At 42.7% G+C, this 72,089-nt stretch overlaps 3 protein-coding genes across 3 annotated transcripts; 1 reads left to right on the plus strand and 2 right to left on the minus strand.

Annotated features, from left to right (window-relative positions):
• Window positions 1–1,516: 1,516 nt before the first annotated feature.
• Window positions 1,517–27,631, plus strand: si:ch211-180a12.2 (cell adhesion molecule 4). Its single transcript, XM_039764948.1, has 7 exons — window positions 1,517–1,682; window positions 5,494–5,832; window positions 12,002–12,301; window positions 12,429–12,719; window positions 25,101–25,196; window positions 25,422–25,805; window positions 27,087–27,631. Exons 1-7 carry the CDS (start codon window positions 1,631–1,633, stop codon window positions 27,101–27,103), a joined length of 1,479 nt encoding a protein of 492 aa, XP_039620882.1. The 5' UTR covers window positions 1,517–1,630; the 3' UTR covers window positions 27,104–27,631.
• Window positions 27,632–31,250: 3,619 nt separating this feature from the next.
• On the minus strand, window positions 31,251–43,042 carry LOC120536350 (natural cytotoxicity triggering receptor 3-like). Its single transcript, XM_039764676.1, has 3 exons — window positions 42,910–43,042; window positions 32,426–32,494; window positions 31,251–31,591 (listed from the first exon to the last, which is right to left on the minus strand). Exons 1-3 carry the CDS (start codon window positions 42,944–42,946, stop codon window positions 31,251–31,253), a joined length of 447 nt encoding a protein of 148 aa, XP_039620610.1. The 5' UTR covers window positions 42,947–43,042.
• A 4,599-nt stretch (window positions 43,043–47,641) lies between these two features.
• Window positions 47,642–58,280, minus strand: LOC120536566 (kinesin-like protein KIF22). The gene is made up of 5 exons (XM_039764949.1): window positions 57,853–58,280; window positions 57,561–57,664; window positions 53,379–53,579; window positions 52,606–52,665; window positions 47,642–48,620 (listed from the first exon to the last, which is right to left on the minus strand). The coding sequence occupies exons 1-5, from the start codon at window positions 58,169–58,171 to the stop codon at window positions 48,549–48,551; spliced, it is 756 nt and encodes a 251-aa protein (XP_039620883.1). The 5' UTR covers window positions 58,172–58,280; the 3' UTR covers window positions 47,642–48,548.
• Between the last annotated feature and the right edge of the window lie 13,809 nt (window positions 58,281–72,089).

A 72,089-nucleotide genomic window follows, 5' to 3' on the forward strand; every position in this document is an offset into this window, starting at 1 on the left:
CCGCACTTAGACGAGTCAGAGTTGTGAGGAAGTGTACTAAGCTCTCATGGAGGTGGAAGGAAAATTGTTATTGTATGTAGTTCATCAGAGTGATGCCATAAGCAAATCATTTTTGGTTACCCAAAGAACCAGCCACATCAAGGTTCCAGAAATAATGTTTTAAGTTCTGACATTCATAATGGGTTCTATACATAGCCGTGAACAGGTAATAATAGATTTATGAAAATCCCAATGGATTCCTGATTTTAAAATGGCTACAATCACACAGACTAAGTTCAGGATTTCTTGATCTATTGCATTCTGTGTGATTGACAGCATGCATGGGCAGGCATCTCTGTCAGTATGGGTTGCAGTCCCTTACCTGGCTAGGAGGCTATGATAGTGAGTGGACAGAAGGGCAGGATGTTCTCTGCTCTTGCCAGAAAAAAGATTCTAATATGCAAGTGGATACATTGGCATCGTGGCAGTGTTGGACTGAAGACCCTTACCCAGGGTAACTGAAGGTAACCTGTTTGGGTTGTTTACTTCCCCAACACGATAGATGGCAGCATCACTGGGTTGGAATATCTACATAGATACCCATAGGGCATGCTAGGAGCTGTTGTCCCATGGGGCTCCCATGTAAGTTCCATGGATGCCACCAGGAGGGGTTCCTCAGAGATTAGCAGTCCCTAATTTGTCAGATTTCAGCAACAACCCAGAAGTCTTCCAACAGACCATATCCTAGCACTCCTGGGTCTTAAATAAAAAGAGCTGCTCTGCCTCACCTGGGAAGTTGGAGTCAGCTGGAAGGGAATGAAGCTTGCCTGAGAAGAGTGGAGGGAAAGAGAAGGTGTGGTGTGTCTGTGCTTGTGGTTATTACAGAGTGGCCTTTGCCAAGGTAATTAATTATAATAAACCTTACATTTGAAACCTGTGCTGTTGTGTCTGGAATCTGAGTGTGCTGCAACACCCCCTACAGGTCACACCTGCTACAGGTAGCTAACCGGACATTAAGGATTTCTGTTTTGTCCACATATTTGGAACTTTTTCAAAAGCCAAAGAATCAACTTCACGTGGAAGGAACCCTTTGCAGAATGAAATGGATCTTTGCCAGGCGATGGGAACCATACAACCCAGTAAAGCACCATTAAAGAACCGTTTTTTTTTTTTTTTTAATCGTGTAAAGCAGAGAGATCCTGATCTTACCGAATTCTTATCTCAAAAAGAAAGTTTCAAATGAACTTTACGCTCAGCTCGACAGGGGTCTTCAGAGCGCAAAGCTTCAATAAGACCGACTGGGCTGTTTCCTGGAGGATGACACGTGCGTATCGGAATGTTTGTGGGCGTGTCGAGCGTGTTAGCAGAAACTAATGCCACAGCAGTTCTGGCGTGTAAAGTAATAATACTAGACCGAATATATATATATTATTATATATATAATTCTGGAGGAATGAAACACACGTGGAAGCGTTCAGTCTCAGGCATACAAAAAACTCTGAAAAACTTTATTAACAAACTTAGCTCACTACTGCCACCCTTTGGTCACCACCAAAACGTCATTTACATATATTTATACAAAGTCTACAAATGAGAGCATATTTACATTCATGTCAACAGAGTGAAACAGAAAGTACGATCATTGGCATGAATGGCGACTTGGCGAGCGGATTCCGTGCGATTGTTTATCGTTCTCATCGAGGGTAAGTTTGCCAAAACGCCAATGAGTGGCAAATCTAAACTTAGGGACTCGAGTGAACTTTGAAACTTAATGACGGCTTGTTTGTTTCGGTTGTAGAGTGAAATTGGGATGTTAGCTGGGAAAATGGGAGGAGACTCGCTGGTTTTCTATGAAAACATTCATTTTGGGTCCTGTGATGTTCCGCTCACAGTCTGAAAAACGCCAAAGTGCGATTCTGCGCTGGCCCGTGAAAATCACAGTGAGCCAGTGACTGAGGGGTCCTGCTTTGGCTGCTTCCTTGCTCTCGTGGGAATTTTTTTTCATCTTTATCTGTCCACAAAATGTATGAATATATATCATTTTTGTGTGCTTGCGTTAATAACGGCAATAATTATTGTAGTCCATGCTTGTTTCTTTATGGCATAGTAAACAGGAGCTTACCTGCACTGTAAAAAATGTCAGTAAATTTAACGGTACAAATACTGTAAATGATGAAAGTAAAAGACCTTTTCTGAAAAAAAGGAACGTTACCTTATGTTCTGAAAATTACCTGTATATCTTAAACAATAAATTTCATTATTTTTTACAGCCAAGTTCTGTAAAATCTATATTTTTCTACCTTCAAAATATGCTAAATACCATTTATTGATGTATTACAGTTATACTGAAAAAAATCTGTTAATTTTACAGTGTAAAACTTTTAAATAACGAAGGTTAACAACAGTAAAATGTAAAACGGGAAATCACTGTTTCAGTAAAAACGATTACGATATTTGCATAAGGACACGCCCCTTTTTACAATATTGTTCCTGGTGAACCGCATACCTTTGAATAGTAGGGGAAAAAAACTTAACTTAAGCTAGCAGACTTATTATTCCCCACGTGCTGAAGGTTTTGTAAGGTTATGGAAGCTGATTTAGACCTTTGAGTCTCGTTCAGCAAAATGAACGAATCTTTTTTCGAGTCATTTCGTTCAATTCTCTTTCCGGCTCAGACTGCATAGGTTAAACTTATGGGGCTGTCACGTGATGAACGAACGACTCAAACCCGAAGACTCGAGAGATGAACTAATCCAGAGGTTCTCAATGTCAGTCCTGGGACCCCCTGTCGCTGCAGGTTTTTGTTCCAACCAGCTTCTGTTTTTAATAGAACTCCTGGGCTAATTAAGTGAACTGATATTTCCCAAGTTCTGTGTTTAAGGAACAATATATTAATTAGAAAACTAAGTATATATATTAAAATGTACCAAGCAGTTATATATGAATAATGTATTTTTTTTCTTTTTAACAGTATTTTCATCTTGATTTTCATTCTACTTTTCTAGGTGTTCTAATTGTTTAATTAATCCATTATTTACTAATTAGTGGGTCTGACTCTAAAGTAGCTGCAGCCTTTGATTATTCACTGTTGTTTGCCAGGGTGTCTGCTCTGCTCGTTTTAAGTTGTCATTATTAACATACAACGAAGAGGAAAAAACTGCACAGAGAAAGGGCAAAATATAATGAAATCAACAAAAGAGAGTTAAGCATTTAAATCTAGATCAAAAGCAGAAATATTTCTAAATGTCTTATAAATGTAAAAATCACGATTCTGTGCTTTTCTGAATGTCGAATAAAAGAAAAAAAAATAATTAAATGAGATCAGTGCTATAAGGTGTTGTCACTGATTAGGAATCTGGTTGGAACAAAAACCTGCAGCCACAGGGTGTCCCGAGGACCGAGTTTGAGAAACACTGAACTAATCAATTCTGTTTCCGGCTCAGACTGAGTTGTTTAAGTTGTCACGTGATGAACGAACGACCCGACAAACCCGAAGACTCGAAACAGGTGAATCAATAAGTCCAATACAGAAACTATAGGAAGTTGCGCAAATGCGCATGCGCGAATGAACGACTCACTCCCACGAGATGACTCGTTCTTCCCGAGTCACATTAAAGATTCGTTCAAAATGATCACTAGTGTACTGGGATTTTATCGTGCCAATACGTATTGTTTATTGATTGTCATATTTATTACACAACACGAATTTCTAGTTATGGTTAAACATTCCCTTCTGTTGGAATATACTGCAAAGACCAAATAGTTTTTACTACAAAATTATACTATAGACCTAAAAATATTGTCACCTTATTTATTACAGTAAAATTTTGGCAACCCAGCTGCCAGTATTTTACCATAAATGTAACATTAATTTTTTTACAGTGTGCAGCTTTAATAAGGAATGTTGCTTGGCGCTGCTTTCCCTTGCATTTGTTTTAGTAAAAGAGGCTCGTGCACATGTGCGCTCGGTAGCGATCGGTAACACGGGGTAGTTTTATGTGCCATGATGTTTTATGGCATCGTATCTGTGTGTGTGACAAGTATTTCAAATGGCTGCTTTCCATAGTTTCTGTCTGTGTATTCATTTAAATGCCGTGTCTGCAGGCTTTTATGTGGAGTGTGTTGTTCTGCAGCAGTCGTGGGTACAATAATAGGCACGATTGTCACCTTCTTTTACTTGCATGGGTATTTTTAAGTTGTCTGTGTGTTTAGTACGGCTGTATGAATAATTTCTGTTGTTTTATCTGGTTTGTTTCCCAGTGCTTTGTCTGTCATTATACAGTCTTGTTTATGGGTTCCATTTTCTAGTCCTTCTAGTCTGGTTTCTGTTGTAGTGCCAGTTTGAAATGTTTGCCAACAGATTGTGTCTGTGCATGTCATCTGTCTATGTCAGTTGTTTACGGCCTGATGTGATGTGTTGGGTTGTTTCTAGTTCTTTGTTGCAGTTTATTTATACTGTAATTATACTGCTCAAAAAAATTAAAGGCGCCCTTTTGAATCCGAGTATAGCATCAAGTCAGTGACACTTGTGGGCCATTCAACTGGTCAGTGAAGAAGCAGAGGGGCTCGTTCATCAATTTCAACTGCTTTGGTGCACTAGAGGGGCAACAATGAGAAGACCCCTAAAACAGGACTGAATGGGTTAACAGGTGGAGGGAGGCCACTGACATTTTGCCCTGATCTGTTTTGCCACTCATTTTGCATTTGGCTACAGTCAGTGTCACTACTGGTAGCATGAGGCCATACTTGGACCACACAGAGCTGGTGCAGGTAGTCCAACCTCTCCAAGATGGCACATCAATACCACGTGCCATTGCCAGAAGGTCTGCTGTGTCTCCCAGCACAGTCTCAAGGGCATGGAGGACATTCCAGGAGACAGACAGACAGGCAGTTCCTCTAGGAGAGCTGGACAGGGCGCCTCGTAGAAGGTCTTTAACTTATCAGCAGGACCCACTAGAGGAACGGGTTGAGCACTGGCAGGGCCTACAAAATGACCTCCAGCAGGCAGGCAGGCAGGCCACTGGTGTGAATGTCTCTGACCAAACAATCAGAAACAGACTTCATGAGGGTGGCCCGAGGGCACAACGTCCTCTAGTGGGCACCGTGGAGCTCGGTTGGCATTTGCCATAGAATACCAGAATTGGCATGTCCACCTCAGGGGCCCTGTGCTATTCACAGATGACAGCAGGATCACCCTGAGCAGTTGATAACTATTCCATACATCCCCTGATAGTTATTAAAGATATAGACAACTCAATCGATGTGGGTTTCTATCTGCCATTTGCTCTGCCTGTTTGTTTTTTTCTTCTTTGCTTTTTGAGAGTTTCTGAACTGTAACAATGCACATGGCGTCATCTGATGTTCAGTATGCCGAGAAGATCAGATAACAGCTGCCATTTCTCACTTTACTATATATGGTGCCTTACAAGGTAGTCTTTATTCTTTATTTCCAGTGTGCATTCAGAATGTTGCGCCAGCCCTGGCTAATTGTTGGCTTCTTGTCCTCTGTTTCAGTTATAAGATGTATAGAGCTGCAAGTGTCCACCACGTCTCCGGTGGAGGCCCTTCTTCATTCGGATGTCGTGCTGCCCTGCACCTTCTCACACGGCAGCAGCCCGCTAAGGCTGGACCTGCTGGCGGTCATCTGGAAATGGGGTGACACCGTGGTGGCCAGCTATGGACTGAAAGACGATCTGTCTACGCCCCGGGCACGCCTGTCTGACGCTGAGCTGCGCCATGGGAATGCGTCCCTTCTTCTCAGCAACGTCACCATCGCTGACCAGGGCCTGTACGAGTGCAGCATCATCTACCCGCCCGATCAATCGAATGGCATCGTGGAGCTCAAGGCTATGAGTAAGTAGAGTCCTTCGTGCCAACCTGTCAACGACAACCCAACTTCTGTGAACAAGTCCATGTGCAAGTGTGCAGGAGTCTCCAGGCTGATTTTCAAAAGGCCTTTGATAAGGTGACACATGTGTGGCTTGTGATGAAGCTTTTTGGTGTTTGGATATTATTTTATTCATTATTGAATGTCGTTTCATTGTTATGTATTGCCCTTTTGATTTAGTTAATTGTAATTGTTATCACAATGATGTCATCTGGCACCTAATCTCCAGATATTCTCAGGATGAGCCTCAACCTCAAATTCAATTTGACCTACACAGGCTCTCTAATGGGACAAAGTCCATCATCCAACCCGCTATATCCTAACTACAGGGTCACGGGAGCCAATCCCAGCCAACACGGGGCGCAAGGCAGGAAACAAACCCGGGGCAGGGTGCCAGCCTACCTCAGGACACACACACACGCCAAGGACAATTTAGAATTGCCAATGCACCTAACCTGCATGTCTTTGGACTGTAGACATGAAGAGAACATGCAAACTGGGAAGTGAACCCGGGTCTCCTAACTGCGAGGCAGCAGCACTACCCACTGCGCCACCGTGCCACCGTCTTTAAAGTCTCAAAATATAATATTTCCTTTCACTTTTATGCAGTCAACCAACAGCTAGCGAGTCTTTACAGCTTTGTTTTACAGGATATCAAAGGCTGTTATTAAATGGACGGTACGTTTCCCCAGCTCAATTATAATAAAACGCAGGTTATCTCTTTTAGCCACTCCAAGTCCCGTAAACAGGCTTTTAGAAATTGAGGTAATTTTGCCTCTTGTGTGTCATCTCATGCCGTGATTTTTGACGTTATTTCTAGAATTAAATCAATTTGGTCTTTCATGCATTCATAGTGATTTGGCTAGTCTAGTTCTTAATATCTTGGTCCCCCATGATGTCTGCTCGGTCATTTACAAACTGTCCAGAATGCTGCTGGCATTAAACACCGTGAGCACATTACTCCAGTCCTGGCTTCTATTCGTTGGCTGCCAGTTCAGTATTAAATGCAATTTAAAATATTATTGATTGCTTTTTAAACTTTAAATTGGATGGCCCCGTCTTATATTTCAGATATTCACTGCCCTTATTTAGATCCCAAGTCTCGTAGATTTCAACCAAACACATGTGTTGAGAAAATCTTAAAGTAAAAGAGGTAACTGAGCATATTCTACAAAATGTCAATAGAAATGATGGTCCACTGGGGAACAAGTAAGTCCACACTTGGCCTCAGGAGCCTTTTAGCAGAAATGACTTCTTGTAAGCATCTTGCATGACTGCCCACCGGTCTCTGACGTTGACTCCACTCCTCCATTCAAATTTCCTTCATGTTTGTGGGGTTCCTTACATGTTCTGCCTAATTCATGTCCCCCCAGATTATGTCAAAGGGGTTTAAGTCAGAGCTATGAATTGGCCAGCCCATAACCCTCTTTGTTGTGTTGTGTTTGCTGGTGTGCTTTGGATCATTATCATGTTGAAAGGTCTGTTTCCAGTTCAACTTCAGCTTCCAGACAGGTGGCCTCACATTCTCCTCAGGCACACTGTTACGTTGTCAGAGGATAAAATGAAGAGACTCAGTGCCCAAAAGTTAAAGTTTTAATCCAACAACTGGAGCAACAACAGGAAAACAATTAGTCCTCCGAAGTCTCTCGATTCCTGGAACACTCTTCACTATCGCCACCTTGTGGCCACAGTCAGAACATAACACACACTTTGGTAAGATGCAGAGTTCACAGTTGACTCGCTGACAGCAAGCTGCCCAGGAGCCTAAGGCAGTAAAACTGTAAACCAGATCATGAGCACCACCATACTTCACAGTTGGTTTGAGGTTCTTCTCCTGAAATGCTGCTGTCTTTGTGTTGTGCCACCTGTCATTGATTCATCTGTGCGGAACACATTGTTCCAAAAAAACCTGGTCTTTGCCTAGATGTTCAACTGTTGTCTTCTTCTGATGCTCTATTTGATGTGCCATGTGTTGAAGTACTGTAGATCACTTGTATCTGTAGGCAATGTTTGCTTGTTCAGATCCATCCATCCATCCATTATCCAACTCTAACTACAGGGTCACGGGGGGTCTGCTGGAGCCAGTCCCAGCCAACAAAGGGTGCAAGGCAGGAAACAAACCCCGGGCAGGGTGCCAGCCCACCGCAGGGCACACATACCCACCCACCCACACACCCAGCACACACTACGGACAATTTAGAATTGCCAGTCCACCTAACCTGAAGGTCTTTGGACTGTGGAACGAAACCCACGCAGACACGGGGAGAACATGCAAACTCCACGCAGGGAGGACCCGGGAAGCGAACCCTCCTAACTGTGAGGCAGCAGCGCTAAAGCAATTATAATATATCTGTAAATTACTATGGAAAGGCGCTATATAAATCAGAGGCTTTCAGTTTCAGGCTCTACCATGGGGTTACTGTGTGTGACCCCCTGAGAAAGTCATTTTATTACCCACCTGTCAAAGTGTAGAAATCTGAATCAGCTGAAAAGTGACCCTCGGTACTGTCAGTCCTTAATTTCCGGCCAGTGGTCCAAGTGTGGACCTGTGCAAACAATTAAATGGCATTTGTAAAGTAACCCAGAACAGTAGAAGGAGCTGAAAGGCGCTATATAACAGCCCAGTCAAGGGCTAAAATTAGACCCCAAAATAAGTCAGTCAGTCATTTTTCAACCTGCTATATCCTAACTACAGGGTCACGGGGGGTCTGCTGGAGCCAATCCCAGCCAGTACAGGGCGCAAGGCAGGAAACAAACCCCGGGCAGGGTGCCAGCCCACCACAGACTTGTTCAGATATGTTGAAAAAGTCAACAGTCTCCATGGGGTGTATTTAAATTTTCACTTGACTTTATGTGCCAATGAAGCTTGATGGTATCTGAATGGTCAAGTCTGACTGACCTGAGCATCAGTGAGTGGACTCTTGCATATGTTTTGGGAGGAAGGCCTGCTGTAATGGTGTGTACTGGTGGCCTACGGGAGGGCCCAAAATGGTGCAACTAATAGTGATGGAAGGAAATTAGTCAGCATCTTACGAGATTCCCACGCAGGCATTTCCTTCATCTTACACTTTAAAAGAGAAGAAGTGACCTCCAAACACAACAGCCAACAGCAATTTGAGTAGTTTCACCCTAACCCTTCCAGAATTAGATTTACTTTGTAAGCATATAATATGAGTAGTTTGGCAATCCTCATCTTGCTCAATTATTCCTAGCAATCTCATAGAGTAGTCTGACTGACCTGAATGAGGTGGAGCAGCTCCTATTTGGGCAAGACCAGGGAGTGTGACCAGTGCACTGAAATGGCCTCCAAGGTTAGGTGCAACCTCTACAGAACTGGGGAGCCTCACTCTGGTGGCACCCAAAGAACCCAACAGGGCTGCCCACTGGAACCACAGCTCCCATGTAGCCCTGTTGGGTATCAAAATGGGAGTCCCATCAGAGTATACTGGGGGGACATATGATGATAACAAGCCATACTGAAGGTGGTCTTAATGAAAGATCAAACCAACTGTGGTGAACTGTGAATTGTGTTTTAAAGAAAATAAAAATACAATAAAATAAGACTGATGAACAGGCTGCAAGCAAAACAAGCTACACTGAACCACACTGACCTGTGACATTTAAACAAGCAGGCTTAGAAATGCTCTGTTAGTTAATTGTGGGCTCTGACTGTTGCACGGGTGTCCATCTCTGGTCCTGGAGGACCGCAGTGGCTGCAGGTTTTCATTCTAACCGTTTTTCTGCTAATTAACTCCTTTCTCCTTCATTTTAATAGCCCTGTTTTTAAGGATTCAGTCCTCTCAATTGATTCGTTTCTTCCTTAAATGTGAGCCAATCAGAAATGAGACGTGAAACGAGCTGACCGAGGACCACCTAAATTGGAACATCAAACTCCAGCCAGTTTCACTCCAACCAGTTTCTTAATGAGAAGCCGATTCTTGCTGTTAATTAAAGTCGTTATTTAATTCCGTGGCTTGTTGCTGCTCTCATTCTGCCACAGTAGACTGTTGATTTTTCCATTTTTTTCTAAGAACGCCGTCAAGATGTTTTGGTGACCTGAGCCAGTTAACCTTACTGAGACCTTCACCTTACTTTATTTTCAGATTTTGTGGTGAGCTGGTCAAGTGGTGGCTTGTTTTGTGTCTCATTATTGTTTGGCTGCTCATTATAAGGAAAAAGGAACAACTAAGGGGTCGGATTCAAGTTAGATAAAATTAAGGCAAAAAAAGTTAATTAGCAGCAAAAACTGATCTCTAATGGAAAGGATGATTAGAAGGAAAACCTGCAGCCGCTGTGGCCCACCAGGACTGGAGTTGGACACCCCTGGCCTATTGGATTAGCTTTAGTATTTTTCTTCAACCTGCAGTGGGCTGGCACCCTGCCCAGGGTTTGTTTCCTGCCTTGCGCCCTGCGTTGGCTGAGATTGGCTCCAGCAGACCCCCGTGACCCTGTAGTTAGGATATAGCGGGTTGGATATAGGAAGCTAATCAAAGACTTTGTTAAATGGTGCGACTCAAACCACTTACACCTGAACACCAGCAACACCAAGGAACTGGTGGTGGATTTTAGGAGGACCAGGCCCCTCATGGATCCATGATCATCAGAGGTGACTGTGCAGAGGGTACAGACCTATAAATACCTGGGGGTGCAGCTGGATGATAAATTGGACTGGACTGCCAATACTGATGATCTGTGTAAGAGAGGACAGAGCAGACTATACTTCATTAGAAGGCTGGCGTCCTTCAACATCTGTAATAAGATGCTGCAGATGTTCTACCAGACGGTTGTGGCGAGCGCCATCTTCTACATGGTGATGTGCTGGGGAGGCAGAATAAAGAAGAGGGACAAACTGGTGAGGAAGGCAGGCTCTATTGTAGGCACGTAGCTGGACAGTTTGGCATCCGTGGCAGAGCGACGGGCACTGAGCAGACTCCTGTCAATCATGGAGAATCCACTGCATCATCTGAACAGGATCATCTTCAGACAGGGAAGCAGCTTCAGTGACAGACTGACAGACTGAGGAGACCCCACACTATGTGACTCGGGGGGTAAACGTTAATATTATGCAAAGTTATTGTCTGCTTTTACAGGCATTGTTATTACTCTTTAATTTAATATTGTTCTTTATCAGTATGCTGCTGCTGGAGTATGTGAATTAATAAAGTATCTATCTATCTATCTATCTATCTATCTATCTATCTATCTATCATATAGTGCTCTATCTATCTATCTATTATATAGCTATCTATCTATCTATCTATCTATCTATCTATCTATCTATCTATTATATAGTGCTCTATCTATCTATCTATCTATCTATCTATCTATCTATCTATCTATCTATCTATCTATCTATCTATCTATCTATCTATCTATCTATCTATCTAATGGATGGATGGATTTTTCTTCAAGTTTAATAGAAGGGCCTACACATACAATATAACATAACATGGTTGCAGTAGCATTGTCACGTGTACAGAGTAGGGTGAACATCTCACTTTCATGTCCTACCAACATCTCTAGCCTGCGGGTTCATTATAAATATCAATGTGTCAAAATACAGAACTTGGTTTCATTTAATTGAAAACACAAAGCATCATAACCCGATTTACTTTCTCCTCCATAAAATGACATAACCCAGTTAATCCAATTCAGGATTACGGGAAACTGAAATCTGTTTTGGCAGCTTTGGGATGAGGACAGGAGACCACCCAGGACACAGCCCATTCTCACACAAACTGGGGTCAGTGTGGAGTCACCATTTAAACAAATCTTCATATCTTCAGGGATGTGGAAGTAAAACTGGAATACCATGAAGAAAACACATGTTGAGAACAGGAGAACTTCACAAGAATCAGGGTTGTTTGGTTCAAACCCTGAATGCAGCGGATCTATAAAACAGCAGCACTAACCGCTACATGACTATGTCACCCACCTCCATGTTGGATTCAGAACTGTTATTAGGTCCACTATATTTAATCATACTTTTGATACCCTCTGCGTGATTTCATGTTGCATCAGTGAATGTTTGTGTGTTTTTGTGCAAATGCATCTCAACTGTGAGCGAGTGTGAATGTCCATACATGAGCACCTGTGTGTGTTTGTCTTTGATGGTCTCCACTCTTATCATTTCAGATCCACCAAAGATATCAATCAAGTCACGGCTTGTCACCCCCAACACCACCAACACCCTGCAGTGCACCTGCTCCGACTTCTACCCTGGCACCATTAAAATCTCATGGCAAAGAGCGGAAGAAGTGATCAGGGCACCGAGGGAGGAGCGGGCAGAACCAAATGAGAACAGAACCTTCACAGCGACCAGTTACCTCCTCTTCACCCCGAGCTCCAAGGATGCCAACGTTACCTTCTCCTGTGTGGCACATCATGTGGCAATGAAGCAACCCGAGAGAGCCGACTTTCAGTTGGAATTCCGAAGTAAGACTTTCCGATGGCTTGTTGTTGACGAAGGATCCCGTAGTGTGAGTCTCTCCTGCCTTCCTGCCACCCTGCGCGCACATCTTCAGTCTCTGAGGACTGTCCCTGTCTGTTTGTGTCTCCGCAGGGCGCCCGCAAATCAGAATCACCCCGTCCATTTTAACTCCTGACAAAGAACAAACGCTGACCTGTGATGTGGACGGCTTTTACCCAGAAGGCATTGCAGTGAGCTGGGTCGTCAAAGGAGAGGAGATCTCATCTAGTAAAGTGAGACGCAAAGCCGACGGCAACTACCGAATGGCCGAGCACTACATCCTGACACCGGGCGAGACGGACGCGGGGCAGGTGCTTAGCTGTAAAATATGGCAGGAAGGCTTTGAGTACCCACTGATCGAGGAGTTCACCGTCAGACTTGAAGGTGAGTGACCTTCCTCTTCAACGCCCCGGGACACAACGTTCAGCAGAAAGAGTGCAGGGGGGCTCATATTAGTGTGTCAGGGCTGTGCCATCTTGTTACAAATACTGGTCCCCTTCACCAGAGTCACTTCACAGAATTGGATCTCTTTAGTTAATGACAAGTTTGATGGGCATCAGCTTGTCTCTCTCATCACGTGTGGAGAGCAGTGTCAGTGTAAAAACGGACTGGCTTTTTATACGTGTGTTTAGCCTGCTATGTAAAATGACAAATATTTAGCTTATATGACAAATGTTATACTTACAGGACAAATGTTCAATGTAAATATTCAGGTTATATGTCAAATATATTTCCTAATGACAAGTATCTTTTTCATATATCAAATATCCATCTATGTCAAATAAAATTTGAATTGACAAATATCTTATTTATACTGTGTGTCAAATATCCACCTTAAATGTCAAATATCCCGTAAATATGGCAATATCTTAATTATACGTCAAGTATTCATATTGCATGTACAAGAATATCCTGTTCATAAGACAAATGAGTCCCTTATATTTAAAATATCCACTTTAATTGGCAAATGTCTTCTTTAAAAGTCTGATACTTAGATTAACTGTTAAGTGTCCGTCTTATATGATAAATGCCTCACTTACAACAACAACAACGTTTATTTCTAGAAATGGTGTAGCTTAAAGTGCTTTACAAGATGAGGAAAGAAACGTTTATACAAACAAAAATAAAATTAGGGTAATACTAAGTAACAAAGAATAAAGTAAGGGCCGATGTCTGGGAGGACAGATAGAACAAAACAGATGGGCTGGAGAAAAAAAAACAAAACTAAAATAAAATCTGCAGGGGTTCCAGGGCTAAAAGACCACCCACCTCACCCCCCACCAGGCAATGTCAAAATACCCAGCATACGTGTAAAATATTCAGTTTGTATAGCAAACTAGCACAGCAAAATGCTCTTTTAATGGTGCAATAATAAGTCCATCAGTGCCTTTACAAACCATTGTTCACTGCATATGCCTGACGTCCCTCTTTCTTTGTACGTTTGTTGCCCTTTTACATCAGACATTCTAACCCTGTTGTGGACTCCAGATGACGTGTGTAACAAGAATGACCATCAGACCTTGCGAAGGTTTGGGGCAGCCACCCATATAATTTTTCCCGGCTGCAAAACAGTTGTAAAAGCATTGCCAAGTTTATACAATCGAATCCAAAACAGAACTGCCTTATCATCCACAAGATGGCAGCTTTAAAGGCCAGTAGGGGAAGTGATGTCATCAGGACCGGACGTCGTTGGCTGCCCCAGAGCTGGGCAGGATTTCTTTAGAATGGTTTGCAAAAGATCGAGAGGGCGATTTTGTGCACTTCGCCATCCACTGGTGCGGCGTGGAATTACATGTACTCAAGCCCTTTAGTTGTCTCCTAAGCACGCGTGTGTGACACATGACATCTGGACACATGAATGTATGTTGAAAGGTTTACTATCTTATGCTGGCCACTTGTTTATATTCATCATACATTCCCTCTTGTGGATTGCTGGGTGACATAACACCAGACGCTGGACATTTTATTGCTTTATACATTGAGAGACGTTACACTTACACATAATATATCCATCCTCCATATGGCTCATAAGGCCAATGCCAGTTTTTATGACACATTTGCTAATTAAATGTTAAATATCCACCTTAAATGACAAATAGTTACAGTATCTTCCTTGGCATGTATCTCACTTAAGCAGTATGTCACATATACAGTTTATATGGCAATTGCTTCACTTACTCTACATGACAAAGGACTAACCTAAAAGGAAAAGTTGATTTCTGTGCCCATAGGGTATATGTCAAATACAAATGAAAAATGTCAGGTGTAAATGTTAATCGTTACACTTGATTCCTAAAAATGTTCCACCCCATAGGTAAAGATTGTTGCAAACCACGTCTAGCCCTTCACGACAATGGTATTCACTGATGGCAGTGGCCTCTTTCAGCAGGATCCTGTGCCCTGCCACACTGCAAGTATTGCTCAGGAACAGTTTGCCCTGTCCGCACTCGGAGCTCTGCTGCCACTCACCCCTTTAGATCTGCTCCTAGTAGTTTATTTTTATGGAGTACATTTGTTGCTACTGTTGTATTTATTTATTTTCACTCTGATTTTTGGGGCGTCTTTGAATTCAGGGCTCTGTAGGTTGATCATTTTCATTTTCATCAAGCGATGTGGCATCCTTTTGTTCCTAACACATTACCCAGTCTATATCAGTATAGATATCCAGGAGGATTTCATTTTACCATTGAGATCTGATGTGTTTTCAAAGTGTTCCTTTAATTTTTTTGAGCAGTTTATATATATATATATATATATATATATATATATATATATATATATATATATATATATATATATATATATATATATATATATATATATCATTTTAATGTAGGTAGATCATTTCGACCTGTTCATTTTAAAAGTAGCTCGCAAGCCGAAAAACTGTGGGCACCCCTGATGCATATAGTATACAATGGATATAAAAAGTCTATAAAAATGTATTTCACATTTATTGCAAAATTGCAACCTATACCAAGAAGGTGACAACAAATCAGAAACTGTTTAGTGAAAAAGGAAAAACAATCCTACAAAAACCTGGTTGCTTCGTTGTGCAGACCTCCTAAACTAATACTTAATTGACGCACCTTTTGATTTTATTACTACACTCAGTCTTTTAGGGTGAGAGTCTTATCGGTTTAGCACATCTGGACTCCTCCTTGCTGATCTGTCAAATTCCGATGGCATTTTCAGTTCCCAGCTCTCTTCAGGTCACCCCACAGGTCTTGGTGGGCTCTGGCTGGGCACTCCAGACCATGAATCCTCCTTTGATGGAGCCACTTGTTTTGTTGATTTTGATGTATGCTTTGTGTCATTGGCATACTGAAAGGTGATGTTCCTCTTCTTCTTCAGCTTCTTAGCAGATGTTTAAAGGTTTTGTCCCAAAATTGATTGATACACGCAGCTCCTCATGATTCCATCCACCATGTTTCACTGTGGGTCTCCTAGTATTCCTTTGATGATGTGCTGTGTTGCTTTTGTGCCAAACATACCTTTTGGGATCATGGCCAAATAGTTCACCCTTGGTCTCATCAGATCATAATACATTTTTCAACATGGTTATGGGACAACTGCTACCTTTTTTGCAAAGTTTAGCCGGGCTTGGATGGTTTTCTCAGACATATGAAGACTACGACTTGATTGTCGTCACATATAAGGGACAACCAGGACTTGCCAGGAAATCCTGCAGTTCCTTTAATGTTGCTCCAGGCCTCTTGATGGCCTCCCTGACCAGTTTTCTCCTTGTCTTCTCATTAGTCTTGAAGGGACGTCCTGATCTTGGAGTGACTGTTGAGTCAGACATTCTCCACTTGTTGATGACTGCCTTCATTGTGCTACATGGGATGTTTAGTGCTTTGGATACTTTTTTGTACCCCTGTCTTGATTGATAACTCTCAGTGATGAGATCCCGCTCATGTTTTAGAAGCTCTTTGCGGACCACGGCTTTTGGAGTGTGTCACAACCGAGAGGATATCGGAATACAGGAAGAGGCCAACTTCATCTTGAGCTCCGTCAGAGCCCCTTGAATTGATGTCCGGTGTCTACAGACTACGGAGATGACTTATTGGGATTGGTCGATTCTGAACACAGCCACATCCTGGATTATTAAAGGGGGTCTGCACACTCATGATGTCAGGTTCTTGTAGGAGTTTTCCCCCTTTTTTTCACTAAACAGTTTCTGATTTGTTTTCACCTTCTTTGTATAGATTACAATTAAGGTCGAATAGGTTCTGACAGGTTTCATTTTTTTTAATCACACAAACTCTGCCATTTTGGTGGTCTTGCACTTGTCCTGTATTTATGTTTTTGTTACACTGTGGTGGTCCGGTTACTTTGTGTCACTGTATGGTGCAATACGGGGTATGGATGGTATGAAAATAAAGCCACTTGACTTCACTTGACTTAAAATAAGCCAGCAATACCCACATAAGTCATTGTAATGGACAACAATGCATGATACAAAATGCAGGCTTTCTCATCTATTTGACAGGAAAAAAAGATGATTTAATCTGACATAATAAGTAGCATCATTGCCACCATACTGTGTAGACTGTGACATGCCAGAATTCCAGAAAATACAGATAACAACAAAGTGAACTGTCAAGATTTTTAACATACTTTGCCATCATTTATATAAATCCTCTGAAGCTGCCCTTATTGACGGTATCTCCAGTCTCATCGTGTTCCCTCGCTAAGTCCTGGCAACAAAGAAAGTGACATTGAGACCATTGAAGCCATTAGACATCTGAGGGCAGCCCCATTTCTTTCTCTTTACTTCGTTGTGTTGTGTCTCCTGATGTCGTGAGCCCTCAATGTGTTCCACTCGCACCCTGCCATGTATTCTCTGTGCTCTTTAATCTGACGTTCTTAACCTTTTTTAAGAATTTCACTTTGTTTTTGTTGCTTTTAGAATTTCTAGTGAGCCACCACTGAACAAAGTCAGTCAGTCGTTATCTAATCTGCTTAGTCCTGAACAAGGTCATGGGGGTCTGCCTGGAGTCTATCCCTGAGCTAGAAAAGGGAGCAAGGCAGGAACAAACCCTAGGCAAAGTGCCTATATAATTACAGCAGGGGTCCTTAATCAGGGTCCCGGAGGGCCACAGCAGCTGCAGGTTTTTGTTCTCACCCGGCTGCTTAATTAGAAAGCAATTCTTGCCAATACAGGTAGCCCCCATGTTATGGACATCCGACCTACGACTTAGGAACGGAGCCGCAGCTGTGATGAATGCACCTCAGTAACTGCCACTCCGTCATCTTCGGCCTGGGGACACTGCAAGCGGTGGCTGGATGGAGGCTGCAGGGGGGAGATTTCGCTGCTTGCGCAGTGTAGTGTCCCTCGGGCGGCTCCCGGTGGCAAGCGGTTTCACTGCCTGCCCACCACACACGGCTGTCCTGTTCATTCTTGGTGGGCGGCTGGTGATGCTGCAAGCGGTGACCCGGTTGAGGCTGAACGGAGGCCATTGAGGGTGAACGGGGCAGCGGGGGGAAGCATTGTAGTGTGCCGCGGATGGCTGCCTGTTGAATGGGGGCGGTGGTGGGCGATTCACTACCCGCCTTTGGCCACACCGTGTTCGTTCTCGGTGGGCGGACGCTGCAGGCAGCATACTGTAGTGGAGGTGACTGTGTGGTGGGCTGGTGATGAACCCCCCCTCGCCGCCCCCAGTCATTCTCAATAGCAAGCCTGCTTGTTCTGTTACGCACATAGCAGGAAGTTGTCTCTCGTCAGTACACCAGACGTGTTGATGACGGGTGCCTTCCTGCTGTGATAGCGTGGACAGTGCTGTTCAGAAGAGCTCATCTTAACCTTTTGTCTTCACGCTTCAAGAATGTCTCTGAAACACAAATCTGATGCAAGTGCTGGTGATACAGTAAAGAGGAGATAAACCATCACCAGTAAAAATAAAGTAGAAATAATAAAAAGGTGACAGAGACGTGAAACTCCATCATTCATTGGCAGAGCACTTGGTTACAGTCGGTCAACAATAGCATTTATTAAATTTATGGACCTGTGCTGACTTACATACAAATTCAACTTAAGTACAAACCTACAGTCCCTATCTCGTACCTAACCCAGCGACTGCCTGTAATTTAATTTATGGCTTGTTGGCACTTTAACTCTGCCATGTCACCTCAGTCTCGTATCCTCGGTTTTCTTCACCCTTTCTAAGGATATCATCCAAATGGTTTGAAGGCTAAAATGGAGGAGGAATTCTCAGTCCTTCACTTTTTTTTTCTCTTCACTTCAAAGTATTTCATTAAACCCAACAGCACATGATAAATACACACAGGTATCAATGGTAACAAGCGAAATGGAGAGATGCTGGTCTCATTTGTTATTTGCATCTTATTGCTAATTAGGAGCCATTAAAAGCCGAGAAATCAGCTGTTTAAAAGTAAAATAAGCAATAAGGGCTCAACATCTTAACGAGTGAGACAACTAAAGTGAAGCAGAAGTGTTACTTGAGCAATAAGAGCTTCTTATTAAAACCTGCAGCCACTGCAGCCCTCCAGGACCGTGATTGAGGACCCCTGATTTACAAGGTGAACACACACACACACAGATACACACATATGGGTCAATGTGAGATCACCAATCCACCCAACCTGCATGTCTTTTGGAGGAAACCTGAGCACCCAGAAGAAACCCACACAGACACGGGGAGAACATGCAAACTCCACGCAGGGACACGAACCCCACCACTTCAACACCCCATCTGAAAAAAGTGATTTAGCACTAAATTAAATGAATTAAAAAAAAACCCCACACACACAAGTTTGCTATCTTTTATTGAAGCATGGGATTAATCCACATGGGATGCACAAACCAGTGTGTTTACCAGGGGTGACAGATAGGCGCCGCTGTCGCTCCCTTGAACCCTTGAACCCTTGACGTCAGACACGAGGTAAAAGTCTAAATAGTTGACTTTATTTTACAGTAACGTGCACAACGCACTCTCCACCCCACTATATTCATAAATCAATAATCAATCACAGTACAATAAACGATCCTCCACTCCCAGACGCGTTGCCACCCTTCCACCCAGCTCAGCTCAACGCTCTAGTGTCTCTCTCAGTCTTTTATAGTCCCTGACCTGGAAGTGTTTCTAATCCCCAGTCCATGTGATCTCCTATCACTATCTCACTATCAAACCCTTTTCTTCACCCCGGAAGCACGTCATTCCTCTTGACCATGTGACTCGGACGTACTTCCAGGGAGTAGGGAAAATATTCTTTGCTCCTCCCTGCAGCTCCATCTAGCGGCCCCTGTGGTATCCAGCAGGGCTGTGGAAGAAAACTCTATTGTCCATAATTCCCTGCTGGTATTCGTGGCACCTCCATGCCACAGGGAGGGCTCCACCTGGTGGCCTGGGGGTACTGGCCGGGATGAATGGCCGGCAATATTTCACACAGGGTTACGTCAGGAAGGGCATCTGGTGTAAAATTTTGTCAAATCCACATGCGGACAGATGATCTACTGTGGCAAAGCCTAACGGGAGCAACCAAAAGAAGAAGAAGAAGATCTAATCTAATCTAACAGACTAATGCAATTTAATTTTTGGCATTGGTTTCAGTTTAGCTCAACTCATCTTTAAAACTGGAAGATAAAGATTTCTCAAACGTTTTGTACACAGCGTTTGCGTTTCATACCCATCTGTAGCTGCTGTCGCCTAAATAAACCGCCATGATACACAAATTGGATTATTTACAAATTTAATGAGAAGTCAAGCAAAATGACCCCTTTTATTGGTTAAGTAAAAAGATTACAATATGCAGACTTTCGAGGCAACTCGGGTCCCTGCTTCCATTACATGTTACCTGAAGAAGAGGCCTGAGTTACCTCGAAAGTCTGCATATTGTAATCTTTTTACTTAACCAATAAAAGGGGTCATTTTGCTTGACTTCTCATTACATTCATAATGGCTAACACGGTACAACACCCTAGTACTACAAATTTTAAAAATCTGTAGTTTTATAAATAACAAACAGCAGCAATATGCTAACTTTACTTGGACAATTTAAATTGCTGACTTCTTTGCACAACAGGAATCCACTAAAGCTTCCACTTCAAGGAATCATTCACGAGAGCAGCCAATCAGGGACATCCAGCATCAACGATTGGTAGTGTCTGAGGGACTGCTGACCAATGAATGTTCAGTTTTTCTTACATTAATGAAAGCATTGACTATTGTCTCTGTTGAAATCTTTTAGTTTCACTTCTGTGCCAGGAGTTCCATTTGTGGCGCATTTGTTAAAAAAATAAATAAAAAGCCCCAGGTAAAGACTATATTTTGTTTTCTTACATTTTGTGAATTTCCCCTTGGGGATTAATAAAGTATCTATCTATCAAGTAAAGAGTAGCCCACTTAGCTTTAACAAGGCCTGTTAGTTTTTGCTCCCTTTTTTCCTCCTACAATGAAAGGGCGCAGCACATTCTTAACAAAAGAAACCTGGCACTTCAGCCAATGTACGTAGGTAAAGGGGGTTAGGGGGTTTGGGGGGGTTGAGATGCTCTCATAGCCCCCCTTTTGCTCGTGTCCCTGCTCTACTACTACTTTACAGGGCATGGAAACCTCAGGGTGAGGCCTTCTCAATCCAGACACCACCTGTTGATTTCAGAGTAGAACATTTTATGTCAAAAATGGTGCGGTTCTGGGTGGTAGGAATGAGAGTCTTAAAATTAGGGAAAAGCAAGTATGGCTGGAGAAATGCCTTAACGCCCACCAGCCTTCAAGAGTTGTGTGGTCTTTGTGTACAACTTGCAATGATTTCTTGTTTACATGGAGAATTTGTTAGAGCTGCTGTACTGGCTGATGAAGCTGAAGGCAAAAGCATGTCTTGAATTTTAAAAGACACCAAACTGAAGCCGTGTTTAATGTCGATATTAGCTTTGGCTAATGGTCAGTTCTTTTCACTATTCTGGGCTAGAACATTTTGCCCACCTAAATTATTCTCTAAACGACACTACAAACTTCAATCCTCAAGCGCTGGTATTCTTTTGTGCATTGAGTTGCCGTGTTCAGTCTGCTTTGTCAAGTATGACTTTACTGTATTAACATTGTGGCCACAAGAGGGTACTACGGAGCACTAAACACCCAACACAACTGTAATATACTCCAGCTGCAGCCCTCCAGAGCTCCACTCCATAGATGTTGTCACTTTATATTATACATCAGTGATAACACCTGCTGCACCAGGGTTAAGATTAGGGTTGGGGGAGTGGTTATCTATAAACCAGGTGACAAAAACCTGCAATCCAATTAACTGTCCTGCTGAGCTGCTGAATTTCGGAGCTGTGGAGGTCTGCAGCTGGAGCCATATCAATACAACTTCAGCAAACACAGTTTAGGGATAAATAAAAGTTTTTCTTATTACCCAGAGACATGTTCACAAGCTTTAACTTTAACTATCCAACACAGTATTTGTTGTTAATATTCCTCTTCTGTCTCCTTCATATGGAAGCTCTCCATGTCCGTTCTTCACAGTGGCACCCAAGGACCCCGATAAGGTCATCTTTCTGGACAACGATATGCAGGCAACCCTGCGGGAGTCCATACTGGCTTCCAGCTTGGGGAGCACTGCTACCTTTTGCATTGAGGGACTGTTATGGTGTATAAAATCTACATCTTATTCTGTATTATATTTTGCTCAAACCCTACAAGATGAATTCAGATGTAGGGCATTATAATAAAAAGACATATCCTCTTTTGTATACCTCACAGTTATAACAGTTAGTGCTAATTTGGTTTACAGCCTGAGAAAGGAAGCCTGACCTGATACCTCAGGTTATTGATTACTTTACGGATGAACATCTGGGACATCAATGGGGTTTTACAGCCTGAGAAAGGAAGAACTGAGGCAATATCAAAGAACTTTATTACCTGGGGAGCAAAATTCATCCATCATATTGACAGCCAGCCAATCAGGTGCATGGGACATTCATGTGCTGTGAAACCACGGCATGAAACTTTATCATAAATATGCCTCATTTTAAGCAACGTCAGAAGCAGAAGAAGAAGAGAAACAGTGACGACGGAAGAGCCACGTCAGAGAATACAACAAAGACACGTGTAACCAGTTTTCATCCGATCGTCAGTTAACAGCATTCTCATGAACATCAATTGCTAAATCAACCGCCCCCTTGACTTTCATCCTTGACATTACTGATTCCTTTCACTAAGCTTTTTTAAAGACTATTTTATCCAGACTTTACTATCAAACTTATTTTCTATTACTTATTATTTGTTCTTTAATAAATAGTAACTTGTTTTCATCTTTCTATGCTTTGTCTTAATATCTAGAGTGATTGAAATAATAAGGTAGATTTCTAAGAGCACCTGAAGCAGCTAGAGATTTTGCCATTTAGCTCTACACTGCGGGGTTTTAAGGCTGAGAGCGAGGGCGCCGCTCGATAGTTATGGACAATGCGAGAAGAAGGTGTTCTTGGTTGACAAATGGCCTATAGTCAGGGATACTGAGTCTTTGTATGTTTTAATATTTATTTGCTTGGAGGCCAAAAGTAATATTTAGGTCTGAGGTCTATTTAAAACATCGTATGTTGTCCGTGCCGATAAATAAATAAGTCTCTTGATGTGCTGAGAGAGTGACAAGTTGTGTTATACCGAAAGCATTTGTGTGGTATTTTAAGTGCTAAACGTTAGCCAACTGTGTGGGTGTCATTCATAGGGCACTGGTGTGGTTAGGGTCCGAGTGTGTGTGTATCTATGTATGCGTGTGTGTTATTATTTAGGGTGCGGGAGTCGACCAATCCAATAACGAACTTGACAAAGAGAAGGGTAACTTAAATAGACGATAGCACAGGGACAAAAGGTCCACTCTGTTATTTGATCATCCCAACTGGGACAGAAACAGAGGACCATCCTAGCTAAGTTGTGTCTACAATTGTGGACTCCATCCATAACGGCCTCCTGGCCAGGCAGGTAGTCATTCCTGACCCCAGTCAGGATGCCAGTCCATTATATCCAACATTTACATCATTTATGGTCTTGTCATGGCCTGTCTAATTCTTTGTACCTCTTTTCGCAAACTCAAAGTGTGGATATCATGAAGGTGATGATCTGAAGATTCTGAGGCTCAGCAGTGTTTAGTTGAGTTGTGCAGTTGTCTTAAATTGGTTTCAATCCTACCTGGCAGGTAGAAAATTCTTTGTTAGTTGTAGTAATTACGGTGTATATGGTGTTCCACAAGGCTCTATTCTGGGTCCGCTGCTTTTTTCGATTTACATGCTTCCGTTAGGTCAGATTATCTCAGGTTACAACGTGAGCTACCACAGCTATGCTGATGACACACAGCTGTACTTATGAGTTGCGCCTGATGACCCCGACTCTCTTGATTCACTTACACAATGTCTTACTTGTGTTTCTAAATGGATGAATGGTAATTTTCTCAAACTAAATAAAGAGATAACAGAAATTTTAGTGATTGGCAATAATATAATGAGGTTATTAGAAATAAACTTGATGCATTAGAATTAAAAGTCAAGAGGTAAAGAATTGAGGGGTAACTGTTGACTGTGACCTGAATTTTAAATCACATATTCATCAGATCACTAGGACAGCATCTTTTCACTTAAGAAATATAACAAAAGTTAGACCTCTTATATCATTGAAAGTTGCTGAGAAATTAGTTCACGCTTTTATTTTCAGTCGTCTAGATTACTGTAACGCACTCCTCTCAGGACCACCCAAAAAAGACATCAATCAGTTACAACGAGTGCAGAATGGAGCTGCTAGAATTCTAACTAGGAAAAGAAAATCCGAGCACATCTTTCCAGTTTTGATGTCACTACACTGGTTGCCAGTGTCATTCAGGATTGACTTTAAAATTCTGCTTATGGTTTACAAGCCTTAAATAATCTGCTCCATCTTATATTTCAGAATGTCTGACAACTTACTGTACACTCCAAATAGTAACCTTAGATCCTCCAATGTGTGTCTGCTTAGAATTCCGAGAGCTAAACTTAAAAGAAGTGGTGAGGCGGGCAGGCGGCCTTCTGCTGCTATGCACCTAAAATCTGGAATAGCCTGCCAATAGGAATTCACCAGGCTGATACGGTGGAGCTCTTTAACACACTGCTGAAAACTCATTACTTTAACAAGGCTTTCTGAAAACTTCACTTTAACTTAGTCCTGATACTCTGTATATTCAATTAATTATCATAACTATTCATGGTGGCTCTAAAATCCGTACTAACCTCTACTCTCTCTTCTGTTTCTTTTCCTGGTTTTCTGTGGTGGCGACCTGCGCCATCACCACCTAACCAAAGCACCGTGATGTTCCTGCATTGATGGTTTAAAAGCCAGAAGTCTACATGACCATCATCATCCAGTCCTTCCAAGAGAACCCTAAATACAAAGAGGACTGTTTCATTGATGTTAGGTAGAATGCCCAGAGGGGGCTGATCAGGTGGTCTCATGGCCTGGACCCCCTGCAGATTTTATTTTTTCTCTCCAGCTGTCTGGAGTTTTTTTTTTTTTCTGTCCTCCCTGGCCATCGGACCTTACTCTTATTCTGTGTTAATCAGTGTTGTCTTATTCTAATTCTTACTTTGTCTTTTATTTCTCTTTTCTTCATCATGTAAAGCACTTTGAGCCACATTATATGTATGAAAATGTGCTACAGAAATAAATGGTGCTGTTGTGCAGTTGTGGTCCTCATGTGAGCCTCAGTGTCCTCTCACTTCTGTTATGTTCTCCACATCCTGCCTCGACATGTAATTGTCAGTTTTGTTGTGTTTTTCAACAGATAAAAGTTCATTTCAGCCGGCACTGATTGGGGCGATGTCTGCTGTAATAATACTGGCGCTTGCCTCTGGGATTGGATATCTGATATGGAGAACTGGTAAGTAAGAACTCATCAGCTAGTGCTGTATGGGAAAAGGGACAGCAGACTGTCCAGGTATGCCTCAGTCCAGGCGGCCCTCTTAGGCTCCTGCGTGTGACTTCCATGTTAATTGCAGGCCAGGCAGTGTGTATGCGAGGCGCTATAGTCAATACTAATGTATGCATTGCTCGAGTTTTCATGGCCTTTGACTCTCACACCTGCCTTCACATTGTTCTCCTACAGTGCAGAAGCAGAAACTGATTGTCTCAGACATCATTGTACCCACCAAGATCAAGGTGGGGAAGAAAGTGTGCCTGACCTGCTCCATCGAAGGGTCCGACCTCAAAGGCGTGACAGTAAAGTGGTTGGTGAATGACAACCTGATTTCAGACAAACTTCTCTGCGACACTCAAGATGACTTTAACTTGTCCCTGCTGTCTGACAATGACCCACAGTACTGGATTGAGTTGCGAAAGATTCCTTCCCATGGCCGGAAACAAGTCCTGAGTTTCCTTCACTTTGTCGTCAGCCTCCAGGAGCATAAAGGAGCTGAGTTCAAGTGCCAGGTGTCACAGGAGGGAAAGATAACGTGCATAGTGAGGAAGACAACAATAGCACATCTGACAGGTAAGTAAATAAAAAACAAAGACCTTGGAGGTGGTTGACACGTTTTTTTGGGTTTTTTTTGTCCCCAATGTTCGTTTCTTTTTTATGATATTTCCCTAGTGGTTAGTGCGCTGATGATTTGATACACTTTATTTATCGCTGAGGGGACACTGCATTTTCACATTCCGTTGTACAACACCCCTGCAGCTTGTTTCCTTTATTGACAGTATATTATACTGTATAGTATATTATATATCAGATCAGGTTAGGTTAGGTTAGCTTAGGTTGGTGAGCATTAACTGGTACAGCACGTTGCTGCACCCACCACGTGATGAAATATCTCAGGATCCCGGATGGCAACCTCCACAGGCAGACATGTGATCCAGTCCCACCCTTGAGAAATCACCATCTTTCTGCCACAGCCAGGTGTTATGCGGGTGTTCCCGTGGCCTGGTCCAGCCACTCGGGTCCCCAACAATGAGGATCCTGCAAGCTGGACCACCCTTGGGTCACCACGCCACATGGCCGTAGTGTTATAACTGACGTTTCCTCACAATGCAGGTCATGTGCCTCATTCAGGACTCCGTGAGTAACACAAAGTCCAACCAGCAGCACCCAAAGATTCTCTGAAGCGACACAGCACTGAAGGAGTCCAGTCTTCTTCTCAGGTCACTGGATAGCGTCCATGTCTCAAAACCATATGACAGACAGGAAGACAGAGAGGGAAAGGTGAAGGAGGTTTAATCCCAGTAGCAAACAAGGGGGAGAACAAAGAAGAATGAGGCCTCAAAGGAGGGCAAAGTAGATTGAACAAAGGTTATAAGGTCAGAATTAGAGAGTAAGGGGTTCACTAGTCCAAGGAGCAAAGCCAGTAGAACCTGAGTGAAGGGATCAAAAGGGTGAAGAAAGAAGAACAGAGTGTAAAATATTTAGGAAAGGAACCAAGTCATAAAAGGAGCAGAAAGTGAAAGAAGTGAAGGATCAGTGAATATGAAATCTTAAATGGATATATGGGAGAGAAAGAGAAAAGAGGGGTCAAATATAAAAAAGCATCATGTAGGTGGATAGGTCATCAGAGTGAGGTAAAGGTGTGGAAGTATTATATGATTTAAGGCTGGAGATCATTGTGGAGGGAACAGGCAGAGGAACGTTAGAGAGAACCAGGGAGAAAAGATGTCAGACAAGTAGGAAATCAGGGCATGAATACCGAGTAAGTAATAGAGATAGGTGGGGTCTGAGGTCCAGAGACAGAGGCAGGTGCCATCTTATATATGAAGATCTGAAGTTGTTTTTCCTTTACAGACTCCACAGATTGTTGATGGTGGCACCCTGTGGTTTGAATTGGAGCATTAACTATAGAACAAGCTGATGGCTGAGTATTGTCATGTGACTCTTGAAGATGGAGGCTCAATGCAGGACCAAACAGGCTAGCTCACCAGATGATCTTAACCTCCTCAACCTTCTTGATTTGGAGACTTTGACCTTACCAACCATTTGGAGTCCATTATTAAAGTGACACCTCAGCATAGCCATCTGGATTGTCAGATCCTCATTAATTTCATCAGCCAGTAAGCCCTCACTGCGGTGTGTCCCTTTAGCTTGTAGTGGACATCCATGCTGCAGAGTCCGATCACTCTCTGGGTATGGGAGTTGGAAAATAGCGATCATCTTTTTCATAATCCATTGTGCTGCAATGTAAAGGATGGCCGACATTAAGGGTTCATTTATTGTTGCAAAATCAAAGAGGCCAGATTTTGTGGACACCACAGGACACTGAAATTGAAAATTCTACTCAACTAAACCTTTGGTTTTGTACTTTGACTAAAAATAAAGAATAACATTCTTGAGTGTATTGACTCACCTACGTGCCTGCATCCGGAGTGCCCATGTACTGTGCTTACGGCGGCACCTCAAAACCACCAGTAACTGCAGAATGACATCCACCAGGACCAGCAGACTGACGACAGTCCAGTTGAACCACTGACTCTGCAGCCATCCGGACCGAGTCATGGCTGTGAGAAGGAGAAGGCAATGCAGTTAACAGCAAGCACGGTCACCACCAAGCCCCCAAAAAGTCAAATTAGAACACTGCATTAAATCCCCCATCTCCCCAGAAAAGGATCCAACTCCACTTTTGAGCCCTCAGTTTGAACTTCTCAGTAAAAAAATACTGACATCAATTTTAAAGTCTCAGATAGCGACCCCCTGTGGTCAGATCTGAGTATTTCAGTCAGATTTCAAATCAAAGTCAGGTTAGCTGATTGCAGTACATTTGAAAACTGAGACTAAACGTCTGGGTCAGGTTTGTTTCAGAAGATCTCTAAGGCGTAACCCCTCCTCGTGGTCATATTTGGTTTCTGGATTAGAAGGCCTGCACACACCATGGGGATCAGATCTGAATTTTGCAAGTATGAACTTCTGCATGGTCAGATCTGAACTGTGCAGCAAAACCACCCAAGAGATTCAGATTTGAACATTGTATTTCAGCCATCCAGGAGTAAGATTTTTAATACCGAACTTCAAGGTAAAATTAGATCTTTGCAGAAGATTTGACCTCTGAGTTTGTACATAACGTTTTTCATTTAAACCAAAAAGTTCTATTTTGGTCTCATCCGTCCACAAAACATTCTTCCAATAGCCTTCTGGTTTGTCCACGTGATCTTTAGCAAACTGCAGCTATGTTTTTTTTTGGAGAGCAGTGGCTTTCTCCTTGCAACCCTGCCATGCACAGCATTGTTGTTCAGTGTTCTGCTGATGGTGGACTCATGAACATTAGCCAATGTGAGAGAGGCCTTCAGTTGCTTAGAAGTTACCCTGGAGTCCTTTGTGACCTCGCTGACTATTACACGTGTGCCTCGCTCTTGGAGTGATCTTTGTTGGTCGACCACACCTGGGGAGGGTAACAATGGTCTTGAATTTCCTCCATATGTACACAATCTGTCTGACTGTGGATTGGTGGAGTCCAAACTCTTCAGAGATGGTTTGGTAACCTTTTCAGGCCTGATGAGCATCAACAACTCTTTTTGTGAGGTCCTCAGAAATCTCCTTTGTTTGTGCCATGATACACGTCCACAAACGTGTTGTGAAGAGCAGACTTTGATAGATTCTGTTCTTTAAATAACACAGGGTGCCCACTCACACCTGACTGGCATCCCATTGACTAGAATTTCACCTTCAGACTAACTGATCATCCGTGAGGTTCACATACTTCTGCCACTCACAGATATGTAATATTCGATCATTTTCCTCAATAAATAAATGACCAAGTATACAAACCGGATTCCAAAAAAGTTGGGACACTAAACAAATTGTGAATAAAAACTGAATGCAATGATGTGGAGATGGCAAATGTCAATATTTTATTTGTAATAGAACGTAGATGACAGATCAAACGTTTAATCCGAGTAAATGTATCATTTTAAAGGAAAAATATGTTGATTCAAAATTTCACGGTGTCAACAAATCCCAAAAAAGTTGGGACAAGTAGCAATAAGAGGCTGGAAAAAGTAAATTTGAGCATAACGAAGAGCTGGAAGACCAATTAACACTAATTAGGTCAATTGGCAACATGATTGGGTATAAAAAGAGCTTCTCAGAGTGGCAGTGTCTCTCAGAAGCCAAGATGGGTAGAGGATCACCAATTCCCACAATGTTGCAGAAAGATAGTGGAGCAATATCAGAAAGGTGTTACCCAGCGAAAAATTGCAAAGACTTTGCATCTATCATCATCAACTGTGCATAACATCATCCGAAGATTCAGAGAATCTGGAACAATCTCTGTGCGTAAGGGTCAAGGCCGTAAAACCATACTGGATGCCCGTGATCTCCGGCCCTTAAACGACACTGCACCACAAACAGGAATGCTACTGTAAAGGAAATCACAGAATGGGCTCAGGAATACTTCCAGAAACCATTGTCAGTGAACACAATCCACCGTGCCATCCGCCGTTGCCAGCTGAAACTCTACAGTGCAAAGAAGAAGCCATTTCTAAGCAAGATCCACAAGCTCAGGCGTTGTCACTGGGCCAGGGATCATTTAAAATGGAGTGTGGCAAAATGGAAGACTGTTCTGTGGTCAGACGAGTCACGATTCAAAGTTCTTTTTGGAAATCTGGGACGCCATGTCATCCGGACCAAAGAGGACAAGGACAACCCAAGTTGTTATCAACGCTCAGTTCAGAAGCCTGCATCTCTGATGGTATGGGGTTGCATGAGTGCGTGTGGCATGGGCAGCTTGCATGTCTGGAAAGGCACCATCAATGCAGAAAAATATATTCAGGTTCTAGAACAACATATGCTCCCATCCAGACGTCATCTCTGCATTTTTCAACAAGATAATGCCAGACCACATTCTGCATCAATCACAACATCATGGCTGCGTAGGAGAAGGATCCGGGTACTGAAATGGCCAGTCTGCAGTCCAGATCTTTCACCTATAGAGAACATTTGGCGCATCATAAAGAGGAAGGTGCGACAAAGAAGGCCCAAGACGATTGAACAGTTAGAGGCCTGTATTAGACAAGAATGGGAGAGCATTCCTATTTCTAAACTTGAGAAACTGGTCTCCTCGGTCCCCAGACGTCTGTTGAGTGTTGTAAGAAGAAGGGAGATGCCACACGGTGGTGAAAATGGCCTTGTCCCAACTTTTTTGGGATTTGTTGACACCATGAAATTCTGAATCAACATATTTTTCCCCTTAAAATGATACATTTTCTCAGTTTAAACTTTTGTTCCGTGATTTATGTTCTATTCTGAATAAAATATTAGAAGTTGGCACCTTCAGTTTTTATTCACGATTTGTATAGTGTCCTAACTTTTTTGGAATCCGGTTTGTAATATTTTTGTCTCATTTGTGTAACTGGCTTCTCTTTATCTACTTTTAGGACTTGAGTGAAAATCTGATGATGTTGTAGGTCATATTTATGCAGAAATACAGAAAATTCTAAAGGGTTCACAGACTTTCAAGCACCATTGTAAGTCTCACTTGTGGTCAAGTTTGAATTCTGAATTAGAAGGATCCAACCACCATCACCATAAATACACCTGGGAGATCGAATTTCAAATATGCATTTCAGGTCTCCAGCGGTCACAATTAACCTTTGTAGTTTAACAAACCTCAAGATGAAATTGACCAGTGAGGTGAAGCAATACTGTGGTCAAATTTGAACAATGTCATAAAACCAGCTAGACGAGTCAGATTTGAATATTATATTTGAACTCTCTGGGGATCAGAGTTCATCCCCGCAAAAAATGGGGCAAGATTAGATGGCTGCAGTAGATTTTTGTACCCCAGGTCAGAGCACAGGGCAGTTTTTCAAATCCCAAATGAAACCTTCAGGTAGAGACGTTAAATACCTAAAGATCAAAGACTGCTCTTATAAGAAGCCCCAAATTTGCAGGTGACCACTTTTCTATGCCTGAGGATCCCCATTTTAGACCCCACTCACTAAAAGCAGTACCCGGGTGTCACTCACATAGCACAGTCAGCAGAGTCCCATTGCCCTGGATATTCTGAGCCATAACTTCCTGGATTTGACAGATGTAGACCCCGCTGTCAGACTGGGACACATTGAGGATGGTGATGGTGGCCTCGCCATTTGTTCGGAATGCCTCACTGTCCAGGTGGACCCTGTCTTTGTACCGTAGATTTGATTTTGAGGGGTACACCTGCTCTTTTCCATCCTGTGTTACTCGAAACCAAGAGACTGTACCCTTGAAGAACACGGTGGAGATGGAACAGTTGAGGATGGCAGTCTGTCTCTCTGTCACCACCAGATTGGAGGGCTGGTTGACATTCTGGGCAAAAACTAGAGGGCCAAAGAGAAAAGAAAAAGTGAAGTCAGAAGAACTTAGTAGATTGAGCATCTGCCATTGGCTCTAGCATCTGGTCACCAGCACTGGCCAGTTAATCATTTGACCCTTTATAACTGATATTTTGAGTAGAATGACCTCTGCCACCATTTCTTGTACTGGACATTAAACAGTGTGACCTCTCCTCTCTGTCTCCACTTGACGTGTGTCTGTCTGGTCTCCTACATCTACAACTAGCACAAGACACTTTAACTTCTCATCAGTATCTTCAGGATTGCCCACCAAGTAGTTTGATCTCACCCTGTGTGTTGTGGTGGGCAGTCAGCAGTTTGACTTCTCACTTCTTTGCTCTCTGCAGAGCAAACCTCTGATTTCTTGCACTTGTATCTAATTATGGAGTCCCAGTTGCTGGACCCCTCTTCTGTCTCAAACACTGGACAGCCTTCTGTTTGGCCCCTCACACTTTTCTCCAAGGACAGACTCTCACAGATAGCCTGTCTTCATCTCTGTGTCTTGTAGTGGGACCTTTCACCTCTACTTCTCAAAACTACGACTGTCACCTTCTCTAAGTGGGTCATTAGGGTGTGATGCTAGCAGTGCTCAGAAGCCTGTTTTTGATCTCCATGAGATAATCATGGCTGTGATTTTTGCTCGAGCACTTTGCAGGCTGGCCTTGGTCTCATCATCTTCTTAGAAGCCCTAACGGCCTTTGCAGACACTGACCATATTGGTGACATTTCTTTTTATGTGTTTAAAGGTGACTGTTAGGAGGTGAGCATTGTTTAATTGTATAAACTTTTAAAATTATCATCAAGTTCTTCTGTATTTACCGGGATAGATGGGCAGGATCATCCAAAGCAGCAACCAGGAGATCAAGCAGCCTGAGTTAGACATCAAGTCTGAAAAGAAAAGGGGACATTAGAGCCACAGGATGTTATTAAAGCGCACTGGGCAACAGAAGGCCTCTTTGACCCATAAATCATCTCATTATCATGGCATCCCACCACCTCCATTACCCGAATACCTCAGACACATCACCTGAACATCTCTTGGCGAAAACACCCACTCAAACCATAGCCGTCCATATATCTCAGGTATCACCCAAAATCTCAGTCTTCATTCCCCCATCAACTGAATATCTTGGGGTGGGACACACACCCACCCTAACCACACACCCCCATATATCTCAGTCAGGTATCAGCGTCTCCTTCACCTCACCCCCATTACCTGACCAACTCAGTTACTGAATATCCACCTGTTGTGATGTGAGATTTTACATATAACTTGATAAATGTTTTGTATGTCTTTATTTATAATTTAGGCAAACCAATGTAATTTAGTGGTACCTTGGTGAGAGGCATTCTTGTTTATCCCCCCATGTTTACGACTTTTCTTTGTAATTTTACGACAGGATTTGGGGGATGTGTCTTAAACCAGTTTGATGAGCATTTCTTTACTAAAGTCTTTCCCCCCATCCCCCACACAAAGCCAGGTTAGTGTAATACTGTATATGGTCTTTGGGGGCAGGAGATAAGATGTTCTATTTCACCCATTGGTCTGAGGTATGGCTGTTTGGAATTGGCTAGTCTCAGAGGCCTTCAAGTATACCATGATATCCTATTGGCTGTAGGGAGTTGGACAGAAAACCTATAAATTTGCTTGCTCAACCACATTCTCTCTGACTGACCCACATATGATGAAGAAGCATCTCTCTTGCTAACCTGTGATGATGAATACAAGCACAGCTCAGCAGCCATATTGAACAGACAGGTGGCTGAAAGCTGAGCACCAATGATGCCTTAACTAGAGACATTTTAAGTAACTACAAGTCTGTGTGCCACCTGAATTACACATCATCATTTTATCAGGTTGTATGGTTGCCAATATTCAAATGTACTTTGCATTTTGTTATTATTTATGAATATTATCAGTAATACATTATTTAATGTGTAACTTAACTCCTGCTTGTCTTTTTACTACATCTAATTGCCTGAGGTTATAGATATAGAAGGGAAGGTGGGGATTAGTTATATACAGTGGTAAGTCTGTGAGATTAGGTATTCTAAGGCTACATATTAATAATACAATAGGGGACAGTAGAGCAATAAATATATTACTCTACCAAGATAAAACAATTGGCGTAGTCGGCAGGATTTTGGGGTAACCATGTTTTGCACCCTGTTTGCAAATACTGTTTTGATGTATGTGTTTGTTTATGCATGTGAATTTTAGGGCACCCAGTGTACAAATGCGGTGGAAGTAAAACATTGTTTGGTTGCTGAATGGAATATAACCAACAAAGTGTAGAGACTTCATGTGTGTCACAAGGACACCCGCATGTTTGTTAGTACTGGTGGTAGTGAGTCCCTAATTAAAGTGCTAGGGAGTGATGGGACATGCATTCGTCATTCATACGGTACTTATTCGTTTAGAATCTTTGTGTATGTATGTGTATGTTTGCTTACAGGGGCAAAAGTAGGCCAACCCATAACGAATTTGGCAAATTGCATTAGAGTAAATTGTAGACTCAGAAATGCCTAAGTTCATTTTAAAGTCAGCCATCTTCCAGTGGAGTGGCAGAGGGAAGCAGGCTAAAGCTAGGAAACCTGTAGTTCAGGTAGAGAAAGCAGTAGCTGAGCTGAGTGTGCCACAAAATGGAAGGGGGCTGGAAGGATTAAAAGCAAGAAAACAGAAATCAGGTTTAAAGAAGACAGCTGCTGTTATAAGAGGTTTACTAGCATGTATTATTGGTAATAAGGAAGATCGTGATAAGGAAGAAAATAGCAAAGTGAATGAAAGTGAAAGTTGTGGAATGTTGAGTGAGAGTTTTGAAAGATGTAACAGTTGGTGTGATAATTGTGAAGTCTTAGCATGTAGAACACCCGCTGCTAAAGTAGAAAGCAGTGAAAGAAGTGGAAAAAAGAAATGTAAACCGCCCATGGTGAAAGTTAGGGCAACAGTAACCAGATTGGACTGGAACCCTAAAACATGGGTGGGTGACTTACATGAGACAGATGAGTGCTCAGATAAAGAGTGTGAATGTGAGTGTGAGGAAAAGGAGAGAGATGAAAGGAAGGGAAAACAGCAAGGGTGTTTTCTTCCTTTATTCTCCACTGCACCACAATCTCCAAGTAATTCTGAGGCCTGTCCAGTATTTAAAGAACATGCTACACCGATAGATACTTCACCACTGTTAGGAAAGGTAACCAGTGCTGCATTGAATTTTGATTTAGGACAAAGAGATCAGATAGAAGGCAGAGGAGCTGGTGAGTGTGAATGGCAATTGTTGAACTAGAGACATTTTAAGTAACTGCAAGTCTGTGTGCCACCTGAATTACACATCACCATTTTATCAGGTTGTATGGTTGCCAATATTCAAATGTACTTCGCATTTTGTTATTATTTATGAATATTATCAATAATACATTATTTTATGTGTAACTTAACTCCTGCTTGTCTTTTTACTACATCTAATTGCCTGAGGTTATAGATATAGAAGGGAAGGTGGGGATGGTAAGTCTGTGAGATTAGGCATTCTGAGGCTACATATTAATAATACAATAGGGGACAGTAGAGCAATATATATTACTCTACCAAGATAAAACACCACCCTTGCCCAAGAAACCCTATCAACAAAGCAACTTTCGGGTAACACCATCTGGCCTACCTGCCATCACCTGGGGCCTCATGTATAACGCCGTGCGTAGAACTCGCACTATAACACGACGTAAGGACAAAAGCCGAAATGTGCGTACGCACAGAAAAATCCAGATGCAGGAATCTGTGCGCACTCCAACTTCCAAGTTCTTCTGCTCCATAAATCCCGGTCAGCGTGAAAAGTAACGCACGTGCACGCACCTGCTGTCCCGCCCCAATTCCTCCCACAGTTACGCCTCAATCAAAATAAATCACCCTTAAGCTCAGCGTTTTGTGAAAAGACAATGGGAAAAGCAGGGCGGAAAATATAAGAATTTCAGCGAATACCAAGTGGAGGCAAAGGAAAAACGTACTATTTGTTTAAAATAAACCGTGGAGTAATCAAGAAAAGGAAGTTGATCGAGTGACATAGCGTGTTGGAGAAACTTTAAAGCTCACGTTCACAAATTCGCACAGTGCCCAAAATAAAAAAGAAGCTGCCAGATAGTGCATCAAAGTCGCTGTGAAAAGGCGAGTCGTAGCCCACCGTCTGAGTTTCATGTGAAAGCTTATTAGGGTACAGAGAAAAAAAAAGGCACACAGTGGGGAAAAAGCACGAAATGTCAACTTTAATCTTGACATTTCCACTTTAATCACGTAGTTTATTTTGTCATTAAAGTAGAACATCATAAACTTCATCTTAAAATCGTTTAATTAACCAGTTTCTCAAATCCCATCATAACTAAAGTAGCACGTTCAATGCTTTGTTTTGTATCTGATCTTCTATGTGCTCTGTGTGTGTGAATCACTACGTGCTTCCGTTCTTTCTCGTCCTCCGACAGGACACAGAATCCATGACATTCGTGATATCACAGCTCTCTGAATAACTAAAATACTGAGATGTATACGTGATATCATTTTCATGATGATTGGAATGAAAGCATGTTATTAAGAACACGATGGCGCAGTGATTGTTCACGTCTCACAGAAGATGCTGCTGCGCCGTGCGCGACCTTCGATGAAATCATTTATTACAGCAGTCCTGTCTCTCTCAAACGTACAAACCGCCAATTCCTGTCCTTCCTTTTCTTTCTCCGAGTAACCGATCGCCACACAATCAGATCTGTAAGAGACGTTAAGCCATCTGTAAGCTTACAACGACGATTCTTCAAAACTTTGAAGGAACATTGAAATATCTTCGTAGAACGTGTTTAATTATTCTATCCGTCTATCCTTCCAGTGTCGCGCCAGCACAGCAAATATACAGCACGAGGCAGGAATAATACATGAACTTGCTAGCGCTGTGGCACCGTGTCCTCACATGTTTAATTATTAACAATATAGATTATTTAAATGAAGTTAAAGTTTTATCTGTATAATTTAACAAACATATTTTGCTGCATTTCACTTTAAAAATTATCTCGTCTTCATATATAAATACACGCTTTATAAAGTGGCTCAGGTTGTGCGATATTATAACTGTAGTGTAAGTTTACAGTGAGGTGATTGTACTTATAAGTCCTAACAGTTCTACAAGGAGCAATTGATTGAGTGCATTTATAGTTCTTGGGATTAAACTGTTTCTGAACCGCGAGGTCCGTACAGGAAAGGCTTTAAAACATTTTGCCGTGGCTGAGACAGCGTGTGCTTGATGCTGTATACCGATAATTCTCTTTCTGATCAGCTGCTGCTGTGATTCACACTCAGATACAGTGATATAAATACTCCGAGTCGTGCAGTGAGAGTAATATGGAAAAAGATGATCCGCTGTGGCAACTCCTAACGGGAGGAGCTGAAAGAAGAAGAAGAAGAAGAAGAAGAAGTGAGAGTAACAACACTAAAGCAGTTATGGTATTTGGACTACTATGGCTGTTCCCTGGACCATTATATTGTAACGAATTAATTACAATCAGATGCGTTACACTAATCAACAATATGCGGTTAGTTTCAGTGTATTTATAAAGCCACGTCATGAAAATAATGAGTAACCACACAAGAACAGTAGCACTGCTTTGACGCTGGGTGTCGCCAGTCTGCAAAACCAAGCGGAGAACTTGCGTACGACACGGCATTAAGTACCGTGTAAAAGTGCGTGGCTTTACACAATGTGTAGGCTTTATACATCGCGATTTGAACGTGGAAAAGTTCTTACACAACATTTCTGTGCGTACGCACCGTTTATACATGAGGCCCCTGAACATGTCAGTCAATATCCCCCAACCCACTCCCATCACCCAGGCATGTCAGGGAGGACACACCTGCCCTGTCCTCATATATCTCAGGCTGCACCTCACTACTGTCACCTAAGCATCTCAGACAGCAACCAGCCCCACATCATCAACCAATCATCTTAAGAGTGACACCCACTACCCCACCTACGTATGAAAGACATTTCCACTCTACTCCCAGCTCCCACTGAACTCAAACCCAAGTAGATCTCCCCCATTCCAGCCCTGTGTCCTGAATATCTCACCCACAACCCCCACCCTATCACCCAAACATCTCAGAGAGGACATGACTGTATACCTCAGGTGGAACTGCCCCTACCACCCCCATCAGCAAACATCTCATTCATTACACCCCAAACACCACCCCCTTGCCTGCACAGCTCAGGCAGAACACCTACACCCCATCTTCATGACAAGAGAATCTCAGGAAGGACACCCTAGCCTTGCCTCAGTGCATCATCTCCATATTTCAGGCAGAACACCCACCAAGGCTGACCATCACAGGAAGAACCCCCCGTCCACCACACAAGTAGAACAGACCCTCCCCTCCACCACTTCCCCACATATCTCGAGCAGAGCCCCCCTACCCCATTATCTCAATCCCAGATGTAGGAACCTTTCTCTGATTTTTCCAAAATTCTGCAGCTACCAGAAAGGTTCAAGCTTTGGGTGTGATGCATACATACGAAATTCCACAGTCCGAGTATCCATCCTTCTATCCATCATCCAACCATCTACAGTATATCCTAACTATAGGGTCACAGGGGCCTGCAGGAGCCAATCCCAGCCAACACAGGGTGCAAGGCAGGAAACAAGCTCTGGGCAGGATGCCAGCCCACCACATGTCTGAGAATCTTAGTCTTTAAAAGTTTAGTGAAATTCAAAGTGAAAACAATGAAGAAAAAAAAAAAAAGATAATATGCACAAACTTTAACTTCCTGTATTTTCAAGTTTTGGTTTCAAGCTTACATGTTTGTTACACGTCTTTAAGTAACTGGAGGGGTTTCTGTATTAGCACAACATGTGGTTACAAAGCTGCCTACCTCAGTAGCTCCATCTGCAAACAAATGATCTTTCTAGCTGAGCTTATTCTGCTCTTGTGTCAGAGTAATGGCTAATGTTAGGAATGGTCCCTTAGCCTATAGGGGATAAAACAGAATCCTGAATTATCTACGAGGCTTTGTGAAACTAACATTCTGTTTTACTTAAGCAAATTCTGAGATTATTTTTCATTAACGTTAGCTTCGTAGAACTGGCTCTTATAATGGACTGAACCCCCCAATGCCTTTACCCAAAATCTATGAGAACACTTGCCACCTAACCCACATCACTAGAATTTCTGAGGCAGAACACCACCTGACCCACCAGCATGTCTTCTATATCTGAGCTTGAACACCTCCCCACCGACACCTCCGTCACACGTTTCTGTTAATGTCCTCTGTGGTAACAGATGGCCCTCTGAATGTCTCTAAATAAAATGGTAAGAGTGTTGTCTGTCTGCCACATTTTTCTTTGTAAACGAATGGGGCTAGAGCTTTTATCTTGGTCTTGGTTAACAGCACATGACCTCACCTGTTCTGGTAATTCAAAGAATTTGAAGTAGCAGCAACTTCAGAAAAATGACCTGTGCTTGTATGTTTCTTATGGCAAAGTGACAAGATATAGGTAGAAAGAAATAGAAGCCTAGCAGCATCTGCTGAGTTTCAAGCAAATTGCAAAGGATAACAATGTGACAAAGAACACAATAATAGGAAGAAGAAGAAGAGTACCAAATACTGAGCATCAAGTGTGTGATACAAAATGAAACAATGAAAAAGACAGAGGAGTGCATTTGACCAGAGGCCCATGTGTTTCACTAGTTATCTAATAATATTGGCCTCCATGATAGTCGCCTTATCTGAGTGAGCGGCAACCAACAGGCAGTGGAGTCAAATAAATCACCAAAGTGGTAACCCACATAGGAGAAGCAGTGAATGCACACCATCATTCTCATCCTCTGATTGCCAGGCTATCCTCCTGTTCTGGATGTGACCCTCTCAGACTAGGTGACCCTGAGCAGGTCTACCCAGGTGTGCGATTTCCACTCGATCCAGCAGGTAGTGCTAGAGTTCTGGCCAGTAAGTAAAACTCCAGAACGTGATGGCCAGCAGATGCTCACCAACACAACACTACAGAGTTAAGTATGGTGGGGCACAGATTTTCAGAGATGGGGAAAGTATGAATTCAACAACATGTCTGTAGCATACCTGGCAGACGTGATACCCATTAGACAATTGCAACAGTGGGCGACAGAATATCACTGAGTCATTTAATAACAAGTTCATTTTAACATCAGATTGCCCAGCAGCAATGGGTGCAAGTCGGTAACCAACCTTGAAGGGGGTGCCCATTCATAATAGATTTGGCAGGTAGAATAGAATGATGTAGACATGGACATTATTGAACAGGTAAGTAAAAGAAGAAAATGTAAATACAGAACCAAATGGCACTCAGCAAGTGCGAGTCATCACAAGTAAAACTGAAACAAGAAAGTCATAAGTTGAATGTAATGAGGATGATAAAAGTGGAAGATCCCTCGACTTTGGGTTTCAAAGGGGTCTTAGGAACTCCTGACTCAAATGACCAGACAGAGCTAAATAAAACAGCTCAAAGTCAGGAAAGCAAGCCAAACTGAAGAGGTGCCATGGAGCCACTGGCATGTCTGGCACCTTACTGGTGTAGGAACTACGGCCCACTCCACGACCTCTTCAACTCAGTGGAAAATGTGATTCTGAAAGAACGTGAATGCCATCAGTTCCTCTTTTGGAACAAAGTATGGCCATCACATAAGAGGTGACCATGTTATGCTGCACAAAGTGGTACAGAAGACCCTCACTGCCAAGCCCTAGATGTACACCAACGATAGAGTTTAGAAGACCCTCTCACATTTGCTGTCTCTTTGAAGGACTGTCCCTGCACTGTAGAAATAAGTTGCTTAGAAGTGGTTGTCAGCATTAAAGTCACTATATAAAAAGCCAACGGTCAGCCACATCTGGCACTCCAGTTGATTCCGCCTGTGTGTGTGGTGACCACCCTCAATATCATCTGGCTCGCATACTATGTAGTGAAGACCTTGGGTGCCATTCCTCCTCTAATACGTTCAGCTCATATCAAGTGACCTTTGTGTGCATACCACTCAGATCACACATAGTGACCACTCTAGATATGCTCGGATTGTCCAGCTGCTTTGAATATGACAACACTGTCCACTATTCCTTTTATGACCTGTGGCCACTGTGCATAATATAAGCTTTTAAACAGAACATCCAGTGTGTGCAATGTTCAGATTCTTCACAGTGACCAAACAAAATAGTGTGTGCTGTAGAGAGTGACCTCTCTCAATTACACATCAGCTTATCTAAAGGGACTCATATGTCTACAGATACCCTGGTCTATAATGACCACCCTGTATATTGTTCAGCTTGTATAGTGACCCTCTCCTGATGTTCATTTCGCCTACAGCAGTCATTCAGAAGACTTTTCAGCTTTTATACAGTGGTCAGTTTCTGCACTGACCATTCTGAAGATTGTTGCATGCAGTTACCGCATCTCGTGCTGCTTCTCTGGTCAAGAGTAACCACTGCATATGCTGATCAAGTTTGACAGAGTGACCACCAAATATGATAGTGACCATTCTAACTACTCTTTATCTTGTGTATTTGGACTTCCTCACCTGGTCCATACTGATCATCCTTTATAGTACTCAGTGGTCACAGTGACCACCACACAAATGGTGCCTGTGGTCTATTGTGGACATTCTTTATACTTTTTATTCATACCATCACACAGTCTGTAATGACCAGGTTCATCTTAAATACCTCAAACACTTCACATTCTGCTCTACTGACCTACAGCGGTCATTCAGTTTATTGACAGTGACTTCCTTTATAATCTGGTCTTTGATGACCAATCTGTAGACCGTTCATCTTCAATACACTGACTACTGATAATCTGGTTTACAGTGACCACTCTGTGTACTCTTCATCTGGCCTGTAATGTGTGACCATTTGACATGCTGGTCATCTGGTTTACAATGTACATTATTTAGCTTGTATATATTGACCACCTCTGCAGTGGCATGGCGCCCTGCCCGGGGTTTGTTTCCTGTCTTGCGCCCTCTGTTGGCTGGGATTGACTCCAGCAGACCCCCGTGTCCCTGTAGTTAGGATATAGCGGGTTGGATAATGGATGGATATTGACCACCTCACATGCTTTACACCTGTCTATAGTGACCACTCTCCATACTAAATGTATACAATAAAAATTCTTATCCTGGACATCTGGTATAGAGTGACCACTCTCCATAATGCTCATCTAATATACAACGGCCCTGACATCCTGTTTATAATGACCACTCTGTATGGTGTTTAGGATTTGTGCTGTGATGACCTGTCACCTGTATATAGTGACCACTTTTCATGCTCTTCATCTTGTATATGGTCCACCATTCTCAATACTGCAGACCACTTCAGATAGTGTACAACTGGTGTATGGTGACCACATTCTGTTCTGATCCTGTCATACAGACTATGTGGCATCTAGTGACCATTTATAATGTAAACAATGACCATCACATAGTGGTCACCTCACTGGATAACCCCTGCACATTGTGTTTTGATTGCATATAGTGACCACATAAAAAAAAAAGTATTTATCTTAACTCTAGTGACCACCCTCCATACTCTTCTGACAATGTTCTCCATGCTGGTCAGTCAAGTTTGACTGATTAAGCACATAAACACTGGAGGCTTTACTGAATATCGCCCAAAGTGACCCCCAAAGTTGGATAAAATGGTACTAAATGTAAAGGAAGGTGACCTGATCACCAGGACACAACGTTTCATTGTATATCCGCATGATTGGCATGCAGAACTGCATCTTTTGCACTTTGTTCTTTTACGTGTGATGACCATTATGCCCAGTGGTCAATCTCTCTATGCTTATCATTCAAAGAGTCAATCTGACCTAAACCCCTGGCCATCTGTAAAGACCACCACCAGCCTTATCCTTTCCAGACGTTTTTGCCTGTGAGCAGCTCAACAACAGGAAATGCCAGCCTGAAGACAGTTAGTCTATATGTAGTGCCAGTATTTTGAAATGTCTTGATGTGACCATTAAGTCTAGCGAATGCCAGCTTTGTCTTCAGTGAATTTACAACTGAATATGTGCCAATTGTTTTAACTTTGCTAAAAAGAACACACACACACACACAGAAAGCACTTTGTGACCTTGAATAGGCGTCTATCATGTATCTGAACGCACCACTTGTCTAGAGTACTCAGACATGGGCAGCCACCCTTTGCTTGACTATCTCCGCTATGTGAAATATTTGCTATACGCCCGATTGCCATTCTGAATCCCTAAGTCTGCCCACACACGGACCAAGTGCAGCCCTCTCGATTCAAGCTTACCTTTCATGGGCTGCTGTCCTCCTGCCTGGCTGTCCATGGCGGTGTGACTGCTGGTCTGGTGGTTTCCTTCTGAGTGTTGTGCACGGCTGTGACTGACAGAACAGGAAGCTAATGAGTGAGTACAGGGTGGTGGCGGCGGCGCTGCATTTCTTGCTGACCACACTGACTATGCCTTTGCTCTAGAGGGTCTCCCAGGTATTAGGCTCCCCTCTTATGGCCTCTTCAGAGTGACCACCTTTGGCTCCATCTGCTGCTCATAGAGTTTTCTTTGGATTTTGCCATCTGTTTCAGGAGGGCATCCTAATCATGAACTACATATGTGGCAGACACCAAGGACCCAAGTTCACATATCAGAATGGGCCCCTTGATAATGGCTGTGAAGACTAAATCCCTGTCAGGATCTGTCCCAGTTATGAGTAATTGGTTGGGAGCGAGAATCCCGTCTTGTGCAGAAGAGGCTCGCTTTGGGAACAGCAGGGCCCCTCACACTCAGGTCAGTTCCTCGTTCAGTTGATTTGCATACAGAGAGGACTTCCTGAGTGAAACCCAAAGCAAACCTCCGAAATGTAACATCTTAGAAAATCAGGACAGGTGACAGAGAAAGTCTTTACTGGGGCATCGTGGGCCAGCACTGGAACCTAACAGCCAATGTCAAGTAATACATTAAACCTGTGACTTCTGTCATGGCTACAGAAAAGTAGGCTTAGTAAAGCGAGGAGTAAAGTGAGCGTACAGAATATGTTGTCAGCTGTGACGGGGGTGCAAGCAGGACAACGCTGATAGGAGGTGCAATTACACGAAAACAACAGCAACAGCAGCATTTATTTATTTAGCACATTGTCGTACAAACAATGGGCTCAAAGTGCTTTACATGATGAAGAAACAGAAAAAAGAGACAATAAATAATTAAAATTAGGAAACACGAATTAACATAGAATAAAAGTAAGGTCTGATGGCCTGGGAGGACATAAAAAATAAATAAATAAATAAAATCTGCAGGGGGTCCGAGGCCACGAGACCACCTGACCAGCCCCTTCTGGGCATTTAACCTCACATAAATGACCTCAATCGGTTCTCATGGAACTCTGGGTAAAACACTTTGGGCTTCACCTGAACTGTGATCCCCTTCAGTTTCATGACGTTTGGGAACCCTTTGTGTTATATGCAAGGTTGGATGTCTGTAGTATTAGAAGCCATTTATTGTTGTTTCCTGAAATGTTCTTATCTTCCATGCTCATTGTGGGCGGGGCCCCAGCCCAGGAGGTGGGGCCACCCTGATGTCACTGCTATGGGATTCTCCTATTGGCTATGAAAGGCAGAGAGCTGGTGAGATTCAGCAGTGGTGCACTGAAGTGTGTTGGAGTCTCGTGTGCCTACTGCGTCCTTTGCTGATTGCTGGTTTATGGAGTTTTCTGCCAGTGTATTTGATTTACTCGTTGGATTAGTGTTTTTCTTGGATTGCCTTTTGGGCAACTCCTTTTTGCTTGGTGGATCATTTTTGTTACTTTATCCATCCATTTTCCAACCCGCTGAATCCGAACACAGGGTCACGGGGGTCTGCTGGAGCCAATCCCAGCTAACACAGGGCACAAGGCAGGAACCAATCCCAGGCAGGGTGCCAACCCACCACAGGACACACACCAAGCACACACCAGGGACAATTTAGGATCGCCAATCCACCTAACCTGCATGTCTTTGGACTGTGGGAGGAAACCCACACAGACACGGGTAGGACATGCAAACTCCACACAGGGAGGACCCAGGAAGTGAACCCAGGTCTCCTAACTGCGAGGCAGCAGTGCTACCACTGCGCCACCGTGCCGCCCTGTTACTTTATTTTTATTTTAAAAAATCATTATTTTTAAAAATTCCTTGTCTTTTTTAGTCTGCAAGCCAGAGTTGTCATGGTTTCTCCCTCTTGCAAGGCATTTTTGATATTTTTCAGAGCTTTAAAGTACATTTTAAACTCTAAACCCATTTTTAGGGTCAGTCAGGCCTGCAGCTAGTTGTTGGGGGTGAGCTGGTCCAGTGTGGGACTGTCCTGGGTTGCCCTGTGACAGTATTGGCCTGTTTTGTGGCTGGTGTTGGAGGCCTCATTCTGTTTTGCTGTTTGTGACTACAACTTATAACACTTTGGAAGTGGTAATTCCTCCTAAAAGTGTGGTCTCATCTTCAATTAAGTCTCAATAATAGTCAAAAACAATCTGCTTAAACCAATGCCACCCAAACAATTGAACATATGTGCTATGAATTGCACTCTTTTTAAATTGACTTTTTGATTCAAACATTATGAACAAATTCAATTGCAATCAGTTATTTGCTTTAGACTCCATTTTCATTGTTTCTTTTCACATCTTTACACGCTCGTGGATGATCATTACACCACATTGCTTCCGATTGTTATGGACATGATAAGTGTGCCCAAGGACTATCACGAGCAAAGGGACACCAGAGGCCTCATGCATAAAACCTTTGTGATAGACGGCCGGCAGCTCAATCCGGTCGGGACGTCCCAGCGCGGGAAGAATGGAGAAGGGCAGCCTTTCTAGGACACTGCATTCCCCCAGCATGATAGGTGGCAGCTCCCCTGGACAGCAACTGTGCCCCGGTTTCCCTCAGGGCATCATGGGACATGGAGTCCATCTTCTCAGCCCTGTTGGGAGCTAATAAAAGACCTGGGGGACTCCTATTTTCCCTACAACCCAGAAGTACTTCGGAGTCACGAGGACGGAAGCCCACAGTACTTCTGGGATGCTTGAGAACTGATGATGTGGCATTTGACCTGGAAAAAGAGAAAGGGGCACTTCCAGGTCATGGACTATTTAAAGGACTGGTGAAGACCCCTCAATGGTATGCTATGCGTACATAAGAAAGTGCTTATTCTGCAGCAATTAGAATATGTAGACAAAAAACTTAAAAACTCCATGCTTTGTGTAATTTAAATATTGTTAATAGTGTTTCTGTCCTTTTTTGTAACAAGGACTGAATTTTAAGTTGTTTCAGATGTCCTAGTGCTGTCCTCTTGGATTTGTGTGTTGAATTGAAGCTGACACTACAGAGGCCATCATGCGGAAATTATGCAATCCTTGTTCTGTTGCAGGTTTTGGATAATCGTGAGAATGTGACTGACGTGTCATTGAACAATGCAATGAAACAAGATTTTCTGTTCACTTCATTGTTATACTGCCTGGAATTATCAACACGAAAAAAAGCCTGCCTAGGACTCATGGATGTTCGAAACATTTCAAAATGTTAAGCCAAAATCCACGCCAAGTTAGTGTTATAAATCCTGAGTTTTGCTTAAGAAATGACTTATGCACATTTCCAAACATAAAAACGTTTTATACATGAGGCCCCTGGAGATGATAAAGACAAAGCTGAGATGATCCTTGGTCAAAGCCAGGAAGACAATTAGAACTGAACCAACAAAACCAAAGGGCAAAGACAAAACTGGACGTCAGAAACATAGCCGGTCAAACCCAAAATCCTGGACGATGATACAAGACAAGATCCTTATGGAGACTTGCCAGTGGCCACGACTTTAACAGCAAAAAATAATCAGAAGTTGTGCAGGCCACGTCAACTGACTCCCTAATGGGATGTGAGGGGTCACAGTTACTCTTATTCACAAAACTTAGAAAAAATCAATGATATAGGATGTGGAGTGTCATTGTATGTTATTTCGAGGTTGCTCATCGTGAGTAAGATCATGTTTTGATATTTGGTTCTTTACCGGTGGTCCTAGCCCTCTAAGGGTCGCTCCCAGAAGGTTAAAAATGACAAATTTCAAACATAAGCTTGTGGGGTATCCTTTCAGACTGTTTCAATGTCAGCAATTATACATTATGTTATTTTCATTTTTTGATCCTTTCCTGAGGGTCTAGCTCCCTTTGGACTTCTGTCAGAGGGTGAAAAGTGATATGTTTCTGTTACAATTGAAAATATTTAGACTTCAAAAGTTTTCATTGAGGCACATATTTAAATATTTCAAATATCTGACACAACTATGTTATTGTTATATTATTATGTTATAATTATGTGAATTTCCCCTTGGAATTAATAAAGTATCTATCTATATATCTATCTATCTATCAACTATTCTTGTTTATTATGTATCATGACATTTCTTATTAATTTATGTTAATTCAGACAGTGTTTATTTTTCACTTTCTATTTTGACCTATCAACTACTATTTTTCAACCTCATGATGTAGTGTTTAGTATTCCTCTAAGTCAGAATTATTGTACTTATGATTCCCTTATTTATCCATTTTGCCCATTACTTTAGTCTTTTTTTAATTAATTTTTTTGTAAAATGTTTATTTTGAGCCAGAAAGTCTCTGAAGTGACACGACCCATCATCTCACTTGCTAAGTTTAGTCTTCTTCTTGTCAAACCTGAACAGAGCAAAAGTATGTGAGCTAAAATGAGGGGGCACATCCTTCATCCATCAAACAGAGAGAGAGAAACATTACAAGTGTGAGCACTAGAGGGCACCGTCGCTCCTCAAACCCAACAGACAGAGAGACAGACACTGAGGACTCAAGTTTAAAGTGCCAGGAGCGTCTTTATTTATGCCAGGCTCTTTCTAATTCTCTCTAGCACCACAGCCACAAGTAAATAGGCAACTCTGCCCCCAATTATTCTTTCTTTCTTTCTTTCTTTCTTATCTTTCTTTCTTTCTTTCTTTCTTTCTTTCTTTCTTTCTTTCTTTCTTTCTTTTCTCCTCCACACCTCCCAGCTAGTGTTGTCCACCTTCCACCCGACTCTGGCTTCCTGACTGGTGTCTGCTGGCCCCTTTTATAAGGCAGTGCCCCAGGTGCTCGTTGATGTATTTTCGGCAGCACCTCCGGGTGTGGCAGAAGAGCTGCTCTCCAGGGCTCATTAGCTGCTTCAGCACCCCCTGGCGGTGCCCACGTATCCCAACAGGGCTGTGTTCAACTACATCCCCCATGAGGGGGGACTGCCACCTAGCGCTCTGGTGAAGGTATTGCTCTGCCTACACTTCCTCCCTGGACCCTTCCAGTGTGGGGGTGTCCCGACCGGGCAACAGCCTTAGCCATCTGTTACACCAGCAAAGGGAACCTAAAAGATGGCACTTAACAATGTCACAGTTAACAGAAAGAAAAATAAAACAGAAAAGAAAAAAACAAAAACAAAAAAAACAGCCAACATCCTGGTGCCCTTGGCACTCACTGCACTCTTCACTTCACGCAGTTGTCGCTTGTATTTAAAGCTGCACCTTTGATGGCCTCCTGTGTGACCCTGATGATCCTGTCTTGATAGATGTGCCAGATTTATGTTGTGCAGCACAGTTTAGTGGCAGGTCATCAGAACTCAGTCCAGGTAATTCTCCTTTTTCTTATATCATCCTAGTTGGTGTTTACCAGCTTGTGACCCACAGGTTCCTCCATTCTGTGTCTGGTAACACCAACACAAGATGAACTTGAAAGGTTAATCCGCAGCAGCTGACTAATGTCCTCCTCTGTCACAATTTCAGGTAGACTTCAAGACATTGTTGGGTATCCACGTTCAGCTTTGTCAGGACCGTTCAGGGACCCGTCGGTCGAAACAAGCGGGTCCAGTCACACCCTTTGGTCTTCCACATCTCTGGCATCGAGAAGACTTTGATTGAAGATTCAGTCCTCGAGCTTTAAGTTCTTAAACTCCTCCAAGAGGTCCTCTTTGCCATATAAATGTATCAGGTTAGCCTAAAGAAGCATAAAGAAAGTTATTATATACTGGATATGCAGGCAGGAGGGTGAGTGGCACTCTAACAATTCAATTCATTTCAATAATAAAAGAAAAGAAATATTTTGAACAGAAGGAATCTCTTCAGCCGTGTTCACCTGATGTACTGACCGACTTCACAATTTTCTTTATAAAACATCAGTATAATAAATGGTGGGGCTTAAAAGAATACACCACCTAAAAATGGCCGTGTCTGTATTTGTTATATACAGTATGTGTTGTTTATGGCGGATCTCATATTTTCATGGAAGATGAAGATAACAAAATTCTTGACATAATGAGCTTGAATCAAATTAAAAACCAGGGACAACAATATCAACAGAAAAAATCTCACATTACTCGTGTCACGTAATCCACATGTCAGGTATCCAGTAATATGCTGACAAGAACCTGAACGCATTTAATTGGCTAAAATATCTTGAAATGAGAAAACTGCAAAATCATCTTGTGAATGATAGAGAAGCCCATTAATGAGACTGAGCCACTAAACAGAAGACCTGCGTCCATCCTAACTGTGGACTGGTAGTAGTGGTGGTGGTGGTGGGAGTTATGATGGGAGATCTGCAGTTCACACTAATATTCTTACTTGCATGTCCTAAGGAGGGAAGTGTGACTGTGGTGAGGTCTGCGGTAGGAGTGATGGAGGTGGGATTACATCAGGGATCGGCTCTGAGGCCTTTCTTATTCACAATGGTGATGGACAGGCTGACAGACGAGATTAGACAGGAGACCCCGTGGACTGTGATGTTTGCTGATGACATTGTGATCTGTAGAGATAGTAGGGAGCAGGCTGAGGAGACCCTGGAGAGATGGAGATCTGCTCTAGAGAGGAGAGGAATGAAGGTCAGTAGGACCACCACGACAGAATACATGTGTGTGAATGAGAGGGAGGTCAGAGGAATGGTGAGGATGAGGGGAGGAGAGTTGGCTAAGGTGGATGAGTTTAAATACCCGAGATCAACAGTAAAGAGTAACGGGGATTGTGGAAGAGAAGTGAAAAAGAGAGTGCAGGCAGGGTGGAGTGGGTGGAGAAGAGTGTCAGGAGTGATTTGTGACAGACTGGTACCAGCAAGAGTGAAAGGGAAGGTCTATAGGACGGTAGTGAGACCAGCTGTGTTATATGGGCTGGAGATGGTGGCACAGGAGACAGAGCTGGAGGTGGCAGAGTTAAAGGTGATAAGATTTGCATTGGGTGTGATGAGGAAGGACAGGATTAGAAACGACGACATCAGAGGGTCAGCTCAGATGGGACAGTTGGGAGACCGTCAGAGTCAGAGAGACGAGATGGAGTTGGTTTGGACATGTGAGGAGGAGAAATGCTGGGTATATTGGGAGAAGGGTGCTAAGGATAGAGCTGCCAGGGAAGAGGAAAAGAGGAAGGCCTAAGAGGAGGTTTATGGATGTGGTGAGAGAGGACATGACAATGATGGGGTGACAGAACAAGATGACGAGGACAGGAAGAGATGGAAGAAGATGATCAGCTGTGGCAACCCCTAATGGGAGCAGCCAAAAGAAGAAGAAGATGTCCAACCAACATGAAACTTATTACAGTTTTACAAGATGACAGATATTTGGTAGCTAGGGTGACCAGATTTAAGTTTGTGACAAAGAGGACACTTGGCAGTGGGTCGAGGGGGCACCATGGCCATGTGAATGCATACAAATATGTCCACAGTAATGGCTACTGGGCTATAATGTGATAAATAATAAGAATTAGTTTCAATAGTTTGAAATTTTCTTAATTGTTGAATGAAGTTGACGAATCTGAGCAGGCAGAGAATTCCGGAGTGGCGGAGCGCCGTAAGAAAAAGCTCAGGATCTCATAGAACAAATCTGAATGAGTGGCACAGAAAGTAAAGATGTGGGTGAGGAAGGGAAAGAAGTCAGTAAACGATCACGGAGATGGGCAAAAGCAAGACTGTGGAGAGCTTGAAATATTAAGAGCAGTATTTGATAGTGTATACGGTAGTAGACAGGGAGCCAATGAAGGTGGAAGAGAATCGGTGCGATACGCTCAGTGGACTTTGAACAAATGACTGTCCTAGAGGCAGAATGTTGTATAACTTGGAAACGATGTGCACGCTTTATAGGGATGCCAGACAAAATGGCATTATGTGTGTGGTAACTAAGGAGTTAACCGAAACCTCAGTGGTATGTTTTGTCGAAACTGGATGAAGTCTAGAAATATTTCAAGGATGAAAAAAAGCGATCCTAGAAGCATTATTTCTGTTAATATTATTTAATATTATTTATGTCTCTGTTATAAAAAAAATCTTGGAATGCTTGGAAGAAGACAATACGTGATCTTCTCAGAAGACAATTTGACATCCCACGAGAGACACTTTAACGTCACATGAGACAAGGCAATGAGACAAAAGGACAGCTGCTGTACAGGCTTTTAAATGATTGACGTGCAGTGCGACAAGCAGAACATGCAGTTCGGCAGCAGCAGCAGCAAGACAGCAGCTGATCCAACTGCAACTCCTCAGCGTGCGTTCAGCTCCACGCCCCATTTCACAAAGCAAGCAGCAGAAGCGTGAAGTGGCTGGAGCGTAGAGCGTCTTGCTCCCCCTAGTGAGAATAAAAGTAAAGCTACTATCCAAAAAGTCACCTAAACACTTGAGCTGTATGTGTTGTTTATCAAAACTAGAGAATTGTTAGCCTTAGCAAGTACAGATTTAGTACCGACAAGGAGTACTTCTGTTTTAGTACTGTCTAAGTGAGGAAAATTATGAGTCATCTATAACTTTGTGTCCTGGAGACATGCAGTAAGAATATTAGGAGGAAGAAAAGAAGTAGATTCATTATTTAAGTAAAGCCGTGTGTCATCAGCGTAACAGTGAAATTGAATCCCATGGTGCAGAAGTATATTACCTATAGGAATAATATAAATAAGGAAAAGTAGAGGCCCCAGCACCGGGCCCTGTGTTACTCCCTGTGTAATACTCTCCGACCTTAAGCCCTTCACCTGAACAAGCTGTCTTCTATCAGTAAGATAAGAGGAAAACCAAGGCCACAAACTCCAAAACTTGCTAAACATTTAAAACGAATCTAACGGGACATACTGTAGCATCAAATGCAGAACTGAGAACCAGAAGTACAAGATTTGTTAAAAGTCCCATGTCTGCCGCCTGGAGAAGATCATTTATAATTAAATTAACCATAAGGACTGATCGAGATCATTTATGTTAGGTAGAATGCCTGTTGGGGGCTGGAGGGTCTCGTGGTCTGGAACCCCTGCAGATTTTTTTTTTTTTTTCCTCCTGCCGTCTGGAATTTTTTTTTGTTTTTTTCTGTCCTCCCTAGCCATCGGACCTTACTTTTATTCTAGTTTTGCCTAATTTTATTTTTATATTTTTTCTTTTTATTCTCTTTCTTCATCTTGTACAGCACTCTCAGCTCCATCATTTGTATGAAAGTGTGCTCTACAAATAAATGTTGTTGTAATTTTGACCAAAGCAGTTTCAGTGCCATGTTGTGAATGAACACCATATTGAAACTATTCAAACTGTTTATTTTTTGAAAGATGGGACTGAAGTTAAGTAGCAACTGTCTTTTCAATAATGGTTGTTATAAATGGAAGATTATATATAGGCTGGTAATTACAAAAATTTTCAGGGCCTAAACCAAGTAATTTCAAACTTGGTGTATATGAAGCCATTTTCAATGAAAGAGGAAACATGTCAATGATAAGGGAAGAGTTAATTACAGAGGATATCAAAGGAGAAATATAAGGCATACAAAACTTAACAAGACTAGTAGGTATGGGTTCCAGCTGACAAGTAGAGGAATTGGATTTGTTCTAAGCTCAGAAATATCATTTTCAATTGGCTCCATATATAAACTGAGCCCAGTGCATGTGGGGTGTGAGCCTGTGTGGCCTCGTGCCAACACCACTGTGGGCTCCCCTCAAGTCCCATTCCCATCTTCCTCATTTATCTTTACCTTCTTAAATGTTTGGATCGTGTTGTCAGAGAAGACGTTGGCTTTCACCAGATCCTCCACCTGTCAGAGAGACACAATTGCATACAGGGGTGGGTATACAGAGCACATTTAAGAGCTGGCACAATTCAGTCACTCATTTGTTGGGCAAGTAAAGCTGCTGGTGGCACGGCCTCTCTGACTTTGAAAATCATTTACTGTCTGTCCCTAAGTAGGTTCTTCTGAGTTCCTCACCTCCTACTATCAGTGAGCCCACATTATGTCATCCATCTCACACTTTATCGCACATTTCTGCCAACTGGTGGCCGGCACTAAGGCATGCATGATTCTAGGCATAAAGCTACAACATTTGAATACTTTTGACAATATCAGGCCAATCACCTCAACCGTAATCCATCCATCCATCCATCCATCCATTATCCAACCCGCTATATCCTAACTGCAGGGCCACGGAGCCAACACAGAGAGCAAGGCAGGAAACAAACCACGGGCAGGGCAACAGCCCACCGCAGGACCTAAATCCTATTCACCTAATTTATCAGAAATGAATTGTGAAGGCTCTCCGGTATCATAATCCACACTACTTGGTCACTTATATGGTTTTCTATGAGAAGAAAAACATTCTAATGTTTGTGTGAAACTTCGCTTTAGCAAATTTCTATTTGTGCCCCTGTGTTCTTGTTGAAGGCTCCATTTTATAGTATCAGGTAAGATCCACCACCCTCTATCCCTTTAATCATGGCACCTCTTAACCTCCATTTGAAGAGGCTGGTCACCTTAGTGTATTTGGTCAACATCTTCCTGCCACCCAAAATTAGCGAAACCTTCTTTTCCCCAATTAGTTGCAGAGACTTCAGCTCTCTTTCTGTTCCGGTGTTGAGGATGTGTAGGAGTTTCTCCTCAAGTCTATTCAGAACTTCCTTATCCAGTGGTAATGAATCCTGGTCTTCTGATGCCTGAGACTCGAGGCTCGGGTTCTGGAGAACAGAAAGTAGAAAATCAGTTAGTCAGTCTGGGCCTCCATACCTAAAAGAGTTCACAGGGGTAACCTGTCATCCCACCACACCCCCCTAGATCATCTACGTCACCTAGAACTGAGAAAGATCATACTATGAAGAAGTGGATGAGTTTAATATCGAGGCCACATACTGGATTACTGGGTAAAGATGATGAGAGTCGTCCTCTCTGTGGATGAACACCTAACAGGTTACATCATCACTTGGATGGCTTCATAGATTAGACTCTGTCACTTGCATTGCTTCCTCAACTGTTGTCACATCACTCGTGTAAAACAAGAAAGAAAATGATTTGGACGGAAGGCTTTCATTTATGTGGGAGCCGCAGTGCTTTGTAGTACTTGCAAGGTGGACTAAGGGGATCGGTGCTCCTGTTCTTGAACCCTCGTTAGAGCCTTACCTTAGAAAAGCTGGCGTGTAATGTTAAGAGGCACCTAAAACTAAATAGGTGCTACACAAAAACAGCAAATAGTGCGCAAATATGTAATAGGAGTACGGAAAAAAGCTCCAAAACTACATCTGAGAGTGCGACCGATAAAGAGAAAGACAGAGTATGGAACATTAAATCTTGGAATTCTAATTAATAGCCATCAGAGCACGGGGTGCCATGTCAAAAATTAAAAGAAGAGAGTCTGAGTCTTCAGCTGTCTGTTGTGGGCGAGGAAGAGAAGGAGGAAAGGAATAAAGAATATTCAGAAACTACGACTACGATTATTAAAGTTTTACTCTGCTGGCCTCACTCTCTAACTCAGGGGTGAGGTTTGATTTTTGTTAAACTTGACTTGTTTGTATGGAATGCTATTGGATTTTAATACAATCAATAAAATGTCTAAAAAATAAAAACTTTAATTCTAACACCCAAATATTTTTGCAATATAACATATTTAGAGATAAAATGTTCTTCACTAGAGATAAAGCCAGCTTAGTACTTGTAAGATGTCCACTTCACCATCAAATGATCTTTCCAAACCATCTCAGCTGTCAACAATAACTCTCTAGGCAGGCATCGTCACGTACTGGGCAGGCCCTTAGTATAAAGTCCTATTAAATGTTAAATATGGCCCCTCAACAGGACCGTGTCGTTAGCATTTGGCTTGTAAAACATAAATGCTGAATGAAGAATTTTCTAAAATAAAAGATTTATTTTCAAAAATTCTCTGCAGTACATGAAGCTCCAAAGTGAATGAAAGTCCCCACAAGAAGTTGCCTTAACACAATAAAAGCAATCCAAGGAGAGCAAGTCCAAAAGCTACAAATCCAGTGGGCGAAGTGAAAAACAGAGCATAGAAGTGAAATAAACATCAATAAATTTACAAATTCACAATAATAAAAGAATTCATCAACACAACTAAGCTCATTCAATGAACCGCAAGGGACTGTGTGCTCACTTGGCCTTCATAGGGGTATGCCCAGTAACCTTGATGGTGATGGACAGATGGCTTCACCTGTTGGGCAGTGTTGTACATGAACTAGTTAGTTCAAAAGAGCGCCTTCATTGATCAGGCTCATTTTTATAAGAATGGTGAACTTAACGTAACGTATTTGTGAGTGAAGAAGTTCAGTGTGAGCGAGTTCAGTTTTAGGTGACATTCTGGATCTGGTTTAGGTCCTGATTAAATGTTTTGCCTTACCCAGTAATGTAAGGGTGGAGCTGAATCCAAATACGGTATACGGAAAAGCACAAATAGTGGATTTTTAAGAATATTTATTTCGTACAAATTTTTCTGCCATTTATTTTTAATTGGAAATAATAACGTAAAATAAAATCAGTGGCGTCTCTATCTGCTTGCTTGTGATTAAGCTGCACCCCCACTGACACGAGCAGGCGGTGAAGCTCCGCTTTCGCTTTTAGGAAAACGTTGGACTTCACGAGGCCAGTTTATATTTTCCCTCGTTGGACATGCAATATGTGACGTGAATTTTGACTGGCAGTGTAAAAAGGTTAGTTCACCGAACACGCGGGTTCCACAGTCACCATTTGTGTCACACGGTTGGTAATTTATATGTATGCTTGCATCAGTTTAATTTCTTTCTTGACCAGGAGGGTATTAGCATATATGGTTTTACGTGTTTGTTGCTGGGTAGAACCCAATAAAGTGTATTTAAATACAAAAGTCTTCATAATTATTGTATTTTATTCAAGAACACTGTGATAGCCTAATATAAGACAAGCAAAATAGAAAACAGTAAACTCATGGGTCATTACAAAAATACAAAATGAACTGAACATGAAGTAGTTCAAAATTGAAATGGTGAACTATGAACGTGAATTTATTCATTTTAATCAATGTGACCTGAACTTTGAGCTCGTTCTTGTGAGGTGTGAACTTGCACACCACTGCTGATGGGGAACCACTCAGAAAACACAAGGAATACGGTAACACCAGCATGGATACATACAAAACTCAAAAGTAATGACAGAATATTGCAAATAATTCACAAAAGTGGCCACATTAACAGAAACAAATGAGTCAAACATGAGCAAAAAAAGACACAAAAGGTGAATTTGAAGACCAGACAGAGGAGGAGCCCCCTGGCTGAAATATAACAGGTATGTCATGTGGACAGAATGGTGGCAAAGTGACAGGTATGCTGTTGTCAACCTAATGCAGACACTCGACAAGTAAGCGGAGACATTGTGTCCTCATGTTTCGTATCCAGGATGGTTAAAAACAAAGGGTTTGTTGACCAACTTCAATATGGTGTCTTGTTAACCCTAAACGTACCGACAGTAGATGTGAGTGTACTGGTGCTCGTTCACATCTGATGTGCATTATGTGATGCACGTAACACAAGATTTTTTATCGCAGACATTTTTGAAAGTGTTTGCTGTTGTTCGCTGTTGATCATCATGGACACCTGCTATGTCGCCGGTTCTCAACCTGTGGGGCGCAACCCAGTAACAAAAAAGGGGGCGCAAAGAAGTGAAAAAAAGAAAATGAGAATCGAAAATATGAAAAATACATCCATTGAAACCAAAACAAATGAACTTAAACTACATTCTGATACTAGAAAAATAGGGTTAGATAGATGTCGATAAAAGTTAAGTAGGTATAATAAAACGTGTAGTGGTGTACCAGCAGCAAAAAATATAGGAATACATTTTATTAGGGTTTCATAAAAAGGTAAGTGGGGGTGCGATTAAAACTGTTATGAAAACTCGGGTCGTAAATACGTAAAGGTTGAGAAACGCTGTGCTATGTCACAAACTTTGTTAACTTCTTTAAAGACAATCTCGTCCTTTCTTCCTCTAGGCATATGATACGTCAAATTCACCCAGTGTGGGCCGCTATTATCACATCCATTCTTAGAGGGCTAGAACTACTGGTAAAGAATCAAAAATCAAAAATACAATTATATTCGCGGTTAGCAACCTCGAAATAGAATTCAACGACACTTCACATCAATTTATTATCAATCTCCATTTTATCAAAGTTTTGGAAAAGGTGGAGGAAGGAAACTTTGACCCCTAATACCCGCCTGGGGACGGCTCACGTGGCCAACACAACTTTAAGTCCATCTGATCTTTTTTGCTGATGACGATTCAATTGTTTAACTTTTTATGACAAGCGTGTCATTTTCTGCAGAAAAAGTGGACCAATAATGGCCTACAAATGAGGACTTGTCGAGTCTGGAGGGCCTAAAATATGGTGGGTGTTTTGACGTGTTGAATGGTATGTCATATGTGGGTTTTTTTCTTGTACTGTTGAGTCAGGAGATGCTGGACGAGAAACACTGAGCAGATTTCAGAGCATTCGGCTGTAATTCTTATGAACACAAATGTGCTTCTCCCCCATTGAGTTACAGTTGTGGCACCAAAGAAACGTCCAAGGTGCCCAGATGTTAATTAAAGGGACATGGTAGTGATTATGAAGAAGAGACCAACATGGACACAGGATGATCTACCATCTCCTTACGTTATGTAGCTATCGCTTCAGATACCTGAATTTCAGATCCATCCTGGAGCAGTGAGGGGGGACACTCATCAGGGATGGTTTCTTCTTCCTTGGGGTTCTCTTCATTTCCTGAGGAGCTTTTGGAGTCACCTGTCAAACAAAAACACAACTGTTACTGACTGTAAAAGCAACAAGCGAGAATTTCCACCATTAAGACATCAGCTGAGGCCTGACGAGAAGAGAATCCTGGGCACTGCACAACATGCCGACACACACACATGACATGTGCTAACAGGTGTTGCTGCAGATAAGCACATAAATGAAGGCCCTCTGCTTACCAGCCCTGGGCACAGGGAGTTTCTGACGCTGTAGCCGTCTGTTTTCATGAGCGCGCTTAAGAAGGTTTTTGGCCTCGTTGTTAAAACAACACCGTTCAAGGACAGCGACCATTACACGGACCGCCTTGGCTTCAGTGCAGGAGCGGATGAGCAGGTCTGCCAGGCTGTCTCTGTCTTCCGCTTCCTCAATCACCGCACGAGGAATTTTGGCGCCGTCTTTCAGCACATGGTCGCTCAGCCTGCCTCTGAAGCTCCTCAGGTGTGAGGTCTCCAGTTCATTGAGCGACTGCAGAAGGAGGTCCCGGACGGTAGATGCCATGTTGGCTCCTTTGCTGTGCAGTTGTATAAAATCCTAATGTCAACCATTAGATTGGCCCACTGGTGAGGCACATGGCACTGATCTCTGTTCAAATCCCACTAGTCTATGAGGTTTGTTTGGTCAAATTGAATAATCAGCCAATAAGATTTCTCTTTCTTTTTTGAACCAATGAACTTGCAGGATGTCCTGCCTTGTCCTGCACCCTAAATAATGTGATTGGGGCTTGGAGAGGAAGTCCCTCCTTGTACATGGCGTCAGTAGGTGGAGGCAGGGAGATGTAGTTTTTAAGGGCATTGAGGAGAAGGGGAGAATACGTAAGAAGGAATGGCAGCACCTGAGGAGAAGTGGGAAGGCTTTGGAGGATGTGAATCACACAGCAAGAGTGCCAGGGAGGTTTGGAAGATTGGAGAACCTGGTGAGAAAGCAAAAGGAGTATCGAGTGGAGGTGAACCACATTAACATTAACATGCGTAAACCAGCCTGGGTGAAGGTGCAGAGGAACAGGGCAGTGGGCCCACCCTGGACTGGCAGTGTGTAAAAGTAGCAAGAAGCGGCTGCCACCACAACTCACCCCTTCACCCACCCCAAAACCCCAGGGACGTGCGAAAATTCACAGAAAGGGTTTTCATTTTTAAAGCAGATGACGCGCTTTTACTGCCAGCTTTGAAACCACAACCTGATAGGTCAAAATCTGGGATGGCAAAACCTTCATCTTTTAAACCTCCTAAAAAAACAACATGTGGTGAAGGAGGGGCAGTTATTAGAATCAGAAGACCCCGTCACACTCAGACACTCGCACTTTAGATGGTACATTTACAGCCAAGAGGACGTCAGGTTGAACACCCCGTTTATAATTCAGATGAAGGTGGCTTCGGCCATCAGACATCGTGCTGCCCAGGCTGCATTTGAGACAAAGCTGGTGAGATGAGGGGACACCTCAAAATCAGAATAATGAGCCGAGTCAGTCATATAAATACAATACACAATAATAATCACAAGAACTTACCAACACAACCAAGAGCATTCAATGAACCGCAAGGGACTGTGTGCTCACTCAGCCTTTAGAGAGGTGGGCCCAGTCCTTAGACTGTGATGGACAGGGGCATAAGTAGTGCACATGCTGAGGGGGTGCAGATGTAGACTCTACAGATGATGCCCAACATCACCGGGATTTAGAAGAGCCCCCTGAGCTGTCCAAATTCACTAAGAGGTGCCAGAGGATGGCGTCCAGGCAGAGATCGGCATGCAAATTCTCAGAAAAGAGGATTGTTTTGGAAACGTTGGACAACCATAGATTACTAAAATAAGTTACCAATTTGCCAGAGATGGAAGAATGTTCAAAACAAATCCCGTGTGTTTTGTGATTGCTTCGTCGACACAAAGAAGCCACACTCTTAAAAATAAAACTGCCAGAGCAGTTCTTCAGATCGATGCCATAGGGACACCGTTTTTGGTTCCCAAAAGACACGTCCACATGAAGGTTCCAGAAAGAGCCTTCCTTTTATTTATTAAGATCTGTGCAGGCTCGATACTTTAAGGTTCTCTGCTGTTACCCAGCAGGGGGCGCACACTCCCTTGGAATCTGTTAGAGATTGCAGCTTTTATTACAGTAAAACAAAATTATATAAAATAAAATATTGTATCTTCCCTCGTGGTGTGGCAGTGATTATAAGATGAAGAAAGAAAAAAATAACCCTAAAGGAAGATTGTACTTAACTTCTGTTTAATTTGAGCTGAATACTCACAATATTACAATACTCGAAGGAGAGCTGATGGTGAAAGTGCGATGCAGTTGTGGGGTTTCCTGCAGTCGTCTGGGTCCACTCTGAGTGACTGCACAAAGCATATTCTCTTGGAGTTGGCAGGATTGGCATCTTCCATCCATGGGTAGGTGAGCTCTAATGTTCAGAGCAGTTGCCAGGACTTTATACTTCTTTAGGGTCCAAACTAAGAACCTGCATTTACAAAATGGGACACTCAAAATAGCAGACAGTGGCCCCCTGGCCATATATTGATTATCGCCAAACTGGGATCATCACGTGCCAACATATGACCAGCTAAACTGGGACCTCAAACTCCAAAGATTTCATTCCAACCAGTTTCATAATTCAAAACTAATTCTTGCTGTTAATTAAACCCATTATTGAACTCCATGGGCTGTCGCTGCTCTCATTTTGTCATAGCAAACATCTCCAGAAGGGTTGATTTTCTGTTTTCTAAGAGAAACTTCAAAATGTTTTGTGGATCTGAGTGGATCAACGTTACTGAGACCTTCCCCTTTGTTTATTTTCAGATACTGTCTGATGGACAGAGGTTAGCCGGTCATGTGTTGGCTCCTTTTGTATCTCATTTTTCTTTGGCTGCTAATTAAGGAAGAAGGGAAACAATTCAAGTGTTTGAATCTCAATTAAAATGAATGCTAAAGAGGTCAATCAGCAGCAACAACTTTTCACTATCCTGTTCTTAGGAGTAGAAGTAAAAGCATTTTACCAGTTTACTTAATTTAGGAAACTCCTCCAAACATCACCAGGACTTAAGAGAGCCCATGAACTGTCCATATTCACTAAGAGGTGCCAGAAGATGGCGTTCAGGCAGAGATCGGCACGCAAATCCTAGGAAAGGAGGAATGTTTTGGAAACGTTGGACAAACATAGATTACTAAAAAAAGATATCAATTTGCCGGAGGTGGAATAATATTCGAAACAAATCTTGTGTGTTATGTGATTCTTCCATCGACACAAAGAAGCCACACTCTTGAAAATAAAACTGCCAGAGCGGTTCTTCAGTTTTTTGCTGCTGATTAACTCCTTTACTCTTCATTTTAACAGCCCTGTTTTTAAGGATTCAGTCTTCTTGTTTCTTCATTAAATGTCAGCCAAACAGAAATGAGATGTGAGACGAGCCAACAGATGACCAGATAAACTGGAACGTCAAACGCCAACCAATTTCAACCAGTTTCTTAATAAGAAGTCGGTTCTTGCTGTTAATTAAAGCCGTTCTTTAATTCCACACCTTGTTGTTGCTCTCATTCTGCCGCAGCAGACATTTCCAGAACTGTCGACTTTCTGTTTTTTTGTGTCTGTGGAAAAGTAAGCCCCCTCCTCAAACCGCCACCTTATCGTGGTGGAGGGGTTTGCTTGTCCCAATGATCCTAGGAGCTCTGTTGTCCGGGGCTTTATGCCCCTGGTAGGGTCACCCAAGGCAAACTGGTCCTAGGTGAGGGATGAGACAAAGAGCGGTTCAACAAACCTCCAATGATGAATCAAAACTTTGGACGGCATTTTCCCTTGCCCGGATGTGGGTCACCGGGGCCCCCCTCAGGAGCCAGGCCTGGAGGTGGGGCTCGATGGCGAGTGTCTGGTGGCCGGGCCTGCACCCATGGGGCTCGGCCGGGCACAGCCCGAAGAGGCAACGTGGGTCCCCCTTCTCATGGGCTCACCACCTATGGAAGGGGCCAAGGAGGTTGGGTGCAGTGTGAGTTGGGCAGTGGCCGAAGGCGGGACTTTGGTGGTCTGATCCTCGGCTACAGAAGCTGGCTCTTGGGACGTGGAATGTGACCTCTCTGAAGGAGAAGGAGCCTGAGCTAGTGCGCGAGGTCGAGAGCCTCCGGCTAGATATAGTCGGGCTCACCTCGACACACAGCTTGGACTCTGGAACCAATCTCCTTGAGAGGGGCTGGACTCTCTACCACTCTGGAGTTGCCACCAGTGAGAGGCGCCGAGCGGGTGTGGGCATGCTTATTGCCCCCTGACTTGGAGACTGTGCATTGAGTGCCCTCTCGGGGTTGGAGGAGAGATCCTGCCCCAAGTGGATGAGTTCAAGTATCTCGGGGTCTTGTTCACGAGTGAGGGAAGAATGGATTGTGAGATTGACAGGCGGATCGGTGCGGCATCCGCAGTAATGCTGCTCTGCATCGGTCTGTCATGGTGAAAAAGGAGCTGAGCCGTAAGGCAAATCTCTCAATTTACCAGTCGATCTACACTCCTACCCTAACCTATGGTCATGAGCTATGGGTGGTGACCGAAAGAACGAGATTGCGAATACAAGCGGCTGAAATGAGTTTCCTCTGTAGGATGTGTGGGCTTTCCCTTAAAGGTACGGTGAGAAGCTCAGAGTAGAGCCGCTGCTCCTCCGCATCGAGATGAGTCACATGAGGTGGCTCGGGCATCTGACCAGGATGCCTCCTGGACGCCTCCCTGGTGAGGTGTTCCGGGAACGTCCAACTGGGAGGAGGCCCTGGGGAAGACCCAGGACACGCTGGAGGGACTATGTCTCCCGGCTGGCCTGGGAACGCCTTGGGATTCTCCCAGAAGAGCTGGAAGAAGTGGCCGGGGAGAGGGAAGTCTGGGCCTCTCTGCTTAAGCTGCTGCCCCCGCGGAAGAGGATGGATGGATGGATGGAAAAGTAAGTGCCCCCTACAGGCAAAGCTGTGATAACTGGAGTTGTCTGTGGCCATCTCTGACATCGAAAGCTTTTGACACTCCTCCATCCAGAATTCTTTCAGCTGGGTGATGTTTGAGGGACGTCTTGTGAACGCAGCCCCTTTAAAACCAACACACACACACACACACAACCCCCAAAGACCCCTCTGGCCCAAACCCGAACCGTCAAAATCTCAGGGCTTCTGTTTGGGAAGTCATCCGTTTCAGTGGACTAATCCATCAAGCAAGGTGTGTACATCATCTTGACTTTCAGGTTGGCCATGGACTATAGAATCTGTGGCAGACCCTCACCAACTAAACATCTAAAATGGGATCATTTCTGGCATTTTCACCTGGAACATCAATCAATGAATCAAATGATGGATAAATGATCAATTATAGATAGATAGATAGATAGATAGATAGATAGATAGATAGATAGATAGATAGATAGATAGATAGTTTTAAAATATTTTTATTGTATCAAATAATATCTGATTATTACAATTCAGAACCAATTGAATTTGATAATCATCAATTTGAAAAATCTCATTTTGAAATTCCCCATTTTTAGTGTTTAAAGCTGGTGTGTCCGAACTGCGTCCCCTGGTCTATTTTTAATTGGCCCAAAGCAAATTCTAAACATATAATGAAATAAAGCGCACATACGAAACGTCTTCTTAAGTGTCTTGTACTTCTTAGTTTTAACACAAGGCAGATCTGCTGTTTTGATCAATCAGCTTCTTCACAGACAAGCGCAACCAAAGAACAATTTTGCTACGGGTGACCAAAAATGTCAGAACCAAAGAAAAGCACAACAGCAAGTGAGTGCAGAAAAATTCAGACACGCTGGGAAGATGAATATTTCTCTCTAGAAGTGAAGGGCACGTGTGTCTGTTTGATTTGCGGTGATGAAAGAGCCTAATGTGTGTCGGCACTACGGCACCAAACATCCGACCTCCAAGTCCAACACGGAAGCTAAGCAAATGGCTGCCAGCTCAACAACAGGATTTTTTCTGTGCTAACAAAACACAAGAAAATGGCACATTAGCCTGCAGTTATGAGGTCGCACAACTCACTGCCCGTCACGGGACACCTGGTGACTTCATAAAACGGTGCCTCACTAAAGTCGCATTAATAACGTGAGTGGAAGAAATGAAGGAATTCAACAACGTGCGCTTGTCCAGAAACGCGGCTGTGCGGCGAATTGAAGATTTGTCAGCTAACTAACTTAAAACATCAAGGGTCAGATAAAGCTTGTGCTTTTGAATTTGACTCGATTGATGTGATGAGAGCACATTATAATACAATAAATGAAAACCCATTCATGGAGAGCTGTGATGCTGTTTTTTCTTTAAGGCTATTCAATTATGAAGCATATACTTTATTGCTATTTGATTAATATCGTTAGCTTAATCCTTCGTATATTTCTCTGTATGTGGCCCCCAGTGAGAAAAGCTTGGACAGCCGTGGCTTAAACTCGCCAGCACTAAGAAAACAACTTCTCTACCCTTTTCAAGACCATCACAATTCACACCCAAATTTAACACCGTGATATAAATCAGACGCCATTAAAGTGTTTAATAACACACCAGCTCTTTAAGATGTTTACAAGATAATCAAACATTTTACTTATACTCACAAATGTATTTTCAGCTGTCCCTTAGCAATGGAGCAGAGCACTCCCCACAATTTTTCAGATTCGTCACACAAAGTCTTATGATACGTTTACTCTCAAGGTGACACACACTTTGATAAAAGGAAGACCCCATCAGTTGGCAGTGTACACTTGTTTAAAAGTTAGGACTTTTTAGAACAGCTAATTTGCTTTCCCAAATACATCATTCAAAATATGGACGTTCGACTTTATTTTTGGTATGAAATATAACAAAAAGTAAATATTGTGATGATTTAAGTTAACATTCATTTTACATAGACACACAAAAGTAAATACAGAGTAAGCATAATGTTTGCACTTTGCAGACGAATGAGGAAAGTTAAAAAAAATTCAGTTCATCAGTCAGTTCAGTCATTACTGTATATACTTTAATTGTATTGAGAAAATAAATCTGTCAGGTTATAATAATAATACCAAAAAAAAAAAAAAAAATTTAAAATACTCTAAATTGCTGATTTCAGTCAAGTCTGTAGTTGTCTTTCTCTGAATTCCAAGCATAATCCAAATTCAATTCAAGAAAAATGAAAATGCAAAAATAAGTGAAATTCAATTAATTTGCCTGTATTGTCATTACATATTTACATTTTATTGAGAAAATAACAAAAATTTCAAGATATGAATAATAATAATGATAATAATAATAAACTTACATTTAAAATACTGTATATTATTGACTGCAGTCAAGATTGTAGTTGTGTTTCTGTGTGTTTCAAGCATAATTCCAAATTCAATTCACGAATTCACCATACCCGGTGCATGGATTAACAAAAAGTGACTACCCGGTGGACTAACTTTTCTCGGTGGACTAAAAGTGCAAATCCACGGTGTGTAAGGAATGTCTTTAAAATACGCGACGAAAACTTTTGTGCTGCTTGCAAGAACTGAGGGTTAAAGCACCAAGAGCTGGATGCCACAAAGATGAAAACTTTACTAACGATCCTAACCGGAGCCCTAGAAAACCTCGAAGCTGACGACATAAAGACGTTTAAGGATCTGCTATGCGATTTCACGCGGAAAGATTTCAAGATGATTCCAGCGGGAAAGATGAAAGCCGCGGAGAGTTGCTCCTCTCTGGCCAGATTGATCATTGAGCACCACACTCAATCAGGAGCACCCCGCGAGGTGCTGTGTGTACTGAGGCAGATGAACAAGAATGAGCAAGCGAAGCAGCTTGAGCGCTTGCTGAGGGAGGAGCTTCTGCTACCAGGTGGGTGCAACGTGGAACTATTTAGCAAAAAGGCGAGCGGGGTGGCTCAGGTATGTTCGGAAGTCTATTAGGGCCACGGAAAAGAAAAACAAATCAGACAATGAAGAAAAAAAGATCTGTTTCGACTTTAATCTCAAAATGTCGACTTTAATTTTGTAATTTGTGTTGTGATTATAGACGACATGGCCACTCTAATTTATTTCGTCATTAAACTAGAACGTCGTGAATTCATCTTAAAATGGATATTCAATTTACTAGAATTCCTCAAATCCCTTCGCAACTGAGGCCGCACGTTAAATGCCTCGTAATCCTAAGTGTTCCCCGACCCAGTCGTTAATCGTTACTTGCTTCTCTTTTACGCCAAAAGGAACGCGGGCGGTACTCTTCACACAGAATACTTTACATATATGATAAACAGCATTGTGAACATTTTAGAATACTAAGATGTATACTTGGTGTTATTTTCGTGATGAAACGAATTAAGGTATTTTATTACATTTTACAGATAACTTGTTAACTTCATGTAAATAATGTATACTGTTCTTAATTAAAACTGTGGGTCGCACTGTGGCGCGGTGGAGGCGCTGCTGCCTCGCATAAAGGGGGTCACGTCCCGGATGTCCCCTGCCTGTAGTGTGTATTTTTTTTTCCCGGTGGGTTTCCTCCGTGTGCTCCGGTTTCCTTCTAAAGGCATGCAGGTTACGGGATGTGGTGATGTTAAATCGATGCCACTAGTGTGTGTGTGAACTCGTATTCACCCTGCGGTGAGTTGGCGCCCCGTCCAGCGATTGTTCCTGCCTCGAGCTCAGTGCTTGCTGGGATGGGCGCTTCCCTGGATGGATGGATAGATGGAATAATTAAACACGTTTAACGATGATTTTTTAATGTTCCTTAATGTTTTGAATAATTACCGTTGTAAGACAGAGCTAGTTTGATATTTATTACAAGTGCAAAATATGTGGTGATATGCTATGTGTAGAAAAAAACAGAAGGACAGGAACTGGGGGTCGGCACGGTTGACAGACACAGTGTTGCTGGAATAAAGAAAGCCCCCAAGAAGAGCATCCATTAAATTCCGAGGGCACCTTGCCACAATATGTCTAAAGAGTGATTGCAAAATTCAATGTAGAGAACATTTATGGAAGGTGTGACGAAACTTCAAGAGGCTGGATGTTTGAATGAGTACCCCACGCGTTTAATTGAAATAACGGGAAAGTTTGTTTTGTGAGCTGGTGGTTGTAAACACAGACACAGAAAAATGCAGAACAATCGCTGGACGGGGCGCCAGCTCATCGCAGGGTGAATACGAGTTCACACACACACTAGTGGCATCGATTTAACATCACCAACACCCTGACCTGTATGTCCTTGGAAGGAAACCAAAGCACGCCGAGGAAACCCACCGGGAAGACAAACAAACTCCAGGTAGGGGACAGCTGGGACGTGACCCCCACACTGTGAGGCAGCAGCACTGTCACTGCGCCGCCACCGTGAATCCACATGTTTATTATAAGCTTTAATGCATTTCATCATAATATCAAGATCTTAATATTCTAAAAAGTCCAGAAATCTGTAACATCACGACTGTAATTAGTTCTGTGTGGCGATCACTGCCTGCTCTGCCCTCACAGTAAGAGAAAGTCCGTTTAAGAAGCGAGTAGAGATTAACGACTGGGTCGGGGAGTACAGAGAATACCAAGCATTTAACATCACGATGGGGACTGAGAGACTAGTAAATTAAATATCGAATTTAAGATGAAGTTCACGACGTTCCACTTAAAGGATGACATCGAGGTAAACTACGAGATTAAAGCCGACATTTCGAGATTAAAGTTATCGTAGACCCTTTTATTCTTCACCGTGTCACGGTTTTTTTTTTTCTCCTCTGTGGCATGAGATTTAGACGTGTTGTGGATTTTTTCTTCAAAAGTTTTCCTTTACTTTGAAAACCTTCAGATTTACATTTGTGTTGCACGTTTATCTTTATTTATTTAGCAGATGCTGACCTCCCTGAAGAAACATCCGATTATGGAAGAACAAACAAAGATGAACCTCCCAGAAAGATCGAAGTGCGTATTTCCACACATAAGAGAGTGACATGCAAGAGGCCAGCGTGGACCCACAAATGGAGGTGTGTAATCAGATAATAGTTGTGAGTCTCACTGGGTTCTCAGTTACTTTTCAAACTGATATCACTTGCTGAAGTACGCTGGTAGACTGGCTAAATGAGATACCTGCGCTGCAGATGATGCCCCTTGTTGAAGGATAAGATTTCAGGTGGGCCTCTTTCCTTGAATCTGAAGCTGAGAAGAAGACGTACGAGAAAGCGATGTCATTGAGTCGAAATGTCCATGACATTTGCGGACTTAGCGATTTTTATCTACGACTGATTCTCTGAAATCACTTCCACCAATGGACCAGCCTCCGCTTTTCATGAAGGCTGGGACCTTTCTGTGCAGAATCTCACTGTCCATCCTTAAAAGTTCAGCTTCTCTTAACACAAAGCGATGTTCCCGGGTGACATCCTGATATCTGCAATCATCTAAGTCCATTGATCAATGTAATATGCGAAGATCAGTCCTAACGCTGTAGATGATGATGATGATGATGATTATTATTATTACTCTTTCAGTCCCCGTATCTCTCATCTCTAATCGACTATGCCAGATCCCTTTATCGTATACGTCTCTTTCTCAGATTCATAAAGCGAATCCCTCGGCCATTCATCCCACACCCCATAGTCTCCTTCTGCAAGAGCCATCATCTGCAGCGTAAGGACTCCAGTTATTCAATCAGTCTATCAGCACACGTCAATAAGTGCATTACACCTACGACGCTGGGATATCTAAACGCGAACAATGCTGCACAAATACACTGATTGTTTTTATCTGATTGTTTTAATCTGATTTTATTTATTTATTTATTCTTAGAAATGCTAACCAGAACCAAAGACATGCCGGCGTCAAGAAAAGAATCCAGCAGGTTCACCACATTCCACCTCAAACTGTTCAATGGCACATGAGCCCTCATCAATTTGGTCCCGTCCAGCCTCTCCAGTGCAGAAGCGAAGGAACAAAAATTGGAGAAGCTGGACAAGAAATTTACAATCCGAGTGACAATACGGTGCTGCTGGTCAATGCCAAATTCATCATCACCTGTGTACAGACGTTGTTTATATTAATTGTTATAAAGTTGCTGTAAATATTAATTGTGATCCTGTAAAAATGCTATTTTAAATAAAGAAACATTAAATAAAGATTAGATTGTGTGGCCCCCATCAGAGGTAGAGAGAGTAAAACTCTTTAGGAGCAGCCATTGTGGTGCCTCTTGGCTTTTGCTGGGGTATCCTGGAGTGCAATCAGAAGACGGACCGACACGTCTGTGAATGCCAGTATGGACGCCTTGTGAGTGAGCCACTTCTCGCCTCCCCAGGTATTCTTGCTTGGTATTTCAGGTTGTCTGTGCTGATTAAGTTAAAACAGGGACGTGCATACCAATCAAGGTTATCAATTTAGATATTTCCAGTATCAACTTGTCCACCAGCAGTAAATGAACCTCACAGGTTAAATTGCCTTTTGTGAACACAATAACACGATCAGGAGCCATTGTTAATGTACACATCTGTTCCTGGTTATTCTCACTATGGAGCCTGTGACAGAGCTAACTAAATGCAAGGATCTGTTCTGGAACCTTCATGTGGATGGATCTTTTGGGATCCAAAAATGGTTCCTCTATGGCAGTGGTGTCAAACTCCAGTCCTGGAGGGCCGCAGTGGCTGCAGGTTTTCATTCTAACCATCTTCTTCATTAGTGACCAGTTTTTGCTGCTAATTACTTCTTTTAATTAACTTGACTCAGGCCCTTTAGTTGTTTCTTTTTCCTTAATTATCAGCCAAACAATAACAAGACCCAAAACAAGACGCCACATCACACAATATCTGAAAATAAAGAAAGGTGAAGGTCTCAATAAGGTGGATCTCTCAACTCACCCAAACACTTTGACGATGTTCTTATGAAAAACAGAAAATCAATAGTTTTGGAAATATTAGCTGTGGCAGAACGAGAGCAACAACAAGCCGTGGAATTAAATAACGAGTTTAATTAACAGCAGAATTGGCTTCTCATTAAGAACCTGGTTGGAGTTTGAAGCCCCAGTTTAGCTGGTCATCTGTTGGCTCATTTCACGTCTCATTTCTGTTTGGCTGCATTTTAATGAGGAAACGAATCAATTCAGAGGACTGAATCTTCCTAACAGGGCGATTAAAATGTGAATTAGCAGTGAAAACAGGTCACTGATTAGGAAAAGGGTTAGAATGAAAACCTGTAGCCACTGCGGCCCTCCAGGCCTGGAGTTCGACACCTGTGCTCTATGGCATCACTCAGAAGATCAAGTCTGAGACGTTCATTTTAAGAGTGTGGGATTGTAACCTTTAGCACTGCACAGCCTGTCCCTCTCTCGATTTATCATTACCATTAATACGGTGATTGTTGCTGCTCTCCACACACCTACTGTATACTCGCACATCCCTTCTGTCCTGTTGTTCCTTTATACGTTTATCTAAATCCTTAGCTTTGACGTCACATACTCTTATTATTTATACATTTATTTTTTTGTGGTCTGTGGTACCCACCTTTGGTGTTGCGCTCCATGGCTGGATGACTCAGCGATGAGGTGGAGGTGTGTTGTGACAAGTTTAACTTCATTTTCAAGGCCGTGACATTCAGGTTTGATGTGCAGCTTTTCTTTTAACAATTGAATTTGAAAATGTTGGCCTCTGTGAAGAAATCTTATGTTATGCACAGGAGCAAGCAAAGAAACACCGAGGAGCAGATCTGCACACATCAGATGAGGTTATGCTATGGTGGGCTCAGAACAGACCCCCAAACGGAGGTGTGTCGTCAGTCGATGACCCCCTGAGCTGCGCTGGGTTACTTGTTCGTAGGCAGGTAGTGTGCTGTGGTGGTTAAGACTTTGGACTTCGAACCCTCAGGCTGTGTGACCCTAAGAAAGGCACTTGACCTGCCTGGGCTCCAACTGGACAACTGAAAGAAATGTAACTAATTATATTATAACTGTTGTGAGCCAAATAAGTCAATGTTTGGTATTTAGTATGGGAGGTCACCCTGATGGAGGATCGCAGGAATTGTGGGCTAGAGGGGTCCTTTCATCGGATTGGCTGGCCCAGCACTGTTTCAGCAGTGGAATGGCCAATAGGGGGAGGCAGCTTGATGGCCGAGGTCTCCAGGACTCTGAACAAATCCAAATCATATTATAGGATATCATATACTGTTAAATTCTGCTCCACACTTGTAATATTTTTATTTTTATACTGTATTGAGGATTTGTTTGGTTCTGTGTATTGTATTGTATTGACCCCCTTTTTCTTTTTGACACCCACTGCATGCCCAACAAGGCGTCTCTCTTTGAATTGCCTTTCCTGAGGCTTTTTCCATTTTTTCCCTACAAGGTTATTTTTTTTTTGTCAGTTTTTCTTTGTCTTCTTAAAAAGTCAAGGCTGGGGGGCTGTCAAGAGGGAGGGCCTGTTAATGCCCATTGCAGCACTTCTTGTGTGATTTTGGGCTATAGAGTAATAAATTGTATTGTATTGTATTGCATAGAGATGGAGAAAGCACCGGGAAGTGAAATTGCAGGAGGCAGAGCCTGTGGGAAACTTGGCTAGAGTGGTGCCTGCGGGATGCAGGGCCAGAGGAGAGCCGAAGGGATGGAGGCAGGTCAAGTACTCACATGATGGAGCTCTGGGCATGCTGGAGAGTGAATGGAGCGGATCTGGTGGGAGTCAGGGCAGGCGGTAAGCTGGTAGGATGGTGGGTCAAACACAAACTTGCCAGAGGGCCAGTTCAAAAGGGAAGCAAGCTGAATGGAATGGCAGGCCGAAGGGAGCTCAGAGCTTGCTGGAGGGTGGAAGGACAGCTTGATGAACGCAGGAGGGAAGGAGTCAGTACTATGGTGAGCTCAGCACATACCTTAGAGATGAAGACAGAGACACGGAGAGCGCAAGGCTTGCTGGACGGCTGGAGGGGAGCTCAGCACACACAGGAGGGAGGCAGCCATGTGATTGCCGCACATCTCAACAGATATTTCCAGAAAAGTGGACTCAACTAGCTCATTGTAGTTAAAAGTGCTTTACACTAAGGATGGGTGAACAGAGTTACAAAAGAAAGTAAAAACTAAAGATCTGTGACTGGTTACATTCAACTGTGGAAACAAATTCAAAATGTACGGCTTAATAAACGTTATAAGAAGGCCAGGGAGGAGACAAGAATAAAACCACTACCTGGAGCAAATTAAATCACTAGGGGTTCAAAAAGACCACCTGCCCCAACCTGAGTTAGAACAAAACTTTATCCATTAGGCCTGGTGCTTCTACACAATACCAAGAATGTACATACATTGTCAAGATTGAAAAACACTAATAGTGCCATGGCTGCTGTCTTAGATAGATAGATAGATAGATAGATAGATAGATAGATAGATAGATAGATAGATAGATAGATAGATAGATAGATAGATTGAAAGGCACTATATAATAGATAGATAGATAGATAGATAGATAGATATGTGAAAGGCACTATATAATAGATAGATAGATAG

This window comes from Polypterus senegalus, chromosome 10, assembly GCF_016835505.1.
Source record: "Polypterus senegalus isolate Bchr_013 chromosome 10, ASM1683550v1, whole genome shotgun sequence".
Taxonomy (NCBI): domain Eukaryota; kingdom Metazoa; phylum Chordata; class Cladistia; order Polypteriformes; family Polypteridae; genus Polypterus; species Polypterus senegalus.

Bases quoted from the DNA above. Each gene is read 5' to 3' on its own strand.
- LOC120536350 (XM_039764676.1), bottom strand. From the start codon at position 42,946: ATGGACAGCCAGGCAGGAGGACAGCAGCCCATGAAAG. The intron at 32,495-42,909 runs GTAAGCTTGAAT...TTTTCTTTTCAG, and splicing joins AGGACAGCAGCCCATGAAAG to ACTTGATGTCTAACTCAGGC. The intron at 31,592-32,425 runs GTAAATACAGAA...TTGGCCCTCTAG, and splicing joins GATCCTGCCCATCTATCCCG to TTTTTGCCCAGAATGTCAAC.
- LOC120536566 (XM_039764949.1), bottom strand. From the start codon at position 58,171: ATGGCATCTACCGTCCGGGACCTCCTTCTGCAGTCGCTCAATGAACTG. The intron at 52,666-53,378 runs GTGACCAGCCTC...TCTCTCTGACAG, and splicing joins TGTTGACCAAATACACTAAG to GTGGAGGATCTGGTGAAAGC. The intron at 48,621-52,605 runs GTAAAGATAAAT...ATGCTTCTTTAG, and splicing joins CGATCCAAACATTTAAGAAG to GCTAACCTGATACATTTATA.
- si:ch211-180a12.2 (XM_039764948.1), top strand. From the start codon at position 1,631: ATGGCGACTTGGCGAGCGGATTCCGTGCGATTGTTTATCGTTCTCATC. The intron at 1,683-5,493 runs GTAAGTTTGCCA...CCTCTGTTTCAG, and splicing joins GTTTATCGTTCTCATCGAGG to TTATAAGATGTATAGAGCTG. The intron at 12,720-25,100 runs GTGAGTGACCTT...GTTTTTCAACAG, and splicing joins GTTCACCGTCAGACTTGAAG to ATAAAAGTTCATTTCAGCCG.